Genomic DNA, 72089 nt, shown 5'->3' with positions numbered 1-72089 from the left:
TCTGGCCTGTGCAGCTTCAGGTGGCTGAGCAGCAGCTTGGCATTCCTGTTGTTGCTGTTGCTGTTGCTGTTGGTGCTGCTGTTGTTCATGGTTCTGCTGCTGCCGCGGCTGGTCTTTGTCCGAATCTGATGTCCAGGAGTAAAGGAAATAAATGGTTCCCATGCTTCTGGTATATGCCTCAGTTGACGAAGCGCTCAGTCAAGGTGGGGAGAGGGGTTTCCCAGGAGGTCACACTGGAGATGGGTGTCAGGCTCCAAACTTCCACAACAATGGGTATGCCTGCTAAACGTTCCCCCAGACCTGAGACAACAAAGTTCTGCCACCTGCAAATGATGATTGCTGAAAACTCCTTTTTAATGGTGGAGCTGTTAGTAAGCAGTCCACTTGTGAGGCCGGCAGAATTCACTCGCGTGTTCTAGAGTAGACGTGCAGGACGTGGGAAAAGTGGTAAAATCAGAAAGGCCTCTCAAAATGGGATTATAGAGGCAATTAAGTGATTGTTAAGGGTCTTAAGGGCCTATCCCGCCTCTTGGAGGCGGGATAGAAACGGGGTCAGAAAACAAGCATGTGGGAAAATTGCTCGCAGGCGGGATGGAGGCAGGATCGGGCCCGCCCGCAATTTTTTGCGATTTTAACACCTCACACACCTCCAATCCTGCCTCCTCGGGCCTGGCAAAATCGAGCCCACTGTCTACACTTCTTAAAGGGACAAACACATCTTTCAGGTAAGTTTGTATTTAAGCGTTTGGACTTTTTAAAATATTTTATTGAAGTAGTGGCTTGGTACAATAGATATTAAAAGTTTTTTAAGTGTGCAGGGTATGCTGCTGGATGCTTGCAAGGTCTCGGATGGTAAAGGAAGGCCTCTGGGAAGACAGAAAATGCAGGAAATACTCAGCAGGTCAGGCAGCATCCGTGGAGAGAGAAACAGAGTTCACATCTTAGATTGAGATGCTGCCTGACCTGCTGAATATTTCCAGCATTTTATGCTTTTATTTCAGATTTACAGCATCCGCTCGCAGAGGGAAGAGGAAGACGCAGAAGAGGAAGACACAGAAGAGGAGGACACAGAAGAGGAAGATGCCGAAGAGGAGGAAGCAGAAGGAAGGATGCAACACAGACAGCCCCTTTCTGGTTGGGATATCCGGGATGGAATGATCCGCCTGCGGTACCAGTGACCACAACCCCAATTCCCCTTTCAACATTAGTCCCATACCTTACCTTCCCTCTCTTACTGACCATCACAGCGTCCTCTTGGCCACAATGCTGAAATAAAAGCCACCACAAAAGCAAACTTTCCAATCCAACTTTATACATCTATCCATCCAATATGACATCTAAAATCAACTCATCAACCTTGTGCATTCCCTTAGTGACAGTCATTTGTGTGCCTTTGCCTATCCTACTGATGTCATGCAGTGTTACAACAGTAGCAGCAGCATGGATGTGGAAGGCGGCTGACTTTCAATGGGGAACACTGCAAATGGTCTTGCTGGTCCACCTTGAGGAGTTGGTGGCTGGGAGTGTCAAATCGATGATGGTGTTTCTTCTTCTTCTTCTTCACTCTCCTCTCCCTCTTCTTGGTCAACCACTGACTGGGCAGGCTGGATTTCATGGGTGTGTGAAATGAGGAAGGCACAAGGGTGGAGTTGTGGTGAGGGGAGGGCGGGAAAGCAATAGGTGCATGCCAGAAGGAGGATAACGTGTGAGGATACCAGCATCTTGTATCCTTTCAGCCCTGCCGCTGGCCAAGGGCTCAGGTATGCCGCTGCCAAGAATGGCCTGCACCATCTACTCCAAGTGGGTGAGGTGAGGCTAGGAATGGGAGATGTGATTGGTACAGATTGTTGTTAGGTGAGTGATTGGGTGGGGCGGGGAGGGAGTCATGCATTGAGAAGTGTGTGAGGCTAGTGGTGCAGTTGGTAGGAGACGGGTTTTGAAGATGCATTCACTGACCGTGACCACTGGTCTGAGGTCATGAAGCTTTTTTGTGCACTGCTGGCAGTGACAGCCTCGGTGATCCGGTCCCACATCCTTCTTTCTGGAGGGCCACCTGGCCCCTGTGTGTAGAGGACCTCCCTTGCAGTTTGACCCCCTGCACAAAGCTGGAGTGCTGCATGCAAGACTTTGGGTGCCCCTTCCCTGGCTTGCTGAGCCATTTGTGCTGGTGCTGAAGGACTTTTTGTATTTTTTTAGTGCGGAAGGCAATTCAGCTTTAAGAGCTGAAGACTGCCATTTGGGATTTCTTTTTAATGTTAATTTTTTTCAGAAGGCAGTTGAGCTCTATGGGCTAAAAGCTGCTTATCTTTAAATGATTTTTCTTTTTTTCATTTTAGAAGGCAATTCCCCTTTAAGGGACTAAACTGCTTTCTGAAATGACAGCCATGCTTTAAGAGAAGGCTGTTCTTGCTGCAATGATCCTATGGCAGCGCTACATTGGGCCTCCTGCCGGGACTAATGCCACATAAACAGCCTTGCACAGTGCGTTTAGCACTGGCCCAATGTTAATTAGCAACCACCGCCAATTTACTGGTCCTGCCAGTGCCCTCAATTCCAGTGGCCATTCACTCCGGCCCGTGCTGGCACCGGCAGGTTTTTAGCAATCTCCAATTTCTAGGCCAGTGAATGCTATTTAGCTATTTGATTATTAGGGGCATCATTGAGTGAGAACATGATTGGGCCGAGTCCAATCATGTTCTCATCTGATGTCAACAAATTCATACTTTCCTGCTATGGTCAATGGGTAGCAATCAGAACTCTGGCTGATTGTTTCCCACCTTAGCCCCGAGGCACTGAGGCCAATTGTAATGGCTCCGCCCCCCCCCCCAACCACCCCCACCACCACACACCCACTTTCCTGACTGGTATCAGCAAACTCTGGACAAACGAGGGATTAAGCTAAGGACCTTTGTGATCTGATTGAGTTTCACACTGAACAATGTAGTTACTGAGGAAGTCTTCAATATTTTTTTAATTCATTTTGATGATTTCACATCAGGAAAAGACAACTCTTTCTGCTGACTGGAAGACAATACTGATCTTGGTAAGTGCAAGCTGAAAACAAAAGCAAACAACCATTCAATGCTGCTTCTGGCAGATGCTGTGCAATGACATAGTCCTGATGCAATCACACTAACCCACATTAGGTTTGGAATTATTTTTATCCTCACTTTGATCTTCGGAGGTGTTGAAAGTTTTATTGGTTTGTTGTAATTTGAAGTGAAAACAAAAAGAAAGACAAAATCTGTCCTTACTACAGACCGCAAGTATACAAGGAGCTCTAAGTAGCAGGCATAAATACAAAGCTGTTGTTATTATAGATCAAAAACAGAAATCAATGTGTTATTTCCTGAGGATAGTGTTCTGAGTTTATTATTCTTCCTTGTTTTCAGTGAGTTAACTCATTAGCTACCTACTACCAATTTGATATTACTTGCTGCAGCCCACTCAACAGCTCAGAGCCCCAATAAAAATCACTGGAGCAATTTCAGGTGGATGTGGGGAGGTAGTGGGGTGAAAATTACAGCACTTACTGGCCCCTTCCTGTCAACGTGCAGCCCACTTTGAATTTGGAGTGGGCCGGGAACAGTGCTCCCACCAGAAACAAGCTTGATTATCATTATCAAATCGGGGTCCTACGCCATATTTAGGACCCCGATGCAATTTTAAAAATCTTTGCCAATGAATTCTCCTCCTGGCCCCACAAAACCTTTCCATGGCTCCCTCTTTGGATTGTCTCCTCCTCCCCCCTTTGATGCTCCACCTCTTCCTCGGCTCCACAGAGGAGCCCCGCGGGATGTCCTGGCCCCGCCCAATTGGCGAGCTGCCGATATTTTTGTGATCAGGCCAGACTATGAATATGGTTCGGGCCTCACGCTGACGTCATCGGGCAGGCCGAATGAGCACTCTGCCCACTGCCTGTCAGATTTACAGGCTGGTCGAAAATCAATTTAAAAGCAAGAAATGAAATGGAAAATTGATTTGTAAGCATGAGGTGAAAGCACCTGCGACGGCCCACAGCTGAACATGGTCTAACAAAAAGATGGCGGCATGAAGTCCACCGACAAATAACAAAGGAAACGTGCATAAAGAAGGTGTTTCTACAACTTAATTCTAACCAGAAACCCTAAAAATGCAAGCCAACATCAGGAACCCACTTTCAACAGAAAGATTGTACATTCCAATAAGCAAACAACAAACCCTGAGAGAGAACAATAAAACTGGCAAAGCTGCCGAAGTTCAACTTCAACACAGCCACCCTTTCCCCAGGTCAAAAAAACACAGTTCTAGTGATCCTTCCCACCAGCAACCCCCCCCCCGCCCCCACCCCCGCCACGCTTGCTGAGCACATATCAGGACCCAACAACCCCCACCCACTTCACACTGAGGCAGAAACGGGTGGGCAAAGGTAGAAATGGACAACCAGTCCCCCCCCCCCACTGTACGCAGAAGAAGGAAGACAGCCCTCCCCCCCTCCCCCACCTCGGTCACTGGTGGAAACCTCTTCCTCCCCCACCTGCCTAAACAAAAATCACAAACCAGAACTTTAACAAAGTCCAGTAAAAGGAAAAATCAGACAACATGCCCCCCCTCATTAAAGGGCATAAAAAGCACCCCTCACCTGCTGTAAAAATTGGTCACTGTAGCCCTCCCCTTCTTATTCCCCTCCCTCTTTTACCCCTTCCTTCCCCTTCCCTTCCCTCCTCCAACCCACTCTTTTCCATATCTCTCTCACCTCTCCTCCCCTTCCCTTATCTCCTCCCTTTCCTCCTCTCTCCCTCCTCCTCTCTCCCTTCGCTTCTCCCCTTCTCTCCTATACATTTCCCACTTCACCTCCCCTCTCCTTCCCTCTTCACCTCCCCTCTCCTTCCCTCTTCACCTCCCCTGCCCCTCGACTCCCCTGCTCCTCTTTCCTCACCTTGTCCCCAGTCCCCCCTCATCCTCTCCCTTTCCACTCTCCCTCTCCCCTTCCCTACTTTCTACTCCTCGTTCTCTCCTTCCTTCTTCCTCTCCACTCCCCAAATTATATTAACCACCCACGCTGCACACCATGGATTCAGTCTTACTTTGTATTGAACCTTGCATTCATCTGGTGCTGCACCTGTCAGCCTGTCAATGATTAACAACGCATTATCTGGGTGACATATTATTGTTTCAAACCTCATGCCCCAATCTTGGTCAACCTCACAACATTAGCAAAAATCAAAAAGAATGTTCTAGGGTGGATGAATCACTCCCTATTTCAGAGTCCAATGTTTCCATACTAATACAAAAGGAAATAATAAGTTACATAATAGATAACGGAGGCTAAATGACCTTCGAAGTCACCATTTGCTAAGTGCTTTAAGAAGTTCTAAGCAGACACATGTTTGGCTTTGCTTCATATAGCATTTTTTTTAAAGAAAAAACTTAAAGGACATTACACAAAAGTAAAGAAAATAAAGAACTTGGCCCTGAATTTCCTCAGGGATTTTCCCAATCTCCTGCTGTAACTTTGATGGGAAATTAGCAGAGCCTGCGAGAACCAGCATAAACAGCCATTTACACCATTTCTCCAGGGATTCCACCAATTTCCCAACAAAGCTACAGCAGGAGTTTGGGGAAACTCTAGCAGAAATTCAGTGCATCTGTATTTATATAGGCCCTTTCACAACCTTAGGAAATCCCAAAGTGCTTCGGAGCCAATTACTTATTATTAAACTGTAGTCTCTGTTGTTTTATTGGGAAACATGGCAGCCTCACAAACAGCAATGAGGTGAACGACCAGATAATCTGTTTTCAGTGGTGTTGGTTGAGATGTTGGCCAGGAAACGAGGAGAATACCTGCTTTTCTTCAAAGTACCACAGGATCTTTTACATCCACTTGAACAGACAGTTCAATGCTGCAACCCAGAAGACAGCTCGTCCCACAGTACAACACTCCCTCAGCACTACACTGAAGTGTCCGTCTGGATTAAGTGCTCAACTGCTGGAGTGGGGTTTGAACAATAGCCTTTGGACTCAGAGGTAAGAATATTACCAACAAAGCCAATCTGGCACTTAAGTAAGAGAATTTGAAAATAAAGGTAAAATTCAAAGGAACCTACAGAAACTGATGACAGAAAAACACATGTGGCCCTGAATTTCCACGAGGGTCCCAATCTCTTGCCATAACTTCAGCAGGAGATCAGAAGAACCCTTGGCGATATGACAAAAGTGGAGATGATACTCTGCTGCCCATATTCTAGCTTGCACTAAATTTGTGGAGAAAATGTTCTTTTTGGGCAGAAGGTCAGCGGAAATTCAGCCCGCCATTGACCCCAGCTGATATCCAAGGGTCAGGGTCATTTCAATATCGTAGGCGAACTCCCAGCAGGATTCCCACCTACTTTGAGGGCCTCACCTCAGGGGGGCAGGGAAATTGCTGCAGAGGCCTCAAGCGCTTTTTGTAATGTACCAGGGCCAAATGCCGTTGGGACAGCTCAGATTTAATTTTAAAGTCATGGGGGTCAGAGAGTGCAATTAATCACCCATTCAATGATGACACTACCTTGAGAATTCATATGCTCCCCACCTCATGCCATAGCAGCGCTGTGCACCACAAACAGACAGTGCTCCTAGCACCCAGCATTGCTGTGATTTAAGTGGCAGGACTACTACATCTTATGGTGTGTTCCTATCATTAGCAAGCCATTTAAAAAATCCCAGCCATAATTGGGTGAAGGTATGAAATGCCCACCATCACTTCCAGTGGGACATCCCGGAAGTGGCAGTGGGTACCAGGAACCTGGTGGAACAGGTTCAAGTTTCCTTTCCCTCCACCACCCGCCCCACCACAAATCGACTTAAAATCATGTGGAAAGGGAAAGAAAAATCTGTCCCAGTGCCTTCTGAAAAGGAAGGGAAAATAAAATAGTTACCAATTTTTTTTTAAACAGAAAGATTTACTGCAGTGATCCAATTTGCTTGAATGCCAATATGAATTGATTTTTGTTATTGGTTAATGTTTCCCACTGACCTAGTAAGCATATCTCTTGAAGATGAAAATTGTATTTTTTCAAGCAAAACATTCTACTCTGTTTAAAGAAATTTGAGTTTTTGACAAGTTCACAAAGATTGTACTCTGTGTGCATTCCTTTGCATCATCTATACTTTCACAAAGGATACTTGGATTTAGTGCTCAGTGCAAGGCTTATATGTTGGTCAGTATGCCCAATTCACGGCCCTCTGACATGTTCAGGTGCAGGATCCATGGCCGGGAGTCCCAAATGGTATGTTGTCTCCCTGGTGCCAAGATGAACAACATCATGGAATGGGTAGAAAAACTTCTGGAACCAATGGCAGTGATAGAAATATATTTGGGGGGAGAAAATCAGTATCGCCCCGTTTGGGGCGCCATTATCGGCCGTGCGCAATGTTTAGCACCTGGCACTAATTATCACCTCCGACTGCAAACTTGGCTTTTATCTCCCCTGGAGGTGATTGGAGCGCTAAATCAGGCGCTACACACCTGTCTTAAGGCGCAAAAACCGAGGAGCGAGGCACTAACTCAGAGCACGGGCGCAGCTCAGGTGATGTCAGTTAGCGATGGAACACAGACACACTGGCACCGGACAGTTCTTAAAGGGGAGGGTCAATGTTGCTCTCCAGCCACACCCTGCTCATTGGAGCCTTGAATCTCAGCCTGGACAGACCTCTGCTACATTTTCCAGCCAAGGACTATGGAGAGGGTGAGAGAATGAGCTCAGCGCTTCAGCGAGCGGGCCTTGGAGGCTCTGGTTGGCACGGTGGAGCGCAGAAGATCTATACTCTACCCTGAAAGTGGCAGGAGGCCTTTGCCACGCGACTACAGAAGAGTGTGGAGGGAGGTGGCTCAGCACGTCTCCTCCAGGAGCATGGTCCCCAGGACCCATACTCAATGTCACAAAAAGTTCAACGACCTCACTCGGGTCATCAGGGTGAGTGGCTTTTTTTCAATACCTCTCCATCCCTCCATCTTAACCTCACTCTATGGCCAGAGGGTCTTAAAACCCCAATGTCCAACACTCATCCAACACCTATGGCCCTCTCATGAAACACACATGCACATTCCACACTTTACATACAGTAAGGGCTATTCAAATATGGGAGGCACATCAGGCAAGACCATGGCTGCATACAGTAAGGGCTATTCAAATATGGGAGGCACATCAGGCAAGACCATGGCTGCATACATTAAGGGCTATTCAACTATGGGAGGCACATCAGGCAAGACCGTGGCTGTATATTTACTCAGACGCCGTACTTTTTCTTGCAGGCCAAGCTATCTCATAATAGGAGACAGCAGCAATGGACGGGTGGAGGGCGGCTTCAGCTGCAACCCCTCAGCGATCTTGAGGCACGCGTTCACAGGATTGTGGCAAGCCAGGTGATCGGTCCCGTCGCCCCTGGAGAGGCCGACCCCGTTCTGGACAGCAATGGTAAGGTCATCACCTTTTTCTCCTCTCTCATTCCACTTGGCCCTCACAACACCGGCCTTTGACACTTTCAATCCAACTTACTAAATCACTGTACTCCTTCCCCCCTGTCCTCACGCTAAAGCCACTCTTGTACCTCCCTGCTTTCAGATGAAGATTCACCAGCTGAGGAGACGGGCCCTGAAGCTGCCAGTGGGAGTGAAGCTGCAAGCGAGGAGGAAGAGGAAGCCGGAACATCAGCGCCACCCTCTCCCGAGGAAGCCCATGCCCACACTAGGAACACATCTTCCCTGGAGGGGAGCAGGGGGAAAGGGTCTGATGAGGGTGAAGCTCCAGGACCCAGCAGGCTGCAGCAATGTGATGGGGGTAGGGAAACTCAGGGGTCTTCTCCCCGAAGGGAGAGTAGGCCAGTGAGTCCTGCTGCACTGGACGCAGAGGAGCAGCAGCTCATCGTTGAAATGAACACCCAGGCGTTGGACATGCACACTCAGCTCATGGGTGCAGTGGGAAGGGTGCCCAAATGCATTGATGCACTGGCAAGGAGTGTGGAGCACTTCGCTGTAGCGCAGGCGGATGTCACGCTAAAGCTTAGTGCTGCAATTCAGTCACTGGCTGCCGTGATCCCATCTCAGACTGCTCTCATGCAGACTCAGATTGAGGCCACGCAAGCACTGACTGCTGCCATTGTCGCTGGTTCGGACACATTTCCCCGGGGCTCTCACCGCGCCGCAGCAGGCCAGCAAGCTGTGCTCCAGCAGATTGCTCCGCATGCTGATGTGCTGCCCCGTGGGAGTGCCAGTGTGTCGTCGAGCAGGGAGATGCTGTCCTTTCTCAAGATGACAGCATTCCTGCTGCCACCACTGTCACTTCCCCATTGCACTTGCCACTGCCTGTAGCCCAGACTGCTGCCGCCCATGCAGAGTTGGTGCAGTCTGCAGTCGGGCCTTCCAGGCCCAGAGCTGGTCGAGGCCGTCCTTCAAGGGCATCTGCTGCCTCAGGTTCTGACAATCAGCAGCCTTCCACCAGCCTTAGTGCAGCCACTGGGGCCCCATTATGGAGGAGCAGTAGGGTCGGAAGGGGGGAAGTGCGCAAGGGAAGATCACCCTCAAAGGGCAAAAAGTAGGAGGTGTGACAAAATGTTGGTCAATTTTTTACTAAAGGCCAAGGTTCGTGTTCAAACTTTTGTTTAGTGTTTTGGACATTATCTCCAGGTTATGAGAAACAGTTATGTTAATGAATGATTTTTTGTGTTTGTTTCCAATAGTTTGTCATGAAGAAATGACACACACACAGTTTGTAAAATAAATAAGTGTGATAAATCCATTAAGTGGAACAAGGATTCAAAGAGGCGCTATCGTAGAATTAATACGAGTACTTTATTAACAACTGGGAAACACGTTTACAGACAGCCTGCATCAGCATTCTGGCATTCCACCTTGTGCTGACCTAAACAGGAAGCATACCTCTGACCTTAACAGGAAGCAAACCTCTGACCTTAGTAGCAGCATTGGCTACAGCACCACCTGGTCGATAACCTTAATCATAACATCCCAGATTACTATATCCCTCCCCCCTTAAGATTTCAGTATAAATTTCTTAACAAACAACCATTCCTGAGGGTCACATAAGGAGTCTCCATTCATCATGTTCCATACTTGACGAACCTAACAGTTCAGTATCAATCTCTCTGGTGGCTTGCGAGGCCTTTGTGAACATCTAACAGTAAAGTCCCTGCTTGTTTGTGCTGAAGCCACCAGCTGCTCCTGAGCAGTGCTCAGAGTATCTGACTCTGCAACGATGGTTTCCTCTTGACGGATAGGTTCCTGTGGAATTATCTCTGTCCCTGGTGGTGGCACCACAGATGCACTTGGATAACTGGGGGCAACCCTGTCTTCAGTCATTGCATCTGGAACCTTCATTTCAATTTCCCCTTGTCTGGGAAGCATCTGATCTACATGTCTGCGTACTACCCTACCATCTCCCAACATGACCTTGTATGATACTGGACCTGTCATTGAGTCTATGGAGCCAGGAATCCACTTTGGTCCATAACTGAAATTCCTGGTAAGGATCGCATCTCCTTCTCCAAAACTTCGGCTCTTTGTTCTTTTGTCATGGTTCTCTTTTTGTTTGTTTTGTCTGTTTTCCATTTTCCTTTTTAGGTCTGGGTGGACAAGGTCAAGAGTGGAGCGTAGTCTATGACCCAATAACATCTCAGCAGGAGAGAGTCCTGTGGTGGATTGAGGTGTTATTCTGTAGCTGAACAGAACCCGTGACACTTTGGCTGCTAAACTCCCTTCTGCACTTTTTTTCATCATCTCCTTAAATGTTTGTACGGCTCTCTCCGCAAGTCCATTCGCGGACGGATGTTATGGAGCCGAGGTCACCTGCACTATGCCATTTTTTCTCAAGAACTCTTTTGTCTCTGTACTCACAAAACAAGTGGCATTGTCACTCACCACGATCTCCGGTAGCCCTTGATTACTGAAGCTCCGACGCAGGCAGTCTATAGTAGTAGTGGCAGAAGCAGAATTTAGAGGATAAACACCCATCCATTTGGAATGTGCATCAATGATTATGAGGAACATCTTCCCCATGAATGGACCCGCATAATCTAAGTGCAATCTTCTCCATGGTTTATCCAGCCACTCCCAGGGGTGGAGAGGAGCCGCTGCTGGTGCCTTCCGGTGTTCCTGACAAGTGCTGCATGTCTTGACTAGATTTTCTATCTCCTCATCTAACTTTGGCCACCACAAGTAACTCCTAGCCAAGGCTTTCATATGCAAGACCCTAGGATGACACTGATGTAGTTGCTCTAGGATAGCCTGGCGTGCTGGCCGTGGAATAATCACTCGTGCTCCCCACAACACGCAACCATCCTGCACACTCAGCTCTGTTTTCCTGACACTGTAGGGTGTGAAGTCAGCCCCTTCCAGATGCTGTGGCCATCCCCTCACCACATATTCTCGAACTCTAGTCAGTACTGGATTTTTACCTGTCCATGTTCTTACTTGCTCTGCAGTCACAAGTGCCGTGTCAGTGTGCTCCAACATCAAAACTCTGTCCTCTGGAGCTGCACGGATAGGTGTGCCTGGCAGTGGAAGACGGCTCAAGGCATCTGCGTTCCCATGGTAGACGATGACATACTCATATACCCTCAACGTCACTGCCCACCTCTGGATCCGGGGTGACACCATCTGTGGAACTGCTTTCATTTCGTTGAAAAGAGAGAGAAGAGGTTTATGGTCGGTGCATATGGTGAACTTCCTGCCATATATGTACTTGTGGAACATCTGTAACCCAAACATTACTGCTAACCCCTCTTTGTCTAACTGGGAATAGTTTTTTTCCGCTGGCGTTAGAGTTTGGGACATAAACCCTATTGGTCTTTCAGTTCCATCTTCCATGCAGTGTGAAAGAACTGCCCCCACCCCGTAAGGTGAAGCGTCACAAGAGAGAATGATGTCTTTCTCTGCATTGTAGTGAACCAGCACATCCGACGACAGCATCAGTTTCTTGGACTGTTCAAATGAAACCCCCTGCTCCTCTCCCCACTGCCACTGTGTCTCCTTGCGCAGTAGTTTGTGAAGAGGTACTAACACAGTTGACAAGTTTGGTAAAATCCTGTTATAATAGTTCAGCAGTCCTAGGTAAGCTTTTAACTTAGCCACATTTGTAGGAGCAGGGGCATCCTGCAGTGCTTGTACCTTCTCCTTGAGTGGATGGAGCCCGGTGGTGTCCACTCTGTGTCCCAGGAACACTGCCTCATTCCCCAGGAAAGTGCACTTACTCCTCTTGAGCCGGAACCCTGCCCTCTCCAATCCCTGTAGTACCTCTCTCAGAGTGCTCAGATGCTCCTGGTCGGTTCTTCCCATCACCAGAATGTCATCCAGATAGATGGAAACATGTGGAATCCCTTGCAGTACACCTTCGATTGTCCTCTGGAAGATAGCTGGACTAGATGAGACACCAAACGGTAAGCAGTTATATGTAAACAAGCCCTTGTGTGTATTTATGGTGACATACTTCTTTGATTCGTCATCCAGTGTAATCTGCAAGTAGGCATGACTCATATCCAACTTTGTGAATTTCTTTCCTCCAGCCAGGTTTGCAAATAGGATTTGGGAATAGGATACTGCTCTAGTTTGGACACCCGATTGACAGTCAATTTATAGTCTCCACAGAGTCTTACCGAATTGTCCAGTTTTAACACAGGTACTATGGGAGTTGCCCATTCCGAACATTTCACCGACTCCAGTATGTTCTCTCTCAATAGACAGTCAAGCTCAGCCTCTACCTTTGGCTTCATGGCATAAGGCACAGGTCGTTGTTTAAAAAACCTTGGCGGTGCCTCCTTGTCTACATAAATCTTAGCTGGGGGGCCATTAAATGTGCCAAGTTCCTCCTTGAACACACGCTCATGTTCACTCAACACTTCTTGCAAAGTCAACAGTTTGCCCGCATCTACTTGATGTACTGCTCCCCAGTCTAATTTAAGTTCTTTTATCCAGCCCCGACCTAACAGGTTTGGTCTGGTACCCGATACTATAACTACAGGTAGCTGTTCCACTGTGTCCCTGTGTTGCACAGTTACCTTAGCTGTACCTAATGTCGCTACTCGTTCACCTGTATATGTTTTAAGATGCAGGGAGCAAGGCTTTAACTCTGGAACTTTTGCACGGTTCCACAATTTTGAGTACTCTGCCTTGTTCATTATGGTCACGCCGCACCCTGTATCCACTTCAAAGTTCACCTTAGAGTCACTTACTGTCAGTTGCAATGTGATAGGAGCCACTTTTGGAATGTTCTCTAACATGCTATACATTATGAACATGTCCTCTTCTTCCTCAGCTTCCCCGCTGATGTGGTGTGCTCCATGTTTTTTCACTTCTCTCCCTTGGTTTTGCTGTCCTCCCCCTTTTGGTTTGGATTCCTCCACAGGTGATTTTGCCCTGCAAGCTCATTTTATGTGTCCTTGTTTCCCACACTTGTAACACTTTTCCTCCAGAAACCGGCATTCACTCGCCAGGTGATCGCCCTTGCATCTATAACATGCCTTCACATGCTCACGTTGTGGTTTCTGAAGCATGTTCAACTTGTGCACAACAACCTGACCAGTAACTTGCGTAGCATTAGCCCTGTCTGAACCCTGTATTTCTTTTACATCTCAGTTCGCTGTCTCTATGGCTTGAACAGGTTCCAATGCTTTTTCATAAGTAAGCCCAGTCTCAGATAATAATCTACGCTGCATTCGGTTGTCCATAATTCTGCAAACTAGCCTATCTCGCAGCATTTCCTTCAGGTTGTTTCCATAATTGCAATCTTTTGCTAATTTACGCAACACCACTACATAGTCCATTACACTCTCTTCCTCTTTCCTGTTCCTTGAATTAAACTTGAACTGCTGTACAATCTCACTAGGCTTAGGGTTGAAATGTTCTTTTAGCAAAGCCACTAATTCAACAAATGATTTGTCTCCAGGCTTTTCAGGACTGAGCAGATTTTTCATCAAACTGTAGGTTTGGCTTCCCACTGAACTAAGCAGAATGGCTTTCCTTTTTCCAGCATCATTTATTTCATTTGCTTCGAAAAAATAACCCAACACTTCACAGTATTCCTGCCAGGTTTGTGCTTGAATATCAAAAGCAGAAACCGTTCCTACCGTGGCAGCCATGCTCTCTTCCAGCTTGTAGATAACTTTAGCTCATGATTTTGTTGTTTAAACGTCCCAGCAGACTTTTCTTCTTTATGCAGGGTCCTTAAGTTGCCTCATCGCCAAATGTGATAAATCCATTAAGTGGAACAAGGACTCAAAGAGGCGATATCGTAGAATTAACACGAGTACTTTATTAACAACTGGGAAACACATTTACAGACAGCCTGCATCAGCATCCTGGCATTCCACCTTGTGCTGACCTAAACAGGAAGCAAACCTCTGACCTTAACAGGAAGCAAACCTCTGACCTTAGTAGCAGCATTGGCTACAGCACCACCTGGTGGATAACCTTAATCATAACATCCCAGATTACTATAATAATTTTTGTATTCAAAATGTACATGTTTGGTCTTTGAAATCATTGCTGCCTTGGCCAGCTTAGGGGTTGCGGGTTGGTTTCATTCATGTTGTTCTGCATGGCAGAAGCCATTTCCTCAGTAGGGGCCTAGAAGTGGCTTGCTATCAGCCATTGACAGACGGCCCTTGCAGTTTCAACTTTGTGGGCCTCCCTCCCGCCTTGGTGCTGCTGATGATCATCCTCCTCCTCCTTCTCCTCCTCCTCCGGTGGTGCTCCAATGTCTGGTGGCATTGGCTGGGTCCTGAGGATTGCCAGGTTATGCAGCATGCAGCACACAACTATGAAGAGGGAGACTCGCTCAGGCAAGTACTGCAGGGCTCCTCCTGAGTGGTCCAGACAGCGGAACCGTTGCTTGAGCACGCCGATCGTCTGCTCAACAATGTTCCTGGTGGTGAGATTGCTCTCGTTGTACCACAGCTCAGCAGGGGTGTTGGGGTTATGGAGCGGTGTCATCAGCCAGGTGCACAGTGGATAACCCTTGTCCCAGAGGAGCCAACCACATGGCTGATGCGGTGCCTGGAAAAGTTCTGGCACAGCAGTCTGGCGCAGGATGAAAGCATCATGGCTGCTGCCAGGATAGCTGGCATTGACAGCGAATATCAGCTGTCTGTGGTCACAGGCCAACTGGACGTTTAAGGAGTGGAACCCCTTGCGGTTGCGGAAATCCTCTGCATTCTCATGCGGTGCACGCAATGCCACATGCGTGCAGTCAATGGCGCCCTGCACCATAGGGAAGCCTGCTATCCTCGCAAAGCCCAGTGTGCATTCATGCTGTTTGGCCCGAGTCATCGGGAAAGAGATGTACTGGCGTCTCCTTTTATAGAGGGCAGTTGTGACCTGATGGATGTAGCAATGGACTGCGAACTGGGAGATATTGGCGATGTTCCCAGTAGCTGCTTGAAAGAAGCCAGTGGCATAAAAGTTCAGAGCTACTGTGACCTTCACTGCCACTGACAGAGACGCCCTGGTCCTCAGTAGAGGCTGCAGATCTGGTTGCAGCAGGTGGCAGAGCTCAGTGACCACCTCCTTGCTGAAGCACAGCCTGCGCAAACACTGCTCCTCAGACAAATGAATGTAGGAGAATTGTTGCTGAAATACCCTGGGAGGGTATGGTCTCCTGTACAGAGGCCTGTTGGCCCTCCTCCGTCTGGCCATGATTGCCACTCTCTCTGCGTCTCTGTTGCCTCCGATTCTGCAGGCGCAGGACAACGCCCCAAATCAGTGCAGCCCCCATAGTCTCTTGGTAATCGAAGTAATGAAGGTCAAATCCAAAATACCTGCAAAGTGATGCTCAGTAGCCAAAACTACTTCACACAGTGTTGACTCTATGCAGAAGTCTCTCCTTCTCTCTCTCAGAATCTCTCTCTCTGTCAGAATGAGTGGTGCAAAAATGTCTACCACAGAAAAAGCCAGGAAGAGGCCGCCTTTAAATAGCACCCCCCCACCAGCCCCTCATCGACTGTGAAACGTTCCAGTCAACCTGTCGTTGCTTGCGCCAGGCGGAAAGGAGGGGGGCACCACTCAATATCCAGTCTGGGGCGCCACAAGGGCATTGCACGCTCGACTGACGTCAAGATCTGCATGTGCAGGAGATTGGGCGGTATTATTTAGCACCACCGCAAAATGTCTGGTCAATTTCGCGAGCGTGCCCGGGCGCTAGTTGCTTTGCGCCCCATTAGCGCCCTCTTTAGGCGCTAACAAGAGGCGCAAACCAACCAAATTTTTCCCCCTTGATGTTTTGCAGAGGAAGTTTAAGGAGCCAAGCACTAGATTGAAAAGGTGGCAATCTCAAGATTGTTTCCTGTGCCACATGTTGGACAAGTTAAACAGTGGAAGATTCAATAGGTCAAAATGTGACTCCAGGGCTGATGCAGGAGGGAAAGGTTTACATTGTTGGGGCATTGGAGCAATTTTTGGAAAAAGGGAGGGGTCAGCCTTCACCTGAACTGAAACAGCACCAATATTTTTGTGGAGAGTGTAAATAGAGCAATGGGGGAGAATTTAAATTAACATGGCAAGGGTATGGGGAAAGTTTGATACAAAAGATGGAGAGCAGGATTAATAAATATTGAGAAAATACTATCAGAAGAGAAAAGGGGGAAAACAGGCCCTGAGGTAGTAAGCATTTAGAAATACAAAGGTTAATCAAGGACAGCCAGCATGGATTTGATAACTGAAAATTTGACAAAGTTAATAGAGTTTTTTGAAGAAGTGCCTGATTGGATCGATAAAAGGAATTCAGTGATGTGGTGTATATAAATTTTCAGAGGGTGTTTGATAAGGTATCTCACAAGAGGCTTGATTGAAAAATTCAATTCGTATTGTATAAGAGGAAATGTAACAGCGAGGAGAGAAAGTTGGTTGACAGAGAGGAAACAAGAGTTAGGGTAAATGGGTGTTGCTTAGGCTGGAAAAGGGTTAAAGACATGTACCCAGGGGCCATTGCTGGGTCCACTTTTGTTATCTTTATATATAGATGATGATATGGCTGTGGACGCAATGCCAAAATTTGCTAACAACACAAAATTAGGAGGTTTGGTAAACAGCAAGAAAGACTGTAAAGGACTTCAGGAAGACACAGCAGAATAGGTATACAAGTGAGGGGTGCAATTTAATGTGGATAAGTATGAGGTATTACATTTTTGGAGAAAAACAAGAAATTGGTGTATGTTCTTAATAGAATTACACTAGAAAGACACAAATGGTACGAATGAACAGACAGACCTAGGGGTTCAAATATATAATTCCCTGAAAGTGCAAGTGCAGATAGATAAAGCCATAAAAAGTGACAGTATCATCTGTTAGGCTGCAGTTAAAGTGCTGTGTTCAATTTTCGGTGCCCCATTATAGAAAGGAAAGGACATTAAAGGCATAAAGAACATATAGCGTGGATTCATCAGGATGATGCTAGGGATGGGAAACTGTAGTTATGAAGAGAAGCTTGAGTTACTGTGGATATTTTCACTGGAGCACAGGCTGAGAAGAGATTTAATAGAGGGTTTGAAAATTATGACGAGTTTTGATAGAATGAATAGAGAAAAACTATTTCCTCTGGTTGGGTAGTCTGCGATGCGCAGTCAAGTTAAAATGATCACTGAGAGAGTTCGCAGTCAAGTTAAAATAATCACTGAGAGAGTTTGGAGTGAGGTTAGGAGAAATTCCTTTACACAGAGAGTTGTTGAAGCACGGACTGGACCGCTCCACCACAGAAAATGGTCAAGGCAGAGACCATTGCTTCTTTTAAGGGAAAATTGGATAAACATTTGAAGCAGAGAAAAATACAGGGCATTAGGGAGAGAGTGGAATAACTCTCATAAAGAGCCAGCACAGACATGATGAGCCAAATGATCTCTTTCTATGCTGTAAATATCTATGGCAGTGATGGGTGTGGCCAAAGGACCTCAGGAGTTATTGCATCTGCTTTTATAGGGTGTGCCTGATTTCCATTTCTTCATCATCTCAATGATGCAGTGTTTTTTTTAATTTGTTTATGGGATCAGGGCATCGCTGGCAATGCCAGCATTTATTGCCCACCCCTAGTTGCCCTTGAGAAGGTGGTGGTGAGCTGTCTTCTTGACAAATGAGTGACTTGCTAAACCATTTCAGAGGGCAGTTACGAGTCAACCACATTGCTGTGGGTCTGGACTCACATATAGGCCAGACCAGGTAAGGGCGGTAGATTTCCTTCCCTAAAGGACATTAGTGAACCAGATGGGTTTTTACAACAATCCGATAGTTTCATGCTTTTTACTCCAGATTTATTTAATTAACTGAATTTAAATTCCCCAGTTGCTGTGGTGGGATTTGAACTCACGTCTCATGTCAATCATTAGTCCAGGCCTTTGGATTACTAGCCCAGTGACATTACCACTATGCTATCGTTCCCTTGAAGTGTGCTTGAAACTCACAAAAGAATACCATCCTCGTGTGACCCCCAAGATGAGCTTTTGACCATATATCTGCAGCATCATTAAGGCCGTCTATTTCCACCTCCGTAACATCGCCTGACTCTGCCCCTGCCTCAACTCATCTGCTGCTGAAACCCTCATCCATGCCTTTGTTACCTCTAGGCTTGACTATTCCTACGCACTCCTGGCCGGCCTCCCACGTTCTAATCTCTGTAAACCTGAGGTCATCCAAAACTCGGCTGCCCGTGTCCTAACTCGCACCAAGTCCCGTTCACCCATCACCCCCTGTGCTCGCTGACCTACATTGGCTCCCGGTTAAACAATGCCTCGATTTTAAAATTCTCATCCTTGTTTTCAAATCCCTCAGTGGCCTCACCCATCCCTATCTCTGTAATCTCCTACAACCCTCTGAGATATCTGTGCTCCTCCAATTCTGGCCTCCTGAGCATCCCCAATTTTAACCACTCCACCATTGGTGGCCGTGCCTTCAGCTGCCTGGGCCCTAAGCTCTGGAAATCCCTCCCTAAACCTCTCCACCTCGTTGCCACTCTTTCCTCTTTTATGTCGCTGCTTAAAACCTACCTCTTTGACCAAGCTTTTGGTCATCTGTCCTAATATCTCCTTATGTGGCTCGGTGTCAAATTTTGTTTGATGATCACTCCTGTGAAGCGCCTTGGGACGTTTTACTATGTTCAAGGCGCTATAAATACAAGTTGTTGTTGTTCAGAAGGTTGAGTTCAGGCCCCACTCTAGGACTTGAGCACTCCTATCTAGACTGATAGTCCCGTGCATTACTGAAGCAGTGCTGCACTGTCGAAGGCACCATCATCTCGGATGAGATGTTAAACCAAGGCCCTGTCTGCCTGCTCAGATGGATGTAAAAGATCCCATGGCATTATTCAAAGAAGAGCAGGTTAATTCTCCCTGGTGTTCTGGACAACATTTATCCCTCTATAAACACCACCAAAAATATTGCTCATTGTGTGAAAACTTTTCTCTCTTCCAGTTCTGGCCTCTTGCACATTCCCAAGCTTCACCGCTCTACCATTGGTGGACGTGTCTACAGCTGCCTAGGCCCTAAGCTCTGGAATTCCCTCCCTAAACCTCTCCACCTCATCACCACTCTTTCCTCTTTTAGGCAAATGGTATGTTGGCCTTCATAGCGAGAGGATTCGAGTACAGGAGCAAGGATCTCTTGCTGCAGTTGTACAGGGCCTTGGTGAGACCACACCTTGAGTATTGTGTGCAGTTTTGGTCGCCTTATCTGAGGAAGGATGTTCTTGCCATGGAGGGAGTGCAGCAAAGATTCACCAGACTGATACCTGGGATGGCAGGAATGACGTATGAGGAGAGATTGGGTCGATTGGGCTTATATTCGCTGGAGTTTAGAAGAATGAGAGGGGATCTCATTGAAACTTATAAAATTCTAACAGGACTAGACAGACTAGATGCAGGGAGGATGTTCCCGATGGCAGGGGAGTCCAGAACCAGGGGTCACAGTCTAAAGATAAGGGGTAAGCCATTTAGGACAGAGATGAGGAGGAATTACTTCACCCAGAGAGTGGTGAACCTGTGGAATTCTCTACCACAGAAGGCAGTTGAGGCCAATTCATTAAATATATTCAAGAAGGAGTTGGGTATATTTCTTAAGGCTGAAGGGATCAAGGGATATGGGGAGAAAGCAGGGACAGGGTACTGAATTTGGATGATCAGCCATGATCTCATTAAATGGCGGAGCAGGCTCGAAGGGCCGAATGGCCCACTCCTGCTCCTATCTTCTATGTTTCTATGTTTCTATGTCTTCATAAGGTGCAACACCAAAGCCAGCAATACACAAGAATAATGAAGACAAGTATTAAGGGGGAGGAACAAAATGCAAAATGGACACCAACTCAGCAAAAACAAACTAATGTATGGATCAAAATTAAGCAAAGGGCACACAAAAAAACAAAAAATAATTCTTTAAAAAAATATAATCCTATGGGCGAAGCCTCAATCAAACACGTGAAATTCAGAGCAATTTACAATTGGATTTTAATATTTAAATGAGGCCACACATGCTGGTCGCACAGATTTATTATTGGGTCTCAAATCACACCTCATAAAATCGAGCGCTTAGCAAATTACAACCACAGGCCACTGCATGCAAGGCCACTCTGACAGCACAGTGCCTTAGGAAATTGACATTTTGTATAAATTCACTATAAGTTTTAGCAAAACAAAGGAAAACACAACCCATCAACAAACTAAAGCAACCATGAGAGATTACTTTGCAATAACCAGAATGTAAAGTCATTCTGAAGGCAGCTATGTGACCAGAATTGGCTGTGAAATGATTCATCTTGTTGAAAAATCATTAAAATATTAATGCAAGGCTAAGTCAATTAACTGTAAAATCATTGATTTGAGGAACTTTTCCAAGCAGTGAAATCAATTGACCAAAATCATAATGTAACTGGTGCCTGTTTAACACTGTTTAACACTAACCTCACCAGGGAAGGGAAACAGCTCCTGATGTGCTTGCTTCTGTCTATTTTTTGAAATTTTCCATATTAGCTGCAAATTAAGAATATATTAGGACCGGAGCTTCAAACATGGTTCAAATCCTTCGGGCAGCAATGCTCTTTGCTTCCATTTTGAAGTGTGGCATCATCAATGAGGTTCACACAAGATCATGCATGGTAATTACTAATAAGGAAGGAAGGTCAATCAGCCCATCTTAATCCATTCATCCAGAAAGCCTTTAACATCCCTCCATTGCAGATGTAATTGTTTCTTAAATGACTCCAGAGTTTTTGTTTCCACTATGCCTAGAAGTCCATTCCATGTTTTGATCATTCTTTATGTAAAGAAAAACATCCTATCAGTTTTAAATGTACCTTTTACTAATTCCTACAATTTAATTTAAAGTGGTATTCTGAATTTACCTTGTCCATTCCCTTGACTATCTCGCATACCTCTCTAAGATCATCAACTCATAGCACAGCAATTTATCATTTAGTTGTTCAAAGGCCCTGCTTGACATCATTGAAAAGACTCGGGCCAAGAGTACAGTTTTCAGTTTGTCTTGGGCAAGCTGCCTTCCTCACAACAAAGGGTAACTGTCTTCTCAGAGTGATTGATGACCTCAACATCACAAGTGATCAAGTCATGGCACCTAAACAAAAGGGTACTTATTGACCACAAAGCCTAGGACTAGATCTGCGTGATTACGGTAGATAACATTGCCAAAGATTTCCTCTCCTCTGCAGCTGAAGTCCTGAACAAACTGTAACCAGAGTCTGCTAACCATTTATCAACTAAGCCGAGCCATGTTATGGTAACTACAAAGGGAAGGAGAACTATTTAGGCAAAAATAGAGGGCCTTTAAAGCTGTACTTAAAGCCTCTTCAAAGTAAACAGGAGCAGCTGTAAAGGTATATTATGATGCAGTGAGTCGTGAAGCCAGGAGGGTTGTTAGGGAAATGAAGCAGGATCAGGAAGTTGCATTCATCTTCCAGGGCATGTACCCTGTAAGTACACAAAACATATCCTAAATAATTTCTCCATTTACTAAAGTTTGTCATCAATCATTATCCTCTGGGTTACTATCAATGACTGACAAAACTAGAGCTCTCCAACAAATCCATTAGAGTCTGAAGAAAACGCTGCAGTGAATTGATGTCTGACTCAACAGGCCATGGTAAGGAGATGGGTAAAACCAGTGGAGTGTCCTGCACGAATAGAAGGCCAGTTTGATGGAAAGAGGTGGACTCCATACTGTATTGCCTAATTAATGGCAGATGGTAAGTGTATTTACGCTGAATGGATACAAGCTACTGGAGGTGAATGGGGGAGGGGAGATATTTGTCCTAGAGAACAGTATCATGAATCACTGACTTGCCTTTTGAGGCCAGGGTTCCAGAGTGCAGTTGAGCTTTCTATCCATTAGAAGGGGAAATCAACGTGAACATTAGAACAACTGAAGACATCAGTGGCTCATTTGGATTGTTGCAGCATACACATCAGAAACCTTGGAGGCCCACAGAGTAAGCAGAAGGGAATAGACCAGATTATGTTATTCTGAGGAATATGTAGGGCACGATGTAACCTAAGCCTGTATCTAACTGCTCCCTGTTTGGGAGGAGTAACTGTGGTGGCGGGTTGCTATTGGATGTTGGAGCCTTTTTGGGACGGTGGTATCCCTAAATCACTGGATGCAGAATCATGAGATGTACTTTCAACAGCTGAAGCCATGTCCAACAATGCAGTGACTGTCAGTGCCTGCCTTCTCTCTGATATTTCATCAATCCTTTGAGGAGCCTGGTTGGAATAGGAAATTGTGCAGAAAGGAAGCTGCTTCATCCAGTCTTTTTCCTGCCTCTGCTGGATGATTACTTATCTGCATTAGAGTATAGTCCATATAGTGTCTCTGAAGTGGGCTAAGCTCACCATCTACATTATTTCCAAGTAATTATTCAGCCTTGCAAAATAACAACAGAAAATGCTGGAAAAACTCAGCAGGTCAGGCAACATCCGTGGAGAGAAATTTGAGTTGACGTTTCGGGTCGAACCCTTCTTCAAAACTGGAAAGAAAAGAAAATAGATCGAAGGCAGGGCTGCGATCGGACAAAAGAAGTAAAAGCAACAAAAGGAGTAAAAGAGACAATAAAAGGTATTCGAAGTTAGACGAGATGGTAATAGGCTGAGATTAGGTGTGAAGTGTGCTGGCAGGGCAAGAGATATCTGCCAGGTGTGAGAGAGAAACAAAAGGAAAGGGGGGGGGGAAAGGAGAGGAAAAATTACAAGAAAAATGTAATAGGGGCCGAGGTTATGATCTGAAATTGTTGAACTCGATATTGAGTCCGGAAGGCTGCAGAGTGCCTAATCGGAAGATGAGGTGCTGTTCCTCGAGTTTACATTGAGCTTCTGTGGAACAATACAAGAGGCCAAGGACGGTGAGGTTCGAGTGGCAGTGGAGCGGTGAATTAAAATGACAGGCGACCGGAAACTCGGGGTCACCCTTATGGACTGAACGGAGGTGTTCCGCAAAGCGGTCACCCAATCTGCGTTTGGTCTCCCCAATGTAGAGGAGACCGCATCGTGAGCAGCGAATACAGTATACTAGATTGCGAGAAGTACAAGTAAATCACTGTTTCACCTGGAAGGGGTGTTTGGGGCCCCGGACAGTGGGAAGGGGGGAGGTATAGGGGCAGGTGTTACATCTCCTCCGCTTGCACGGGAAGGTGCCAGGCGAAGGGGAAGGGCTGTTTGGGGTGATAGAGGAGTGGACTAGGGTGTCTCGGAGGGAGCGGTCCCTACGGAATGCTGAAAGAGGAGGGGAGGGGAAGATACATTTGGTGGTGGGATCACTTTGGAGGTAGCGGAAATGCCGGAGGATGATCCGTTGAATGTGGAGGCTGGTGGGGTGAAAGGTGAGGACAAGGGGAACCCTATCGTGGTTCTGGGAGGGAGGGGCCGGGGTGAGGGCAGAAGTGCGGGAGATAGAACTGACACGGTCGAGGGCAGTGTCAACCACAGTAGAGGGGAATCCTCGGTTGCGGAAAAAGGAAGACATGTCTGAAGCACTGGTGTGGAAGGTGGCATCGTCGGAGCAGATACGGCGGAGATGGAGAAACTGGGAGAATGGAATAGAGTCCTTACAGGAGGCGGGGTGGGAGGAAGTGTAGTCCAGGTAGCTGTGGGAGTCAGTGGGCTTGTAGTGAATATTGGTCGATAACCGATCCCCAGAGATGGAGACGGAGAAGTTGAGGAAGGGAAGGGAAGAGTCAGAGATGGACCATGTGAAGGTGAGGGAAGGGTGGAAATTGAGGCAAAGTGAATGAAATTGTCAAGTTCAGGGCAAGAGCAGGAAACGGCACCGATACAGTCATCAATGTATCGGAAAAAGAGGTGAGGGAGGGGACCCGAGTAGGACTGGAACAAAGATTGTTCCACATAGCCCACGAAAAGGCAGGCATAGCTAGGACCCATGCGGGTACCCATGGCAACACCTTTGATTTGGAGGAAATGAGTGGAGTTAAAGGAGAAGTTGTTCAATGTGAGAACAAGTTCAGCCAGGCGGAGGAGGGTGGTGGTGGATGGGGATTGGTCGGGTCTCTGTTCAACTTCTCCTTTAACTCCACTCATTTCCTCCAAATCAAAGGTGTTGCCATGGGTACCCGCATGGGTCCTAGCTATGCTTGCCTTTTCGTGGGCTATGTGGAACAATCTTTGTTCCAGTCCTACTCGGGTCCCCTCCCTCACCTCTTTTTCCGATACATTGATGACTGTATCGGTGCCGTTTCCTGCTCTCGCCCCGAACTTGACAATTTCATTCACTTTGCCTCCAATTTCCACCCTTCCCTCACCTTCACATGGTCCATCTCTGACTCTTCCCTTCCCTTCCTCGACTTCTCCGTCTCCATCTCTGGGGATCGGTTATCGACCAATATTCACTACAAGCCCACTGACTCCCACAGCTACCTGGACTACACTTCCTCCCACCCCGCCTCCTGTAAGGACTCTATTCCATTCTCCCAGTTTCTCCATCTCCGCCGTATCTGCTCCGACGATGCCACCTTCCACACCAGTGCTTCAGACATGTCTTCCTTTTTCCGCAACCGAGGATTCCCCTCTACCGTGGTTGACACTGCCCTCGACCGTGTCAGTTCTATCTCCCGCACTTCTGCCCTCACCCCTGCCCCTCCCTCCCAGGACCACGATAGGGTTCCCCTTGTCCTCACCTTTCACCCCACCAGCCTCCACATTCAACGGATCATCCTCCGGCATTTCCGCTACCTCCAAAGTGATCCCACCACCAAACGTATCTTCCCCTCCCCTCCCCTTTCAGCATTCCGTAGGGACCGTTCCCTCTGAGACACCCTAGTCCACTCCTCTATCACCCCAAACAGCCCTTCCCCTTCGCCTGGCACCTTCCCGTGCAAGCGGAGGAGATGTAACACCTGCCCCTATACCTCCCCCCTTCCCACTGTCCAGGGCCCCAAACACCCCTTCCAGGTGAAACAGCGATTTACTTGTACTTCTCGCAATCTAGTATACTGTATTCGCTGCTCACGATGCGGTCTCCTCTACATTGGGGAGACCAAACGCAGATTGGGTGACCGCTTTGCGGAACACCTCCGTTCAGTCCGTAAGGGTGACCCCGAACTTCCGGTCGCCTGTCATTTTAATTCACTGCTCCATTCCCACTCGGACCTCACTGCCCTTGGCCTCTTGTATTGTTCCACGGAAGCTCAATGTAAACTCGAGGAACAGCACCTCATCTTCCGATTAGGCACTCTGCAGCCTTCCGGACTCAATATCGAGTTCAACAATTTCAGATCATAACCTCAGCCCCTATTACATTTTTTCTCGTAATTTTTCCACTCCTTTCCCCCCCCCTTTCCTTTTGTTTCTCTCTCACACCTGACAGCTATCTCTTGCCCTGCCAGCACACTTCACACCTAATCTCGCCTATTACCATCTCGTCTAGCTTCGAATACCTTTTATTGTCTCTTTTACTCCTTTTGTTTCTTTTACTTCTTTTGTCCGATCGCAGCCCTGCCTTCGATCTATTTTCTTTTCTTTCCAGTTTTGAAGAAGGGTTCGACCCGAAACGTCAACTCAAATTTCTCTCCACGGATGTTGCCTGACCTGCTGAGTTTTTCCAGCATTTTCTGTTGTTATTTCGGATTTCCAGCATCTGCAGTATTTTGCTATCGTACTCAGCCTTGCAAACTTGGCAGGGACAGTAAATTTAAGTGGGTGCCCATGGTATTAATGGCACTAATCAGAGTGTTCATGAGCGAAAGCTTTTTTCTGATTATGCTCCCACTATACTTTGGGACTTAAGTAGGATCATATGTCATGTTGTACATTGTGCAGCTGTTTTGCAAATGTAGAAAGTGAGACCAGTCAGTTTAGCATCAGTTGTGCAGATATTGCTAGAATGTAGCATCAGGCACAGAGCAACAAAGTACCTGGACAAGTATGAGCTGCTCAAAGAAAGTCAACATGGATTTGTGAAGGGTAGGTCATGTCTGACTAATCTAGTTCAATTCTTTTGAGGAGGCCACTAGCATGGTGCATATGGATTTTATCTATATGGACTTCCAGAAGGCATTTGATAAGGTTCCACACAAGAGATTATTAGCAAAAATGAAAGCGCACAGAATTGGAGGTAACCCTTTTCCTCAGATACAATAGAGCTGGAAGGCTGCAAATCAGCTGGCATTTAACATAGAATTACATAGAATATACAGCACAGAAACAGGCCATTTGGCCCAACCAGTCCATGCCGGCGTTTATCCTACACTCGAGCCTCCTCCTGTCTTTCCTCATCTAACTCTATTAGCATAACCCTCTATTCCCTTCTCCCTCTGATGCTTATCTAGCCTCTCCTTAAATGCATCTATACTATTCGCCTCAACTACTCCCTGTGGAAGTGAGCTCCACATTCTCAGCACTCTCTGGGTAAAGAAATTTCTTCTGAATTCCCTATTTGATTTATTGGTGACTATCTTATATTGATGACCTCTAGTTTTGCTCTTCAAAGGGCTGAATTTATTTTGAAATATAGTGACTGATTAGGTGACCTAATAGAGGTCTTTAAAATTATGAAAGGTTTTGATAGAGTAGATACAGAGTGTTTCCACTTATGGGGAAGAGCAAAACTAGAGGCCATCAATATAAGATAGCCACCAAGAAATCAAATAGGGAATTCAGAAGAAACGTCTTTACCCAGAGGGTGGTGAGAAGTGAAACTCGCTACCATAGGGAGTAGCTGAGGCAAATAGTATAGATGCATTTGAGGGGAGGCTAGATGAGGAAAGACAGGAGAAGGCTCGAGTGGAGCATAAACGCTGGCATGGACTGGTTGGGCCGAATGGCTTGTTTCTGTGCCGTATATCCTATGTAATCAGTCACTATATGAGTGACTGCTGTATGCCATGTGGCTCTATGAGATGTGATTCTCTCACCAGGTTGCTGGAATGTCCCCCTCTCTCCCACCACCAGCATCTCACCAACGCCCGAGATCTCCAAAGCCCCCTCCTCTGCTGGTGTTAGTTGGGTGAAGGCTGGAGGGCCACCTCCAGTTCTCTGTCTGTCCCATGTGTTCTGGGCTCTTTTCTTCTGCAAGGAGGGAAAGGAGAGAAGTTTGAGTGAGTGTGATGGAAATGTAGAGCGTGTCAGGAATGGGTGGGTTACATCTGTAGAGGGTGACTATGAGGGAGTGGGTTGACATTGCCAAATGGCCTCCTTCTGTGGTGTTACTTGCTATGATTGCATTAGGATGAGGATGAGTGTCAGGGGTGGTTAGTCAGATAGGGATGTGAGTATGTACATAGACAGAGAGGGATGGGTGGACCTGCAAGTTATGTTGGTGTGAGGAATGATGTGCAGGAGTAGGCTTGGGAAGGCACAGTGATGGGGATGTGTTGACAGGCATATAAGGATGAAGGTGAGTGTGGCATTGCACTCACCTTTCCTGACCTCATGAATTAATCATTGAAGCATTTCCTGCACTGTATCCAGGTCCTCCTCACCACATCCCTGCTGCTGACCTCCTCAGCTATATCAAGCCAGGCTTTTTTGATCTCTTTTGGAGGTCTCCTTCGCCTATTAGCAGGGAAGAGGACCTCTCTGCGTGCTCTGACTGCCTGCACCAGAGTATACAAGGATACATCTGAAAACCATGGTGCAGCCCTCTGCCTTTGACTATCCATCATTGCTGGTTTACTCAGCCCTTTGAAATTCAGTTTCCACCCTCCTCTAGCAACCTCCAAATGAGTTGAGTGCAAGGCTGCTTTAAATATTGGCGCTGGAAACGAATCATCGATGATGTCATCAGACCCGCTCCATTTAATTGGGCTGGGAAACGTGCATGACTGCTTTAAGTGGGGCCATTAAGTGAAAGTTGCCCTGAAGAACGTGCTGAGCAGAACATCGTGTTACTGACCCGCTATGCGGCCCACACACACCGGACCTGACTCCATGGTAAAATTTCTGTGGTAAAAAAGTGTTTCGCCTTGTGGGGAAGAGCATAACTAGAGACCATCAATATAAGATAGTCACCAAGAAATCAAATAGGGAATTCAGAAGAAACTTCTTTACCCAGAGAGTGGTGAGAATGTGGAACTCGCTACCACAGGGAGTAGTTGAGGTGAATAGTATAGATGCATTTAAGGAGAAAGGAGACCCAGCCTGTTCATCCTTTCCTGATAGGTATACCCTCGCATTTCTGGTATCATCTTGTAAATCTTTTCTGCACCCTCTCCAGTGCCTCTGTATCCTTTTTATAATATGGTGACCAGAATTGTACGCAGTACTCCAAGTGTGGTCTAACCAAGGTTCAATACGAGTTTAGCATAACTTCACTATTTTTCAATTCTCTTCCTCTAGAAATAAACCCTAGTGCTTGATTTGCTTTTTTATGACCTTGTTAACCTGTGTCGCTACATTTAGCAATTTGTGTATTTGTACTCCGAGATCTCTTTGCTCCTCTATCCCATTTAGATTCTCATTTTCTAAGTAATATATGAACTTGTAGGAATGTCTAGTTCCTATCCAAAGACTGAGGTCCACCCAGGTGATCAAACAAAACAAAGTTTAATGGAAACTAATAGGTTTAAACAAGTAACTGCAGGAGAACATCGAATGTAGGTCTGTTCAGTTCGGAGGCTCCACGAGGACTGCTCGGATGGCCCCGTGGTTGACGTCATGACGTCATCACGTTCTTCCCGCCAGTGGGGGATCACATGATGTACGGCGTGACGTCATCGCGTTTACCCGCGCTGTTAAAGTAATCACGCTCTGTACAAGTAAACAGTATAAATAAAGATACAGACTCAGGCTGTAGCTAACATGTTGTTAAAGGGAATTATATACAAACGATCTGAGTCCTTTAGTGGCTCCGCCACAAACTCCTTAATTTTCTTACCAAAATGGAATTCCTCACATTTATCTATGTTGAAATTAATTTGCCAATTATATGCCCATTCTGAAAGTTTATTAATGTCTTCCTGTAATTTGTTGCAATCCTCCTCAGTATTGACTATCCCCCCAATTTGGTGTCGTTCGCAAATTGAGAAATTGTGTTTTTGATTCCAAAGTCTAAATCGTTAATATAAATTCTGAACAACAGTGGTCCCAGCACTGATCCTTGTGGAACACCTTCTGCCATTCTGAATAGCTACCATTTACCTCGACTCTCTGCTTTCTGTCTTTCAGCCAGCCAGTTATCCATTCTGCTACTTGTCCCCTGACTCCGCATGCTCTGACCTTATTCATTAGTCACTTATATGGTATTAGTCTATTATGCGGTATTAGTCTATTATGTGGTATGAATAACATTCTTTTTATGTTTGCCTATATAACAATGACTGCATTTCAAAAATAATTCATTGGATGTGAAGTGCTTTGGGATGTTCTGAGGCGTGATAAGATGCTTTATAAATGCAAGTTCTTTCATTTTTATTATTGGACTTCAGTGTCAAGGTGGCTGGTATATCACCAGCTACGCTGTGTAAGTCCTCCCTTCTTCTTCTTCTGAAGGCAGATATCCATTGTATAGCTGATGCAGAAATTCTGAGTCTTGGGGCAACAGCTGATGAAAGCCATTTCCTGGAGACTAGATACGAGAATACGCTGACATATGTCAGCACCTACCATGATTAGATTGCAGAGGAACAATGCACTAACACAAGGTGAGTTATGTAGCCCACCATGCCACCAGTGGGGAGCTGTTGGTACCTGTTGTTTGCCTTGCGAAAGCTGAAACCTGCCTTTGTCAGTTATTTATTATCTTTTAAGGAAAAAATAGATAAAAGAGGATAAAGCAGAGGAACCACCATGTGTATTTACATGCATGATACAGAGATTACTCTGGGGATGAATTATGATTTCAAGATTAAAGCTACAAATTTGATGTTGTCTATTACTTTCCTAATTTTGTAAATGTTGCTACCTACAAAAGTAGTTGTACATCCGTGTTGAGTTTTTTTTTGTTAGTGTGTCTACAACATGGTACAATCAAAACTATTTTATTACTAGAATTATCGTTTTGATTTTATCTCTTATTTTGATTGCAGTGCTCTCACATTTACCTACATAACAAATTGTTAGATTTCTAAAGTAATTAATTGAGAACAGCTTTGACATGTTTTAATGTGATAAAATGCTATATAAATGCAAGGGTCTCTATTTATTGCTGGAGAGCCTATCCTTGTCTTTCATTCCTTTTGGTGTTAGATGCGATATTTACCCTGTTCCTTGGCACTTCATTACATGTATGACAGTTAATTGACTAATGTATCTTTGTGACCCTTGTTGTCCCCATCCCCTCATTATCTTGGTGCGCCTGTTGAAAAGCAGCTTGTTACCACTATGAGCTGTTACAGATATCTAGTACAGTGTTTCATTGTTGATGTTCTGCAGATGTTATTTGGGGTTCCAGCTCTATCTAATTAGGCCCTATCATGACAAAGCCAGCAATTAATAAGAAAAACAGTTATCTAACTAAGGTTGGTTGTATAAGGATCTCTGAACTTCCGTATCCCTTCCTTAAGTAGCATGGTGAAATGTATAAAATGCAGACTGGATGCAGGGAGGATGTTTCCCCTGGCTGGGGGGGTCTAGAACGAGAGGTCACAGTCTCAGGATACGGGGTAGGACATTTAGGACTGAGATAAGGAGAAATTTCTTCACTTAGAGGGTGGTGAACCTGTGGAATTCTCTACCACAGAAGGCTGTGGAGGCCAAGTCACTGAATATATTTAAGAAGGAGATAGATAGATTTCTAGACACAAAAGGTATCACGGGGTAAGGAGAGAGAGCGGGAATATGGTATTGAGATAGAGGATCAGCCATGATCATATTGAATGGCGGAGCAGGTTTGAAGGGCCAATGGCCTACTCCTGCTCCTATTTCTCTATGTTTCTATGATATAAGTATGTAGGTGCCAGTAGTTCTGTTGTTCTTTGGTACATACCCCAGTTTGCATGTTATGAATGGGCCAGGTGTCTCTTCACAGTTCTTGTGGGACTACATAGAGTTACATGGGGGTAATTTTAACGAGGGTGAGAGCGTGGGTTTGGGTGCGGGTGGGGGATGAAATCCAGGAAAAATGCGAGCGTGTCAGGAAGTCGGATTCAACCTGCCGACTTCCGCATTTCACTCCAGTGCATTGAGTTGCATGCGTGCAACCCCCTCAGGAGAAGCGGGTTGTCGATTTCAATATGGTAATTGGTCAATTAGATTGATATTAACATGGGTTTTGAAGTTTAACTTTGGTTCCACAGGTTTCCCGGGGTTCCTGGAACTCACCAGTGAAAGCGAGGTGAGAAGAAAGAGGCGATTGAAGGGGCTGAAGCCGTGACCGGGAAATATGCCAATAAGTACTGAGTACTCACAGCTGCTTCCTCACCTGCTTGTGGGAAAGGTTTGTTTGCAGTACTTGTGCTGGGAGGTTACTTTACACACTTTGGAGGTTCGGAGGTCTGATCTGCACTTTGGAGCTCTGATCGATAATATCAGCATGCGTGCCGCTTACGATGTGTTACTTTGGACCTCAGATGAGGACCAAGATGACCAACATCAGCAGCAGGAGCAGCAGGAGCTGTACCAGCACCAGCCTGCTGCTCACAGACCTGTAGCTCCACAGGAGACAGCAGAGCAGCAGAGAGGTGCAGCTCACAGGAGGCCATACCCAACAAATAGGGTGTACATGCAGAGCATAAGCTTCCTCGACATGTCAGAAGACCAGTGTCAGGTGGCTCAGCATCAGGCAGTGACAGACATTTGCAGCCTGCTGGAACAAGATCTGCTCCCTGCTGGACCTGGTGGCCACACTTTACATTGGTTGTCAAAGTCACCACCGCCCTCAACTCTTTTTGCCTCTGGACCCTTCCAGGGTTCTGCCGGAGACATTTGCAGGATCTCGCAGTCGGCGGCCCACAAATGCATAAGACAGATGACTGATTGCTTGTTTGCCAGGACCGGCAATTATTTGAACTTCACCTGCGATGACGCCAGTCAGAATGAGCGGACGCTTAGCTTTGCGGCTCTGGCTGGCTTCCCACAGGTGCAGGGTGTCATCGAAGGCACACATGTGGCAATTAAGGCACCCATAGATCACCTTTGAGTATCTGTTAACCACAAGGGCTTCCACTCCATCAATGTGCAGCTGGTGTGCAACCACAAAAAGATATTTACGCAGGTGTGTGCAAGATTCCCGGGCAGCTGCTATGATGCTTTCATCCTGCGGCAGTCCACCCTCCCTGATCTCTTTGTACCTCAAAGCAGAGTTACCGGCTGGCTGCCCGGAGGCAAGGGATACCCACTTAAAACTTGGCTGATGACACCTCTCAGGAACCTGAGGAATGAGACCCAGGAGCGATACAATAATGCCATATGACCACAAGATGTGTCATCGAACAAGATATCAGCATGCGGCAGGTGCGCTTCAGGTGCCTGGACAAATCTGGAGGCGCCCTTCAGTACACACCAGCCAGGGTCTCGAGAATGGTAGTGATATGCTGCGCTCTGCACAACATTGCGCAGCAGTGAGATTTGGACCTACAGGAGGAACAAGATGTCTTCCAAGGATCTATCCTTGGCCCCCTCCTATTTCTACATGCAGCCAATGTGACATCATCCAAAAACACAGCATCAGCTCTAGCCTCCGTAAACTTGAGGTCATCCAAAACTCTGCCACCCGTGTCCTAACTCACACCTAAGTCCCATTCACCCATCATCCCTGTGCTCGCTGACCTACATTGGCTCTCGGTTAAGCAACACCTCCATTTTAAAATTGTCATCCTTGTTTTCACTAGTGTCAGCTGTGGCTCAGTTGGTAGCACCCTTGCCTCTGAGTCAGAACAGTTGTGGGTTTAGGTCCCACTTCAGAGACTTGAGCACAAAAATTTAGGCTGACACTCCAGTGCAGTACTGGGGAGTGCTGCACTGTTGGAGGTGCCAGCTTTTGGATGAGACGTTAAAACTGAGGCCCCGTCTGCTCTCTCAGGTGGACGTAAAAGATTGTATGGCATTATTTTGATAGGGGAGCTATCCGCAGTGTCCTGGACAATATTTATCACTCAATCGACATGACTAAAACAGATTATCTGGTCATTATCACATTGCTGTTTCTGGGGGTTTGCTGTGTGCAGACTTGTTGCCTTGTTTCCTACATTACAACAGTGATGACACTTCAAAAAGTACTTAATGGGTTGTAAAGCGCTTTGGGATGTCCAGTGGTCGTGAAAGGCTCTATATAAATGCAAGTCTTTTTTCTTTGTCAAATCACTCCATGGTCTCACCCCTCCCTAACTCTGTAATTTCCTCCAGCCCTACAGACTTCCATCTGTGCTCCTCCAATTCTGGCTTCCCCGAATTTAATCGCTCCAGCATTGGCTGCCGGGCCTTAAATTGCCGAGGCGCTAAGCTCTGAAATTCCCTTTCTAAACGGGAACGTTGTGCGTCTTTTCGTCCACTGGGTGTCGCTGTATCCCCCGGGTCCTCCCGTCCACTGGATGTCGCGGTATCCCCGGGTCCTCCCGTCCACTGGGTGTCGCTGTCTCCCCGGGTCCTCCCGTCCACTGAGTGTCGCTGTATCCCCGGGTCCTCCCGCCCACTGGGTGTCGCTGTCTCCCCGGGTCCTCCCGTCCACTGGGTGCCGCTGAATCCCCCGGGTCCTCCCGTCCACTGGGTGTCGCTGTATCCCCCGGGTCCTCCCGTCCACTGGGTGTCGCTGTATCCCCCGGGTCCTCCCGTCCACTGGGTGTCGCTTTCTCCCCGGGTCCTCCCGTCCACTGGGTGTCGCTGTATTCCCCGAGTCCTCCCGTCCACTGGTTGTCGCTGTCTCCCCGGGTCCTCCCGTCCACTGGGTGCCGCTGTATCCCCCGGGTCCTCCCGTCCACTGGGTCTCGCTGTATCCCCCGGGTCCTCCCGTCCACTGGGTGTCGCTGTACCCCCCGGGTCCTCCCGTCCACAGGGTGTCGCCGTCTCCCCGGGTCCTCCCGTCCACTGGGTGTCGCTGTAGCCCCCGGGTCCTCCCGTCCACTGGGTGTCGCTGTATCCCCGGGTCCTCCCGTCCACTGGGTGTCGCTGTATCCCCCGGGTCCTCCCGTCCACTGGGTGTCGCTGCGTAGGGTACTGAGGCTCACTCCCAATATGGCGGAATATGCCTGTGTGAAGAGCACGAAGCTGGTGCTGAAAGGGGTGAAAAGGTGCGAGTAATCTGTGAACAGTGGAAGGGAGTCACAGCACGGGCTGTATCTGGGAGTCTGACCCGGGGACTGGTCTGGGGGCCTCTGGCTGACACTGGAGAGTGGGGCTGGTATTTACAGGGAGCTGGTGAGAGGGCTGCTGAATGATTATGTTCATTGTGTGTATGTTTATCACAGTAATTGGATGGAGCGCCAGTTTGGGGGCGTGTTCTTTGTTCATTGTTGTGGTTTGTGGGAGCACTTTTACTGCAGAATCTGCAAGTCTCCCCCCCTCCACCATGCACTTAGGCCTGCAACAATTTTGAGGTTTATTTCAATTCATGCAATAGGGAAATCGCTTACCAGTATAAATTATAATAAATACAGCTTGCTTGTCTGTTACAAGCCAGAACTTATTTGCTGCCAGTTTTGCGTTTGCACTTGTGTGGTCGGGCGTCATAAATAACTCTTGTAAAAGGTTTACCTGCTCCAGTCAATCATTCCATTTTTCTTTAGCAAGAAGAAGAAAAATAAAGGAAAAAGAAAACGAGACGAGGAGGAAGAACAGGTGGTTGATATTGTTGGTAAGTGAATCTGGTAACAAAATGTCTGCTTTTTTGGATTTTCTGTGTATATCTTCCAGCCACAGGGTTTGAACATGAGAAAACTTTACACTAGTCTATGACTGGGCTCTTGGTTGGGAGTTCTTCAGTACAGTGTGTACTTCAAGCAGCATAAACGTCAACCAATTTAGAAATTGTTCACAGAAATTGTACATTACAGAAGCTGAACTATCATTATTCCATAAATTGCAGTGATCTTCACTATTATTTTCTAATGCAATAGTGTATTACAATTAAATATTTTCTGAGAATTACATTAGAATTTAGATTTTTTTTAATCCAAAATGTTTTCTTAAACCAGTCATTACAAACCTAAACAGGAAAACAGTTAGTTAATCTTGAACAGTTGAGGTATAAATATATTTTGGATTTTTTTTTTGAAGAGGTGGATTGTATACAGTGGTGGTGGTATTTTCTTAACAAACTTATTTCCCTTAGCAGAAGGGTCAGTATCCAGGGGGCATAGATTTAAAGTAATTGGTTAGAAGTTTAGAGGGGATTTGAGGAGATTTTTTTTCACCCAGAGGGTGGTGGGGGTCTGGAACTCACTGCCTGAAAGGGTGGTAGAGGCAGGAACCCTCGTTACATTTAAAAAGTACATGGATATGCACTTGGAAGTGCCGTAACCTACAAGGCTACGGACCAAGTGCTGGAAAGTGGGATTAGGGTGGATAGCTCTTTGTCGGCCGGCACGGACAAGATGGGCCTTCTGTGCTGTAAATATCTATGATTCTAACATGGCATTTCCAGGACGCTATCTTGACAGCACAGTTCCTGCCAAGCTTTTTACCTGCTGATTGGACCTTTTGTGTGCTCTTTTATAACTCATGAGGTTTGTAAATGCTGTTTATGGAACATTCTTGTCAGGTTTATAGCTGTTCCAGAATGGGAATGTCATATTGTTTTTCCTTGCCTATGCAAATTATCCCTTTTCTAAGAAGTGGAAATCATATTTATTTGTTGAATAATTTATTATTTATAGAATAACTTTATTTGTACCATAGGTTTGGTCTTGGGCCTCTGAAGTGCTATTTATGTTGGTTCACCCAGTGGTTCTTGGGTTTCTGGTGCCCCTGCTCCTGCTAATGAACAATACTCATTTGCCTTGCAACCCCTTCCCCCTCTTTATGCATGTTTTCCCTTTTCTTTCTCCTATTCTGTCCTCTTCTCATTCTTGCCAACTTTTTTTTTTTATCTGTTCTGCTTTCTCTTTTATGGAGCTACCTGGTGTGAACAGTAATTCTCTGAGCTCATTGAAACTTATAAAATTCTAACAGGACTAGACAGACTAGATGCAGGAAGGATGTTCCCGATGGCGGGGGAGTCCAGAACCAGGGGTCACAGTCTAAAGATAAGGGGTAAGCCATTTAGGACAGAGATGAAGAGGAATTTCTTCACCCAGAGAGTGGTGAACCTGTGGAATTCTCTACCACAGAAGGCAGTTGAGGCCAATTCATTAAATATATTCAAGAAGGAGTTAGATATATTTCTTAAGGCTAAAGGGATCAAGGATATGGGGTGAAGGCAGGGACAGGGTACTGAGTTTGGATGATCAGCCATGATCTCATTGAATGGTGGAGCAGGCTCGAGGGGCCGAATGGCCTACTCCTGCTCCTATCTTCTATGTTTCTATGAGCCCTCCAATTATACTGATGTGACTGAGACTTACAGCATTCATATCAAACCATGAACCTTAGTGTGTTTAAAAGTATAGAGAACACGATTCCATTGGGGCAACAGTCAGTTACAGAAAATAAACCATTTCTGATTGCCCATGAGTTATGCAGCCAATACGATTCAGTTTATTTTGCAGTTTTTAATATCAAAGCTCACAGCTTCCTACAGTATTTTATAATGTAAGTTCTTTCCCAAGATCCCACTCCAGAGACTTAAGCACATAAACTAGGCTGACACTTCAGTGCAGTACTGAGGGAGTGCTGCATTGTCACAGGTGTTGTCTTTTTGATGAGTTGTTAAACCAAGGCCCCATCTGCTTGTTCAGGTAGACATAGACGATCCCATGGCACTACTTGAAGAAGAGCATGGGCGTTCTTCTCCCTCAACCAACATCACTATATCAGATTAACTGGCATTTAGTTAATTTGCTTTTTGTGACATCTTGCTTTGTACAAATTGGTTGCTAAATTTGCCTACATAACGAAAGTGGCTACAGGTTAAAATCATTCATTGCCTCTGAAGTACTTGAGGTTGTCATGCGGTCATGCAAGGCACTAAGTGAATGCAAGTTCTTTCCATGTGATGCTGATTTAGTTTTTTCAAATGTCTTTTTCTTATATTTTTATCTTAGGAGGATGGTGGGCAGTTCGGAATTTTGGAGAAATTACAGGAAGTGTGGCAATCGAGATGGGAACAGGCACCTATATCCACGCTCTCGATAATGGTCTTTTTACTCTCGGAGCACCACACACAGGTTTGTTGGCACAATTTGAAATGTTTTAATCTGGGTTAATCTTTGCTCTTCAATCTAACTAACATTTTAAGGTTTTAGACATGGGGAAATTCAATACAATTTGTGACTTCCAGAGTTAGCTAAAAAAAATTCAGGTTCCTTGTGTATTTGTTAGCTGAGTCTCTCACTTTATTGCTCTGATGTCACTGCAAAATCTTTATTAGCAAAACATTTCTGATATAATATCTATAGTTAGATTGATTTGTTAAGGAATACAAACTGCCAGTTAGAATGAGCACAAGTATTTGTAGTTGGACTGGTAGGTTTGTACATTGCTGTCCATGTAGCCTCTTAGTTATTGACTTTTTGAAAGATATTTAGGGGTAGACCATCACCCCTGTTCTCACTGACCTACATTGGCGCCCAGTTAAGCAACGCCTCGATTTTAAAATTCTCATCCTTGTTTTCAAATCCCTCCATGGCCCCGCCCATCCCTATCTCTGTAATCTCCTCTAGCCCTACAACCCCCCAAGATATCTGCGCTCCTCTAATTCTGGCCTCTTGAGCATCCCTGATTTTAATCGCTCAACCATTGGTGGCTGTGCCTTCAGCTGCCAAGGCCCTAAGTTCTGGAATTCCCTCCCTAAACCTCTCCTCCTCTCCAGCTCTCTGTCCTCCTTTAAGACACACCCTGTAACCTACCTCTTTGACCAAGCTTTTGGTGATCTGCCCTAATTTCTCCTTATGTGGCTCAGTGTCAAATTTTGTTTGATAACACTCCTGTGAAACGCCTTGGGATGATTTACTACGTTGAAGGTGCTATTTAAATACAAGTTGTTGTAGTAGACTTGCCACCTGGGTAATAACCAGTGCTGTGGATCAACCGTTCAGTTTTCATTTCCACTGATTTCAATGTCGCATGGCCAATCCGCAATGTCGGATTTATACCCGAGCGGGAAGTTGAAAATCTACCCCTTCGCCTCTTCGTTTTTCTGGAATGTGCACTGTGTGGCCAACAAATTGGGAAACCTGCACCCAAACTTCCAGCCGTGCTGCTTTGAATTGGTAGAGTGAAGATTTTCCTTCTGTCTCCGGAAACACACATGATCTTTGCTTGCCACTTCTCAGCTGTGTTGAAGCTGAAATTGGGAACTCAGTGGAGCGAGGAACATCAAGCCCATCTTCTACACTCCGTGATACCTTATGTACAGGAGATTTGTATTTAAAACAAGTTTTGGTTAGTTCAGAGTGTCTATTGGAAAAAATTCTCAAATAAGTTGCAGGATATATTGATCAATGCTTTTAAACTGTAACTATTCAGTATGTATTAGCTTGGTTCAATGGTAGCACTCTCTCAGAAAGTTGTGGATTCAAGCCGCACTCCAGGACTCCCCAGGAGCGCATAATTTAGACAGACTTCCCTGCAGTACTGAGGGAATGCTGTATAGTTGGAAATGCTGTCTTTCAGATGAGACATTAAACTAAGTTTGCCTCTTCTGGTGGATGTAAAAGATCACATGGTACTAATCAAAAAACAGCAGGGGAGTTCTCCTGGTGCCCTGGCCAACATTCATCCCTCAACCAACACCACCAAAATCGGATTAACTGGTCATTTATCTGATTGCTGTTTGTGCACAAATTAGCTGCTGCCTTTGCATACATAACAACAGTACTACACTTCAAAAGTAATCAATTTGCCGTAAAGCGCTTTGGGATATTTTGCGGACGTGAAAGGTGCTATATAAATGCGAGTTTGTTTATTCATTCTTTATGGAAAGAGCAAACTTTTAGAGGTAGTTATAGTGCCACAGCTTTCAGCATCATTTGCTGCATGGCGATATTGAACAATTGTCTTTCTCATTGTAAGATGTTATCTTCCTTTATATATTTTTTCTTCCGCAGCAGATAATGAAATACCTGATCCTCCAGAGCAGTTAACCGCTATTAAATTATCTGAAACCAGGTGAGAAATAAAAGATACATTTTGTTTGTTTTAAGGGGAGGAAGAATATGCCTCTCATTTACCCCATAATGGAGGGAACCCCAGCAGATACTGGAAATTGACAGATAATCAGAAGTTCCATAAACTTAAACTGCAATGGAATGAAGACTAATTCATTCATCTACCGTAATAAATGGTATTAGTTCAACCAATCCAATCGCTGAAATGGTTGACCATATATACAAAATCACTCGCTGATAGTAGGTGCAGTGAAGTCTCATTGTGATAGACTAATTTCCTGTATCTGTTTTACCAACAAAAATTATGCTAACAAAAGTTCCTTTTTTTTTTTTAAAAAATTGAAATAAACCCAAAATGTGATGTCAGGATTTGCTAAAGTCTGATTTAAGCTCAATGGTGCCACTATTTTTAATCATGAAAGATGTTAAACTTTAATTTATTCTTGTTTAAAAATTTCTATTTCCTGATAGTTTCTGTGGGTTACACATTATGATCTAGTGTTTGTTCACTGCTTTCATGTCCATCCTAAGGAGTTACTTTCCCATTGACTTGGACATTGATATAAATTTATCTTCCTGTTTGTTCTCATGCAACCATGTCCAGAGACACTAGGAAAAATAGCAGCAGCAGCAACAATGTTAAATCAAACCCAAAGTGGAAGTCATGTAACTGACTCCTGCTCTCCTGACCAGACCTCGACTTTGTGCAGCCCCCCCACCCTGAAATTTTTGTGCATAATCAGCTAATACAAGCCAGATAATCAAGGTCAGAGTGAACCTGAGGTACCTGCTCTTTGATGATACCATTTCAGAAATTCATAAATCATGTCCACTGACATTGAAGAGACTGTGTAGACTTAGTCAGTCAGCATAGAAACATAGAAGATAGGAGCAGGAGTAGGCCATTTGGGTGAGTACTTCTCTCTCCTATTCAGCAAATGCGAAAGATGTGTATAATTGCAGGGCAACATAGGATTCCAGTTTATGCTCATACTGTACTCACAAACAGAAATTTATTACATATCCAAAAATGTAGATTAATGTGTGCATATGTGTGTGTGTGTAATGCATACTAATACAGTATGTATTTGAGATATATTTACATTTGAATGAACTATTTACACTTGCTTTGCATACAATTTTACAGCACTTTAAGAATGAATTGTAGGGAATTTGTATGATTTTATTTAAATTATTTATTAAAGTGAATTTTTGTAGGATCCCCAAAGACGCCTTAGTACAATTCTTAGAGTTTTAAATACAGATGGCCATTGTGATGATAGGAATGTACAGCACCAGGGAAGATTATTTTGGTCCATCTACCTGGCTCCAGAGTGCAGAATCAGAATGTACTGTCCACTACCTATATCCCTCACTTGTTTTATTTTGAAAAATGCCACCCATTTTCCACTTTTATAATTACTGAGGTTATGAGCCTAGACCATCTTGCTGGGCAGTTCATTCCAAACATTCACCACCCTCTGTAAAATAGTTCTATCTGATTTGTCCATTCACCTCCCCTCTTCAGAGCTTCATCTGCTGCCCCCCTCCCCCCCAGCCATTCTCTGGGCCATGGTAAACATTTCTCAGAGTTCAACTTGTCGAAGCACTTGAACTTGAACACCTCAATAAGATCCCTTCTCTCAATCTCAATTCTGCAGTCTTTCCTTGTAGCTTAGATAGCTGATGAATCTAGCAGACAGGCTGCACTTTGTTGCTACCTTTTCCAGTGAAATGATATCCCTCCTGTAATATGGCGATCAAAACTGCATGCAGTACTCAAGTTGGGAATGAACCAATGCAATATACCGGCTCAAAATCACGTGATTTGCATTCTATTCCAGAGACCGTAGAATCCGAGATCATATTTGCCTCATTTACTACTACTGCAGGCTATGCAACACCAACTTGCACTTATATAACGCCTTTAATATAGTAAAACATCCCAAGGTGCTTCACATGAGGGTTGTCAGACAAAATTTGATGACAGCTGGTCTCAACAACCTGATAAGACTGCTAGTTATCAGCAATCAGTCCTTTTGTTCACGTTGTTTTATAAATCCCTCATACAGTTGCTCTGCAGTGTGTGTGTATTTTGCATAGATACAGTTTTGAATCAAAAATCCCAACAGCCCCATTGTCAATTATCAGATTTGTAATTTCAGTAAGAAGGAGACATTAATGTGTTATGTTGCTCAGTTATAAAGGCATTTGATGGTTTTACTATCTAATATAGTGCATTAAAAGCAAGGCAAATATGCAGGACTGCAATATTTAATAAACCAATTTGGCAGATGGTAATCCAACAATTCTACAGTTTGTAACTTGTCGATATCACGCTGAGTAACATAGATTTATGTAAAAAACACTTTTGTAATAACCAAGTAAATCAAAGTACTGTATATTTAAAACTTTCTTGTGCATTAATATTGCAGAGTATATTTTCATTTATTTTTGGTTATTTCCTATAGAATAGCGCTGAAGTCTGGCTATGGCAAATATATAGGAATAAATTCTGATGGAGTTGTTACTGGACGATCAGATGCAATTGGATCAAGAGAACAGTGGGAGCCAGTTTTTCAGGATGTAAGTTGCTTCTCCTTACTAATTTTATTTAGTCAGTACTGTCACATAACCAATTATATACTGCTTTCTTCCTTTCCTTATTCCAAATACACAGCAACAATCAACAAAGCCAATACAAAACACTGGTTAGGCCTCAGCTGGAGTATTATGTTCAATTCTGGGCACCACACTTTAAGGCCCTGACATCCTTCCTAGAGAGGGTGCAGAAGAGATTTACTAGAATGGTACCAGGGATGAGGGACTTCAGTTATGTCGAGAGACCGGAGAAGCTAGGGTTGTTCTCCTTAGACCAGAGAAGGTTAAGAGGAGATTTGTTAGAGGTGTTCAAAATCATGAATGCTTTTGATAGAGTAAATATGGAGAAACTGTTTCGAGACTGCTTGTCCGAGATCCAGCACTGGACAAGCAGAAATTTCCTCCAACTAAATATTGAGAAGACCAAAGCCGTTGTCTTCGGTCCCCGCCACAAACTCCGTTCCCTAGCTGCCGACTCCATTCCTCTCCCTGGCAACTGTTTGAGGCTGAATCAGACTGTTCGCAACCTCGGTGTCGTATTTCACCCCAAGTTGAGCTTCAGACCACATATCTGCACCATCATTAAGACCACCTATTTCCACCTGATAAAATCGCCCAACTCCCCCACTGCCTCAGCTCATCTGCTGCTGAAACCCTCATCTATGCCTTTGTTACCTCTAGACTTGACTATTCCAATACACTCCTGGCCGGCCTCTCATCTTCCACCGTCCATAAACTTAAGCCCATCCACAACTCTGCTGCCTGTATCCTAACTCGCAGCAAGTCCCGTTCACCCATCAACCCTGTGCTTGCTGACCTCATTGGCTCTCGGTTAAGGAACGCGTCCATTTTAAAATTCTGATCCTTGTTTTCAAATCCTGCCATGGCCTCGCTCTAACCCTTCTCTGTAACGTCCTCCAGCCCCACAACCCTCTGCGATATCTGCGCTTCTCCAATTCTGACCTCTTGAGCATCCCCGATTTTAATTGCTCCACCATTGGTGGCCGTGCTTTCAGCTGCCGAGGCCCTAAGCTCTGGACTTCCTTCCCTAAACCTCTCTACCTCTCTTTCCTTCTTTAAGATGCTCCTTAAAACCTACCTCTTTGACCAAGCCACCTGCCCTAATTTCTCCTTGTGTGGCTCGGTATCAAATTTTGTTTGATAACGCTCCTGTGAAGCACCTTGGGATGTTTTACATTGTTAAAGGCACTATATAAATGCAAGTTGTTATTGTTGTGGCAGAAGGGTCAGTAACCAGAGGACTTAGATTTAAGATGATTGGCAAAAGAACCAGAGGCAATGTGAGGGGAAAAGAAATTTACACAGCAAGGTGTTGTGATCTGAAATGCACTGCCTGATAGGGCGGTGGAAGGAGATTCAATAGTAACTTCCAAAAGAGAATTGGATAACTACTTGAAGGGAAATAAATTACAGGGCTATGGGAAAAGAGCAGGGGAGTGGGATTAATGGATAGCTCTACCAAAGAGCCAGCACAGGCACGATGGACCGAATGACGACCTCCTGTGCTGTATCATTCTATGAATACTAAATTACATGGCCAAAACAGAATGCACGTCAAAGGCAAAATACTGCAGACGCTGGAAGTCTGAAATAAAAACAGAAATGCTCAACAGGTCAGGCAGCATCTGTGGAGAGAGAAGCAGAGTTAACATTTCAGGTCGATGATCTTTCGTCAGAACTGCACGTCAAAGGAAATTGTAATGAAATCGTGACGTTCACTGGTCAGACCGCACCTTGAGCACTGTATCCGGCTCTTGTTACCAAAACACAAGGGAAACATTCACACATTGACCATTTTAAATTATTTTTTGAGAGGACAAGGGGTCACAGGTTCAAACAACTAAAAGGCAAATCTAGGACTGAACCATTGGAACAGGCAGATTGTGTGTTCCATCGTAAAATCACTCTGCCTGCCTCACTGTGTGATGTATAATTAAAAGTCTTGCATAGAGCATCTCAGCTTAAAAGTGTATATAGGGTGTCACACCTCAAAAATATACATTACGTTTTTTCTGATTGGCTTAAACAATCACTATCTGTTAATTTAACAACCATCTTCAGCTGCTTCATCAATGACCTTCCCTCCAACATAAGGTCAGAAATGGGGATGTTTGCTGATGACTGCACAGTATTCAGCACCATTCACAGCTCCTCAGATAATTAAGCAGTCCATGCCCGTATGCAACAAGACCTGGATGACATGCAGGCTTGGGCTGATAAGTGGCAGGTAACATTCACGCCACAGAAGTGCCAGGCAATGACTACCTCCAACAAGCGAGAGTCGAACCACCTCCCCTTGACATTCAACAGCATTACCATCGCCGAATCTCCCACCATCAACATCCTGGGGGTCACCATTGATCAGAAACTTAACTGGACCAGCCACATAAATACTGTGTCAACAAGAGCAGGTCAGAGGCTAGGTATTCTGCAGTGAGTGTCTCACCTCCTGACTCCTCAAAGCCTCTACAAGGCACAAGTAAGGAGTGTGATGGAATACTCTCCACTTGCCTGGATGAGTGCAGCTCCAACAACACTCCAGAAGCTCGACACCATCCAGGACAAAGCAGCCTGATTGATTGGCACCCCATCCACCACCTTAAACATTTACTCCGTCCACCACCAGCGTACCGTGGCTGCAGTGTGTACCATCTACAAGATGCACTGCAGCAACTCGCAAAGGCTTCTTCGGCAGCACCTCCCAAACCCGTGACCTCTTCCACCTGGAAGGATAGGCAGCAGGCGCATGAGAACACCACCACCTCCAAGTTCCCCTCCAAGTCACACACCATCCTGACTTGGAAGTATATCGCAGATCCTTCATCGTCGCTGGGTCAAAATCCTGGAACTCCCTACCTAACAGCACTGTGGGAGTACCTTCACCACATGAACGGCAGCAGTTCAAGAAGGCGGCTCACGACCACCTTCTCGAGGGCAACTAGGGATGGGCAATAAATGCTGGCCTTGCCAGCGACGCCCACACCCATAAACGAATTTTAAAAAATTAATGGCACTGCTCAAATATAGACCGGTAGAAAACGGTACCATTCAACAACCAGAAATACAATCAAACAATTGCTTGAAAAAATTACTGGAAGTTCTTTAGTGGACATGTTCATTTGCCATTAAGCCCACTCTGCCCAACTGAAAATAACATTTAAAACACAAATGTTTAAACAATTCTTGAAAAAAACACTAAACTTGAACATAGTTACTCAATCTATTTTCTAAATGCCTCCAAGATATTTCCCTTACACAGGCCTGCAATTTTCTCTGGGGTCTGGGACTTGTGTTCTGCTTAATTCTCCAAGCTTGCTTTGTATTTGAATGAAGAGGTTCAGCCAGGTAGTGCACTAGAATTCCAGGACTCCAACCTGTGTCATGCTGTGTATGACACATTGATGGACTGCACCTTCCAGAATACAGTTAAGATTACTGGGTGTGTGAAATAAGTTTTCTCCCCCATGTTGTCCAAGATGGTGATGTTGTGATGTGTGTGTGAGGCGTTTTCATGCAGGGTGAGGTTGAGAGGGACAAGAAGAACAGAGGAAACGAGGCAAAGTGAGTTTTCAAGGAGTTACTCAGTACAGAGTCCAGAAGAGAAGAGATTTCAATAGTATTTATAAAGCACGCATATTTGTGTGATGATAAAGCATTGTATACTCACTAGCTTTTCTTTTCCCAGGGAAAGTTGGCATTGATGGCTTCAAACAGCTGCTTTATCTCTTGTAATGATGAAGGTGACGTTATTGCAAAGCAAAAAACAGCCGGAGAGGAGGAGATGATAAAGGTATTCCTGTGGGCTGTTCTGGTTTGATTGTAAATTAAACCAGGGAATAACCTGTTTCTTCCACTTTCCTTTTTAAGTTGATGTGGCTTCACTATCACATTCCTGGCGGTAAAATATTTGATTTATTACCAAGTGGCAAATTCTGCATGAGCATTCTGAATGACTTAGTGGTTTGATGATTTATAATTACTGAAAAGACACTGGTGTGCCAGGATTCAAACAGTTCATGCACTGGATCTAAATAATAGTGGATACAGGCTCCTTATTATCAGTCTGTGTGCATAGGAACATAGAAATTGCCAAGACCAAAATCCATCCAGTTCACCATCTACCATCCTGGTAGTTGCATGATACAACAATAATGGAGTTTTTGACTAACGATAGCAATCAATCTCTCTGTTAGTCTACAACAGACCCATACATGAAGTAAGGAAAACTGCAGTGGTGGAGAGATTTGAGAACCATAGTTCCAAAGTCACCTGTTACTCCCAACATATGTCATGTCTCAAATTACTCATATATGGTATCCCAAAATATTATGTTCTGAAAGAAATATCACCAATTTGCATTTGTTCCATAAATCGACCACTCGCCCACTGAAATCGAGCTGCTTGTAGAATACTTTTATGGTCTAAATAAAATTGTTCACTTCAATAACTGTCCACCAATTCTGTACTTTTCTACCTTTTTATGTGCTGAACTGTATTGAAAGCCTTGTTGGAGTATAGATGAACAATGTCCACAGTGTATCATTTATACACAAGCTCTGAAACCACCTCAAGGAATTCTAACGTGTCCTTTTGCAATTTTCTGCATTTTTTTTCAAAGTTCACTAAATTTCCTATCTTGGTATAATCTGAAAATTTGCATTCTTAAATATAGATCATTTATATATTGAATAAAAAGCTGGAGTTCCAGCATTACTTTCTCAGGACATCATTTATTTGCCAATTCAAAAATAATCCTTGTATCCCAAGTCTCTGTCTCCTATCTTCCAACCAGTTTCCGATCCATGCCACGAAGGAGCCTTCAATTCCATGTGTTTCAGTTTTAGCTGGTAATCTCATCTATAAATTTTGAAATTGCAATTAAATTTCTAAATTGTTAAATATATTCTTTAATCGGTGCAGTCTCAGGCATAACAGATTCTTCAAAAGCGGGGAGGGAGGAAAAATTGAGTTGTTCCCTGGATGCACTTGTGCATCTCTCAGTAGCTGGTTCAAAGGGAGCAGGTCGACTCCCTGTCCATTGGCCACAGGTGCTTAGCCCAGGAAGGGAAAAAAACTACCCGCAAATAGATTACTTTTATTATTTTCATTAATACGTATGCTTGGAGTTAAGTAACATGTTGTTCATTGATATCTAAAAGCATTGGTTTTTTGCATAGTTAATCTGTATACCTCCTTCTGAGTCCAAATTAATGTAAATAAACATCAAACATCAGATTTCCTTTGTTTCTGCCTCTTTAAAATGAAAGGCAAATAATGCCTTTTACCAGGAGGATGACCTGGCTGAGTGAAATCATTCTGAAGAATGCTGGCTTGTAACAGCTGCTTCAGAGTTTGCACTGAGCCTGCTTCACACAATCACTTTAAGCAATTCAATTAAAGCCACTTATTGGTTGGCCACAGTTATTCTTGGGTAGTTTTAACATTTCCCAATGAAATAATTTGAGATGATCTAAAATGTTCACTATGTACTCTATTTAACACACTGAAAAAAGCTAACTTTAATCTGGCTGAATAAAAGATAGTGAGTACACTTAATTAATCAACAAAATCATAGAAGACTATGGTACAAGAGCAGGCTATTGGCCTATCATATCTGTGCTGGCTCTTTGCTAGTCAATACAAACTAATCGACTGTCCTATTGTTTCTCATCACCAAGTATCTTTCTCTTCAGATATTTATTCACTTATCCCTTTAATAAAATACAGTGACTTTTGTCTGTATCTGGCCAATGTTAACTTCTATAACCTTTCTGTGGGAGATTTTACAGAGACACCCTTCTACATATAGCTGACAAAGAACTCCTACACATTCTACTACAAGAACAACTAAAAGAACTAGAACCAAACTGAGGACTGAAGACTTTAGTCGCAAAAACACCATCTTGTACATCCTTAATTTCCAAAGAAACCTCCTCAATTCTGTTGACCATTCTGAGTGACGTGTTAGAAGAGTTAACCTCTTTTGTTGTCAGTCACCTCACACAGTCCCTTTAGAAACATAGAAAAATAGGAGCAGGAGTAGGCCATTCGGCCCTTCGAGCCTGCTCCGCCATTCAATATGATCATGGCTGATCCTCTATCTCAATACCATATTCAAGCTCTCTCCCCATACCCCTTGACGCCTTTTGCGTCTAGAAATCTATCTATCTCCTTAAATATATTCAGTGACTTGGCCTCCACAGCCGTCTGTGGTAGAGAATAGTATCCCTGATGACCTCCAAATCAATGAAACACCAACACCTGGACATGCCAGGTCACGTGTTTACGCCCTAGCTTCTCGCCTAGAATTCTGCTCATTTTTCCAGAACCAATTTCTTTTTTTACAGTTATTTCTACAATTCCATATTTAATATGCTTATAAGCACTTGCTATTCCCTTTTGTATTATCTGCTAGCCTATTTCCCCTCTTTTTATCTCCATTTTCTATATTCCTCATGATTTTCTTTAGTCCTAGTTTTATCATATGCCTCCTTTGTTTCAGCTTCGCTTTAATCTCCATCTTTCTCCACATAACTCCATTCTTTGCACTCCTATTTTATCTTAGAAATATATTTATTTTGTACTCTTTGCATCTCATATTTTAAGAATCCCACTGCTGATCTGACATCTTGTTTGGTAACTTTTCTGACCAGTTAATTTGCACCATATCCTTTCTATTGTCACTGAACTTTGCCTTTTACCAATTTAGGACCCTTAACTTTGACTGTTTGTTATCCTTTTCTAATCTTACGTTGAATATAACTATGTCTCTATTTTCCAATTGTTCTCATAATCTGACATCAGATATTTGCCCCACTTCCTTTCCCAGAACTAAATCAAACAATGCTTCTTCACGTGTTTAATTAAAAACTTACTGACCTAGGAAGCAGTCTTACTTGCATTCTAACAATCATTCCCCACTTTCATCACTAGCATTTTATCCAAGTTTATCTCGGGATAGTTAAAATCACCCAATATTATTGCCCTTTGTTTTCACATCACTCTGAACTGTCTGCAGATCTAATTCCCTATCTTATCTCCACTCTTTGATGGTCTGCATTGCACACCCAGAATTTTACAATTTTCATTTTATTCCTTAACTCTATGCATTTAGATTCTTAATATAAGCCCCTGGAACATCCTTACTTTCTAATGGTATGATAGACTCCTTTGTTAATATTGCCACCCATTCCATTTTATGTCTCTTGAAAATGATATAACCAAGAAAAATAAGTTCAATATAATAGAAAGAGAAAATGCTGGAAATACTCAGCCCGGTCAGGCAGCATCTATGGAGAAACAGAGTTAATGGGCTAGATTTTCGGGGAGCCGTCAGGCAGGGTTTCAGGCGTGTGGGGGGGGGGGGGGGGGGAAATCCCGACTTTGGGGGTCCCGACACCATCCCGCCCAAAACCCCGCCCTACGTAAGTTTCAGGGGCGGCGGGTACCTGCCCCGCACTGGGACCCGCCGAAACCAAGCGGGAAGGGATTAGTGCCAATTAACTGCCTGTTAACAGGCAGTTTTTAGCCTAATCCCCATTTTGAGGGGTTTCGTGTGGGTTTCCCGACGGCTCCAAACCACGCCAGATTAGAGCAGCGGGCCATCGGGTTGAATGAATTGGAGGGGTCGCGATGTCGGCGCTCAGGTGAGTGATGGGTGCATGAGTGTAAAGGTAAGTGTGTTTGGTGTGTCTAAAGTGTGTAAAGAACTTTTACTTACCTTAACAGCCTTTCTTCCTATAGCCGTCGGGAGTACAGCGCTCAGCTGGAACTGAAAGCTGAACTGCTGCGATCTGTCAAAAGTGACAGCCTTCAGCTTTTAGTGCTGCTGAGATTTCTAAATGAGTCTGCGCTTCAAACAGCTGTAAAACACTGATATTTCATCTGTCAGAAATCTTGACAGATGAAATTTCAGTCTGTGACGTCACCTGTTGCCGGGTGGCCCTTAATTGGCCTGTTGGGCTCAACAAGGTCAATCAAGGGAAAATCGCGCGGATTGGCCGGATGTCAAAGTAGGCGGGTCAGAAACCCAAAAGGGGAAGTCCCGCCTTCTTCCCGACAGGTTCGACAAAATCGACCCCAATGTTTCAGCTCGATGACCTTTCATCAGAACTGGAAAGTAGTGGCAGTAATTTTGCTTTTGTAATCATAGGTTTCCAGTCCTGTTGAAACCTAAGTCATGAGTCTGTTGTAGCTAATGTATTGTGTCCCTCCAAATAGCCATTAATTTTTCTAATGCTTCAATTCTGTTTGGAATGATTTGTACATTCACAAACATGCCACTCAGTCCAGACTCCATTTTGTTTAAACATTGTACCTTATTTTTCCAGATTTCCTCATTTTAATTTTTAAAATATGCCTTGCCCCTTATCTCTCACTACTCCTTTCTTCCCTGGCAATTTCTCACTATTTATCTAATTTAAGCCTTCTGATTCCACTCCGGCAGCTTTATTAATCCTGCTCTCCTTCTCAATGCGTACAGATTAACCAGGTCTGACTATGTACATTTTTACACTTTATCAGTAACTTACATTTTTGTTTTAAACAGATCCGTTCCTGTGCTGACATTGTAATAAATAAAAAGGATGAGCTTTTAGACGAAGACAAGGGTAATGTGAAGCAGTGTGAAATCAACTATGTGTAAGTACAACAGTTCTGAGCAGGATTGAGCTCGATCACAGAATAAAATGTACATATTTATATTTTTTTTAATTACTAAAGGTAGAGAGAATGGTTAGCTGCAGCATAATACCAACCTTTCATCGCCAGATCTAGGTTCATATCCTGCCCAGAAAGATGAAATAGGTACTTCATTTTCCTTGGTGTCTGGTACCTAATGAAAATTAGTTTGGATAGTTTTTACAGTTTCTTATGAAACAGTTCACAGTACAAAATTGCTTCCAACTTAGCACAGTCAGTCTTCCTCCAGCAGATCAGGTGAACAGTGTGGGAATGTCACACAATTGCAGTAGAGGGGTCATGTCTTGAGGTTAAGGTTGGAACAGCACACAAAGTTCTACACATCTAACACATGCTTCAGCTGACCTGTAACAACTTGATCATGCTTGGTATAATGTTGGAGAAAGAGAGAATGCACCAGTCTTTATTTTTAAAATATATGCCTGGAATATTGTAATTTAATGTCAAATCATTTTATATGTCACATACTTTAGAAATTCTGAATACTGTGGAGCTCCTGTAGTTGAGGGTGTTGTAGGAAAAATGATTCCTCGGAAACTAGACTTTGAGTAAGAGAGACAACTTTATTAAATGACAGAGCTCTGGGAGAAGCGTCTGCAACCACGCGGTCTGCGAGAGCACCTTCTCCCCGATTGTAGTACGTGCCGAGCTTATATACAATTCCAAGAAGTTGGTTTTAGATCATTTACATTCACCCAATCAATTCGTTTATTAGCGCATATCGTTATTTTCCTCCAGTCAGGAGTTTACACACTTGTGTTGCCAATTCTGCCTCTTCAGGTCTTCGTTCCGTCTTGTTCCCTGGCGGAATGTGATTAGTTCGATAATAGGATACAAGTGATTAGTTCGATGATAGGATACCAGTGAACCTTGTTAGTCCTCAGTGATTCAGTTAGTCCCAGTCAGGACACGAGATGAACTTTGTTCCAGCCATGCGTAAGCGTGGCATGCCTCACTGTGCAGTGATTCAATTAGTCCCAGTCAGCGAATTTGTTGTTTGTGTCTTTTCCAGCAAAATCTTGTCCAGCAATCTTGTCCAGCAAAATTTTATTCTAACAGTCCCTCCTCTTGGTCCTGGAGCACGATTCATTTGCTCCCAGATGACCATCCTCGGTCCCCCTTTCGTCGGTGCTTACAGCCACTGGCTTATGTCCGGGGGTTCGGTTGTTCCTTCGACAGTGTCGTATTGGTGTTCTTCGTCCCTTGGTAGCAGGTTGGTGTGTTCCTCCTCGATAGAGGCGATCGGCATCACGGTTTTCATAGCAGTTTGGCAACACAACTTTATAAGGCTCAGCGCACAACACATCAACATACAAATTACAACTATTATTATTATCCCTTGCATCATCCACGCTCCCCACCCGGTTTTCCCTAGCAACCAATCAAGCCACCCTGTGCTTGTGGGTTGATGGAGCTTCTTTATTTCTTCTTGGATATGATTTGCTAGGCTCGTGATATTCTCGGAGCTATCTGGGACATATGTACAGCAGTCTGTCCCGATCAGGGCACAGGTGCCTCCTTGCGCCGCCAACAGATAATCTAGGGCTATCCTACTCTGTAAGGCGGTGGTCCGGATCGCCACCATTTCGGCACTCATTTCTCTCAGGGACTCAGCCGTATCGTTGGCTATTTGTTCGAGCACTGCTGCCATGTTTATGGATTCCCTTGCTATTTTTCCTGTTCCGTACCAGGGGAATGCTATAGCCCAGAATCTTTCGGTTTCCGTAATAGCTCTCTTAACACGCTTGGCTGGTTGCCATAACGACTGGTACCCGTAGTGGTGGGTTAGGGAGGATAAATAATGGATGTATGGTACTACGTATCCTATATAGCATGACCCAGTCCAGGTTCGTGGAAGCCATGGATACGCCTTATATCCGCAAATGAAATAGGTATTATTATAGGCCTCAAATTTGTTCCAAAGTTGGTACATGATCCCAGGTATTCCCCTTCAGGGTAGATTGCTAGTCCGGTTTAGCACTTCGGATAAATTAAACGTTCCCACGTAGGGCCATTCTAGGGCACCTGGTGGTTTAGTACTGGTTTTGGTTAAAGTGTAATTATACTTGCACTTACTCCATCCAACCACTAACCCTGTCTCGTCATAGTTTACCAAGCAGACTTCCCCGTCTGCATTGTTTAGTTTTCCCCCTGTGCTGACTAATAGCTCTTCTGGATACCTTCGATTATCGTACTGGGGATGAAACCATCCTTTAAAGTTCGTGGGGTTATACCCTGCCTGTTTCCACTCATGTTCCAGCTGATCTGGATTCAAGCTATTTTGGGTTTGTATGGTATCCTCCTTATTCCAGGTGGTATTAGAGTATAATAACCACCCTACCATCTCCTCTACCTTAAAGGGGATAGGCCTTAATGGGATTCCTCCCCCCGTATGGGTGGGCACATGGGCGCACACCCAGCAGGAGCTTTGGCCCATTTTTTTCGCATAGACATATGACATATACAGAAAGGTATTTACATGCAATCCTCTCTCTTTACGTAAATGGGGTACCGCGCTTCCCGTGACAATATGAAATAACGCCATTACCCATAATACTCTAAACATGATTAATATATCACTACAGTCCAGTCTTTACAGGAATTTTATGACAAAGGGTATGCAGATCACCTGTAAAACAGATTCAGAAAGTAGCCAGTCAGTTGTCTTTATATACTTTCAATTGTGTCCAATGCTTCCATACTCCTTTACCCCTTATGTCTAGACAGGCACAGGTATCCCCACTGATTATGATTTCATATGGCCCACTCCATTTTGGGGCGAACCCTGGTTTGCTGGGCAGAGTTTTCACCATGACTTTACTACCCGCTGAGGGAACATAAGCCGTCATTGTGAGCTCTTGTGCCCGATCCTTGTCCTCCTGATTATCGCGGACATTCTTTCGCATCTCCTTTAATTGAGTGCTAAGTTCCAGAACGTATCGTTTTAGTCTATCTTTTAAAGGGCCTACATCGGCCCCACCTGTTATGATGCCTTCTGGCAATTGCATCGCCCTTCCTATCATCAATTCATAAGGGGTCAAGCCTGTCGTTCGGTTTTCAGTGGCTCGCAGCTTCATTAGGATAATGGGCAATACTTCAGTCCAGGTTTTCCCCGACGTCTGCATTGCCTTTGCCAATGCATTTTTAAGGGTTCGGTTCATTCGTTCCACCATGCCCGAACTTTGAGGGTGGTATGGGATGTGGAATTTTTGTTTAATTCCCATTAATTGGCATACCGTTTTTATGACACTCCCGGTAAAGTAGGTACCTTGATCAGAGTCCATTTGAATTGGTATTCCCCACTTGGGGATTACTTCTTCAGCTAAGACTCTGGCAACCGTCAAAGCGGTGCAATTTCACATGGGGAAAGCCTCTACCCAGCGGGTGAATTGGTCTATGACCACGAGGCAGTATGTTTTGCTGTGTGACGGTGGAAGGGGACCTGTGAAGTCTATTTGTATATGCTCCCAGGGCCCTCGTGGCCTTGGTTGATGCCCATTTTGACCTTTATGGGTCGCCCGGGGTTATACTGCGCACAGGTGATACATCGATGGCAGTATCTCGCGATATCTCTTCCCATTCCCTTCCACCACCATTCTTTGCTGAGGCTTCCCATCATCGCTTCTCTCCCTGAGTGTACAAGCCCATGGTGGAGTTCTAATAGCGTATTTTGAATGCACTTGGGGGCCATTACCCTGTTATCCTTTCGCCAGACATTATCGCTTCCCCGCTTTGCGCCTTGTTCTTCCCACGTACCTTTTTCGACGTCGGGGGTGTCCTCATGGAGTTCGTCAATACTTATCTCGTCCTCGGAGCTGCTCACAGCGGCTATTGGTACTACTTCGATCCTTTCTTGCTCTAGCGCCCTTTGTGCTGCTTGGTCCGCAGCCTGGTTCCCCTGGTGATTTAACCAGTCTGGGCTAGTCCGGTCCGGTTCCCTCTGATGTGCCTTAATCTTAATTACTGCTACCTGTTGGGGTTTGTCGCTAGCTTCTAGGAGGGCTTCTATCCTCAGCTGGTGTTTTATGGGATTGCCTCCCGTAGTAATGAATCCCCTCCTACCCCATGCAGTCATATAATCGTGGACCACCCCAAAGGCATACCTACTATCTGTGTAAATGTTCACGATTTTATTCTCTGACAACTCTAGTGCCCTGGTGAGAGCCACTAGCTCTGCCACTTGGGCCGATAAGCCTCCATCAATCCGTCCTGACTCTACGGTTTTTAATTCGCCATTAACCACCGCCCACTCCGTTCGGGGCAGCCCATCTATATACTTGCGTGAACCATCTACGTACAACGTCTCTTCCGCTGTCGCTAAAGGGGTGTCTTTTATCCTATCTTCTTCCAGGTTCATATCTACGTCCCCACAGTTGTGGGGCTCCCCAGTTCCCAGTATTCCTTCTGCCGGGTTCTCCCCTGTGTCTCTAACAATGGTTACTGCTTTACTCGGAGGGAGGAGGACGGCCTCCCACTTGGCACATCTCATGTTCGAGACGGATCTTAATTTCCTGGTATTCAGCATCTCTACCAGAGTGTGTTTAGTGTGCAATATAATGTTTCCTGTCATTACTATCGGCTCACTAACCTTTACTGCCCAAGCCACACAATCCAATGCAGCTATGCACCGGGAGAGCCCTGTGACTACCGGTCCCTCCGTTGTGGAATAGTAGGCGACGGGCCTTCTTTTATCCCCATGATCCTGTGTAACTACTGCTGTGTAAAACCCTTCTTCATTGTTGCAATGTATGTGGAAGTCCTTACTCATATCTGGCAGTCCTAGCCCTGGGGCTGATACTAGCTCAGACTTTAGTTGAGTATAAGCTTCCTCTTGTTCCGGTCCCCAATCTATCGGTTCCAACGCGGGTTTACCCCCTTTCACTAATCTTTGTATAGGTTCTGCTAATTTAGCGAACCCCGGGATAAAATTTCGACTGTAATTAAAGAGCCCCAGTACCTTCCTGACTCCGTGTACTGTTACGGGTCTCGGCATGCCCTGGACAGCGTGTTTCCTGTCCTGTGGCATTTCTTTAAGTCCTTGGGAGATTAGATGTCCCAGGTATAGGACCTGAGTTTTTTTCCTATCTGTGCTTTTTTAGGGCTTACCTTGAGGCCAGCCGTCTCTAGGGCCCTTAGTACTAAATATAGGGTTGCCAGATGGTCTGCCTTCGTTTCCGAGGCTATTAGTATGTCGTCGACGTACTGCAAAATAGTGCTTCCTTTAGGTACTTCTATCTGTTTTAGGATATCACTCATGACGCGGTGAAAAATAGCTGGGCTATTATGGAATCCGTGTGGCAATCGGGTCCACGTATATTGTTTATCCCCTACTGTGAATGCAAATTTCTCTTGTGATTCCGGATCTAATGGGAGTGCCCAGAATCCGTTAGCTATGTCTAAAACGTTGAATATCTTCTGTTCAGGGGATAGCCCATTCAAAATTGTTGAGGGGCTGGCAACGATGGGGTGTAATTTAGGAGTGACCCTGTTGAGGGCCGTATAGTCTATAGTCAACCTATAGCTCCCATCAGGTTTCTCTACTGGCCATGTGGGGGAATTAGTAGTGCTCGTGGTTTCCCTCAGGATACCCCTTTCTACTAGCCCCTTCACTATGTCCACGACTGCCTTCCTGGCCTCCGCCTTTATTGGGTACTGGCGGTGGGATTAGCCAATGTCCTGCCCCGACTCACGGGAGCCATCTCGACTATTTCAACGTCCCCCTCGCCTGCAGGGGCTGTTGGTTCTGCACTGTAATATGGGGGAAGGGAGGTGGTGTCTGGACAAGTCCCCATTCGCCCCCCCTCGTATACCTTACACTCTAATTCCTTTATAATCTTTGCTTGACATTTCGCCTTTGTCTCTAGTTCCGTAACCATCTGTACTTTGTCTTGTGCAACTTTCTTTATTACGTTTACTTGTTCAATGAGTCCTGCTAGTTGGTGTACTAATAACACTCCTGCCTTCTTGGTTTTATCCTTTGTCTGTTTAGTCAACCAGCTTCTCTGGAGTTCTAAAGTCTGTGACACATCCCACCTGTCTTTCTGCATCTTCTTAATTAACGACTGTCGGTTTGTCATATAAGAATATGTGAGGGAGCCCGAAGGTCCCCTCTTAACTTCCTCACCTGACATCGCCGCTGCTTCACCGATCGTTCGTGTCTGGAGATCTGTTCCTTAGAGAGCCCCCCTATTCTTTCCTTCCGAGAATACCCGAGCTTCTTGTCGCACTCTATGCCAGCGTTCTCAGAGGTCCGGGTTTGTCTTTCTCTCAAAACCGCCCGGACGTGTAACGCTTGCTTGTTGGACGGGGTTTCTACCCCTCCCCGGTGTCTGTTTACCTGATCAGGGTCCTACAACACCGACACTAATAATCTCCTAGTTCACTTAGCAACATGATATAATGCAGAAAAATGTTAACCGTACTCGACTAGTATCACGACTTTAGAACACCTTGGAGTCTCGGCACCTCCTTCATGGTCCTGGCCTTCGTGTGGGGCATTTGCCCTCTTAACATAGAAGATAGGAGCAGGAGTAGGCCATTCGGCCCTTCGAGCCTGCTCCGCCATTCAACGAGATCATGGCTGATCATCCAAACCCTAGCACCCGGTCCCTACACCGACAGCCACCCCACCCAAGCCCTATCCCCGTAACCCCACGTATTTAATCCCCCCTAACACTAAGGGCCAATTTTTATCATGGCCAATCAACCTAACCCGCACATCTTTGGACTGTGGGAGGAAACCGGAGCACCCGGAGGAAACCCATGCAAACACGGGGAGAATGTGCAAACTCCACACAGACAGTCACCCGAGGCCGGATTTGAACCCGGGTCCCTGGCGCTGTGAGGCAACAGTGCTAACCACTATGCCACCGTGCTGCCAACCGGCCTGAGGCTAGGTGTCTGAGACAAGTGTCCTCCTGATCCGAGGTTTTACTTAGTTACTATTACACAAATACAAATACACACATACAAATCAAGTAGTGTCTCTTACCCACTCAGTCTGTGTCCCAGATTCGTTTTGGTGCCACTTCGCCGTTCAGTTGCCTTGTCGAGTGTCTCTGATTTATGGGCGGTCAAAAATCTGACTACTCACCCTGGTCACTGATTCAAACGACTGTTCAGCTCCGTGGCACCCTGCTCGCAGCGCCAATTTGTTGTAGGAAAAATGATTCCTCGGAAACTAGACTGAGTAAGAGAGACAACTTTATTAAATGACAGAGCTCTGGGAGAAGCGTCTGCAACCACGCGGTCTGCGAGAGCACCTTCTCCCCGATTATAGTACATGCCGAGCTTATACAATTCCAAGAAGTTGGTTTTAGATCATTTACATTCATCCAATCAATTCGTTTATTAGCGCATATCGTTACTTTCCTCCAGTCAGGAGTTTACACACTTGTGTTGCCAATTCTGCCTCTTCAGGTCTTCGTTCCGTCTTGTTCCCCGGCGGAATGTGATTAGTTCGATAATAGGATACAAGTGATTAGTTCGATGATAGGATACCAGTGAACCTTGTTAGTCCTCAGTGATTCAGTTAGTCCCAGTCAGGACACGAGATGAACTTTGTTCCAGCCATGCGTAAGCGTGGCATGTCTCACTGTGCAGTGATTCAATTAGTCCCAGTCAGCGAATTTGTTGTTTGTGTCTTTTCCAGCAAAATCTTGTCCAGCAAAATTTTATTCTAACAAGGGGATCTCTGGGAGGTCCAGATTTCCCCTGCCCTTTGTGTGAAGAAGAACTTCCTGACATTATCCCTAAACAGCCTAGCTTGAATTTTAAGGTTACGCCCCCTTGTTCTAGACTCCTGCACCAGAGATAATGGCCTAAAATTTGCGATCGGAGGCTTCCTGCGGGCGGATGTCTCCAACCAGCAAAAAATCTATGAATTTACCTGGTGGCCTGGGAGGTCTGGAGACTTGCGCTCCTGGGCCTCTCTGGGTCTGTGCGAGTAGAGGCCCACGTATCCCAGGGGCGCATGCGATTCGCAAGTGCTCCTGGGATCACATGGACCGGCCCAATCAATAAAAGAAGGGAATCTCCATTCATACTTATGGGAGTTCTGTAAGTACGGAATCCCCATAAGTATGAATGGGGATCACTTAAAAATTATACGAACACATGAAATAAATAAAAAATAATAATTATATATTTAAAATGCCATTTAATTAAATATTTTAAACAAAAATAAATTAATATGTTTTAACAAGGCTAAAAATAAACTTACCTTATTGGACAGGGTTTTTAATGCATAAATGAGTGATAATTTTATTTTTCTATTTTTTAAAACTCTTATGCTGGTAAAAGCAGGCCTTACTCCTGCTTTTACCAGGCGTAAGAATTTCACGGACATTCAGCGGGTGGAAGTTGGGCAAATAGCGCAACTCTCCATCCGCAGAGGCTCTTTTTCCCGGAGATGCGGATCATCTGTCAAGAGAATGACAGATCGCAAGTTCCGGGTTTTCGCACATGCTCTTGGCGTGCCTAAACCCGGAACTTGCGCAGCCCTTACAGGCGCGTGCGAACCTCATACATACTCGTAGGAGTTGCAAAATACGGCCCATTAGTTTCTCTCTAGCTACCCTTTCAAATCAATTATTCATCTTAAACACCTCAATTAGATCGCCACTTAGTCTTTGATACTTAAGGGAATACCAGCCGAGTCTATGCATTCTCATAATTTAAGCTTTTTAGCTCCAGTCTCACTCTGGTGAATCTGCACTGCAACCCCTTCAAGACCAATATATCCTTCCTCAGCCCAGAACTGAACATAGTACCCCAGATGTGGTCTAACCAGAGCTTAATACAATTGTAGTATAACTTCGACCCCTTTGTATTCCATCCCCCTCGAGATAAAGGCCAACATTCCATTAGCCTTTTTAATTATTTTTGCAGAAAGTTAACATAGAAACATAGAAGATAGGAGCAGGAGTAGGCCATTCAGCCCTTCGAGCCTGCTCCGCCATTCATTGAGATCATGGCTGATCATCCAAATTCAGTACCCTGTCCCTGCCTTCTCCCCATATCCCTTGATCCCTTTAGCCTTAAGAAATATATCCAACTCTTTCTTGAATATATTTAATGAACTGGCCTCCACCGCCCTCTGTGGCACAGAATTCCACAGGTTCACCACTCTCTGGGTGAAGAAATTCCTCCTCATTTCAGTCCTAAATAGCTTACCCCTTATCCTTAGACTATAACCCCTGGTTCTGGACTCCCCGGCCATCAGAAACATCCTTCCTGCATCTAGTCTGTCCAGGCCTGACAGAATTTTATAGGTTTCGATGAGATCCCCTCTCAATCTTCTAAACTCTAGTGAGTATAAGCCCAATCAACACAATCTCTCCTCATACGTCATTCCTGCCATCCCAGGTATCAGCCTGGTGAATCTTCGCTGCACTCCTTCCATGGCAAGAACGTCCTTCCTCAGGTAAGGCGACCAAAACTGCACACAATACTCACGGTGTGGTCTCACCAAGGCCCTGTACAACTGCAGCAAGACATCCTTGTTCTTGTACTCGAACCCTCTTGCTATGAAGGCCAACATACCATTTGCCTTCTTAACCGCCTGCTGCACCTGCATTCTTACCTTCAGCGACTGGTGCACAAGAACACCCAGGTCTCTCTGCACTTCCCCTTCTCCCAATCTATTGCCATTCAAATAATAATCTGCCTTCCTGTTTTTGCCACCAAAGTGGATAACCTCACATTTAGTGCATTTGCCATGTTTCTGCCCAATCACCCAACCTGTCCAAATCGTACTGGAGTTTCACGACATCCTCCTCACAGCATACCCTCCCACCCAGCTTTGTGTCGTCTGCAAATTTGGAGCTAATACATCCAATTCCCTCGTCCAGATCATTAATATATATTGTGAACAGCTGGGGTCCTTGGACCGATCCTTGCGGTACCCCACTAGTCACTGCCTGCCACTCGAAAAACGACCCGTTTATTCCAACTCTTTGCTTTCTGTCCGCCAACCAGTTCTCTATCCAAGTCAATACCTTGCCCCCAATCCCATGTGCCTTAATTTTGCACGCTAATCTCTTATGTGGGACCTTATCGAAAGCCTTCTGAAAGTCCAAATACACCACATCCACTAGTTCTCCCTTATCTATTTTACCAGTTACATCCACAAAAAATTCCAGTAGATTAGTCAAGCATGATTTACCTTTTGTAAATCCATGTTGACTTTGTCTGATCCAGTCACTGCTTTCCAAGTGCTCTGCTATTGCATCTTTTATAATGGACTCTAGCATTTTCCCCACTACCGATGTCAAGCTTACCGGTCTATAATTCCCCGCCTTTTCTCTACCACCTTTTTTGAATAGTGGGGTAACATTAGCTACCCGCCAATCCATGGGTACCGTTCCAGAGTCTATCGAGTTCTGGAAGATGACCAGCAATGCATCTACTATTTCTAGGTCCACTTCCTTAAGTACCCTGGGATGTAGATTATCAGGCCCTGGGGATTTATCGGCCTTCAGTCCCATCAATTTTCCTAACACCATTTCCCTACAAATACTGATTTCTTTCAGTTCCACCCTTTCATCAGACCCTATGTTCCCCGGCATCTCTGGGAGGTTATTTGTGTCCTCCTTTGTGAAGACAGAACCAAAATATGTATTTAGTTGGTCTGCCATTTCTTTGTTCCCCATTATAAATTGGCCCAATTCTGACTGCAAGGGACCTACGCTTGACTTCACCAATCTTTTTCTCTTCACATATCTATAAAAGCTTTTACAGTCAGTTTTTATGTTCCCTACAAGCTTACTCTCATTCTATTTTCCCTTTCTTAATTAATCCCTTTGTCCTCCTTTGTTGAATCCTAAACTGCTCCCAGTCCTCAGGATTATTGCTTTTTCTGGCCAATTTATATGCCCTCTCCTTGGACCTTGTGCTATCCCTAATTTCCCTTGTTAGCCACGGTTGGGTCACCTTTTTTGTTTTATTTTTATGCCAAACAGGGATGAACAAATTCTGTAGTTCATCCATTCGGTCTTTGAATGTTTGCCATTGCCTATCCACCGTCAACCCTTTGAGTGCCATTCCCCAATCAATCCTACCCAACTCGCTCCTCAGACCATCGTAGTATCCTTTATTTAAATTGAGGACCCTAGTCTCCGAGTCAACTACTTCATTCTCCATCTTAATGAAGAATTCGATCATATTATGATCACTCCGACTCAAGGGGCCTCGTACAACAAGATTGCTAATTAATCCTTTCTCGTTACATAATACCCAGTCTAAGATGGCCTGATCTCTGGTTGGTTCCTCGACATATTGGTCCAGGAAACCATCCCGTAAACACTCCAGGAATTACTCCTCCACAGTATTGTTACTAATTTGGTTGGCCCAATCTATATGTAGATTAAAGTCACCCATGATGACTGCTGTGCCCTTATTGCACGCTTCTTTAATTTCCCTTTTAATGCCATCCCCAACCTCCGCCTTACTGTTTGGAGGTCTATAAACCACTCCCACTAACGTTTTTTTCCCCTTAGTATTTCTCAATTCTACCCATACAGATTCCACCTCATCAGAGCTAATACCCTTCATTACAATTGTGTTAATCCCTTCTTTAACCAGTAATGCTACCCCACCTCCCTTTTTGCCTATCTTTCCTGAATATCGAATACCCCTGGATGTTGAGTTCCCAGTCCTGGCCTTCCTTGAGCCACGTTTCCGTAATCCCAACCAAATCGTATTTGTTTACTTCTATTTGTGCAGCCAATTCATCCACCTAATTACAAATGCTCCTCGCATTAAGACACAAAGCCTTCAGGCTTGTTTTTTTTAACGCTCTTAGACCTATTAGAATTATTATTTACTGTGGCCATGTTTCATTTAAACCGTTGATTTCTCTGACTGCCACTTTTGTTTTTCTCCTTCCTATCTTTTGCTTTTATCCTTGTTTCCCTTTCCTCTGTCTCCCTGCTCAGGTTCCCAACCCCCTGCCATTTTAGTTTAAACCCTCCCCCACAGCACTAGCAAACACTTCCCCTAGGACATCGGTTCCAGCCCTGCCCACGTGCAAACCGTCCGGTTTGAACTGGTCCCACCTCCCCCAGAACCGGTTCCAATGTCCCAGGAACTTGAATCCCTCCCCCTGGCACCATTCCTCTAGCCACGTATTCATCTGAAGTATCCTTCTATTTCTACTCTGACTAGCACGTGGCACTGGTAGCAATCCTGAGATTACTACCTTTTGAGGTCCTGTTTTTAAATTTATCTCCTAACTCCCTATATTCCGCTTTTAGGACCTCATCCCACTTTTTATCTATATCGTTGGTGCCTATATGCACCACGACAACTGGCTGTTCACCCTCCCCTTCCAAGATGTTCTGCAGCCGCTCGGAGACATCCTTGACCCTTGCACCAGGGAGGCAACACACCATCCTGGAGTCTTGTTTGCGGCCGCAGAAACGCCTATCTATTCCCCTTACGATTTGAATAGGGGATTCAATTGTATTTGTTTACTTCTATTTGTGCAGCCAATTCATCCACCTTATTACTCTACCCCTCTTTTTCCTCCCATTCTGTGCAGCAGAGCCACCCCTGGTGCCAGGAAGTTGGCTGCTGCTGCCTTCCTCTGATAAGCCATCCCCCCCAACAGTACTCAAAGTGGTGTATCTGTTGGAGAGGGGGATGGCCACAGGGGACCCCTGCACTACCTGCCTGCGCCTAGTACTCTGCCTGTTGGTCACCCATTCCCTTTCTTCCTGTCCAACCTCTACCTGCGGTGTGTCCAACTCCTTAATGTGCTATTCACGATGTCCTGAGCATCGTGAACGTTCCAGTATGCATCCAATCGCAGCTCCAGCGCCGCAATGCTGTCTGTCAGTAGCTGCAGCTGGATGCACTTCCTGCACATGTCGTTGTCAGGGACACAGGAAGTGTCCCTGAGTTCCCACATATCGCAGGAGGAGCAGATCACGGGGCCCGGCTGTCCTGCCATGACTTACCCTTTAATTAATTGAATTTAAATTAAATCAATCAATCCCACTAATGACACTACAGTTAACTGGTTTACCAACAGTCCCTGCTACACTAGAGAGACCTTAGATACTATAAACCAGAGTTAAAGTTTTTTTTTAAAAAGAGAGAAATACTCACCAACCAATCACTTACCTGCTTCCTGGTGACGTCACACTTTGATTACTTTTTACCTCTCTTCCCCTGCTGTTGAATTGGTCGGGCCTCGCCTCGTTTGCTGACTCCGCCGCCGCTCCCCAACTGCCGCCGGTTTTTGAAACTCCTCAGCTGCTCGCTCACAGGTCCGCTCTGGTCGGGCCTCGTTTGCTGAACATGCAGGTACAGCAAGCAATTAGGAAGGCAAATGGTATGTTAGCTTTTATTGCAAGGAGGTTGGAGTATAAGAGTAAGGAAGTCTTGCTGCAATTATAAAGGAGTTTGGTGAGACCGCACCTGGAGTGCTGTGTACTTGTCTTAGAGGGGATGCAACAAAGGTTCATTAGATTAGTTCCTGGGATGAGAGGGTTGTCCTATGAGGAGGGATTGAGTAGAATGGGCCGATATTCCCTAGAGTTCAGAAGAATGAGAGGTGATCTAATTGAAACACACAAATTTATTAAAGGGCTTGACAGGGTAGATGCCGAGAGGTTGTCTTCTCTGGCTGGAGAGCCTAGAACCAGGGGTCATAGTCTCAGAATAAGGGGTTGGCCTTTTAAGACTGAGAGGAGGAGCAATTTCTTCACTCCAGAGGGTGGTGAAACTTTGGAATTCTCTACCCCAAAGGGCTGTGGATGCTGAGTCATTGAGTACAGGAAACTCTTTTTATACGGGACCGGCGTGGTGCCGGTTGATCAAAAAGTCCGGATTACAGAGAGGTATACTTAACAAGGTATGCGAGCCCCGTACACGGCCACAGGTGCAGGAGTCCTGGTTACACGGCCACAGATCCAGGAGTCCCTGTTGCACGGCCACAGGTGCAGGAACCCCGGTTACACGGCCACTAATATATAGTAAAACTTACTTGAACCTACTCCTGAATTTTGCTGGTTAAGAGAGATTTCTGGATATTTAGGTGCCGGTTAAAAGAGAGTTTCCTGTATATTCAAGGCTGAGATAGATACTTGGGCAATAAGGGAATCAAGGGATATGGGAATAGGGCAGGAAAGTGGAGTTGATCTAGAAGTTCAGCCACAATCTTATTGAATGGCGGTGCAGTCTTGAGCCTGCCCACTAGCATTTAGTGATTTCTGTACATGGATTCCTAAGTCCCTGCTCCTCCACAGTTCCCAGCTTCTCGCCATTTAGAAAATATTCTGGTCTATTTTTTTCAGGTCCAAAGTGGATGACCTCACACTTCACCACAACTCCATCTGCTACAGTATTGCCCACTCACTCAATTTGTATCAATGTCCCTTTGCAACTTTCTGCTCACATCTGCACTGATGACTGTGCCATCTAACTTGGTGTCGGCAATGATTTCCTGTGAAAAGAAGTACTTTCTAGCATCTAACCTAATTCTGTGCTTTTGTAACTTATACTGATGCCCCCCCCCCTCAATTCTCCCCTGTCTATCTTGTTTAAATAACTTATCCACTTGGAGAAAATCTAAACCCTTCATTTTTTTTAAAGACCTCTATTATATCCCCTGAAGTCTATGCTTTTCTTAGTAAATAGTCCCAGTTCCAGCTCTCTAAGCCTGTCCTGATAACTGTCAATACACACACCGACATTAGATTGATTTATCATGTTTGGTTTCACGGAGAATTCAAGTACAGGTAGACTATCCTTTATCCGAACTTCCGAAAACCTCTAAAAACCGAAAGTTTTTTTGTTCAGCGTAAGTCGTGCGCACGACATGACCAGAGTGGCACACGACTTACGCTGAGCAGGGCAGAGGGTCACAGAGTTCCCTCCTGGGTAGGAGATTGCAGGCCGAGCCGGGCAGTGTGAAGGAGGTACCGGGAGAGTGAACCCAACAATACAGCGGCCTGTCCAATAGCTGCAGCGGCCCGTCCAATATTCTTTTCTTCCCCCCGAACCGCGGCCCGTCCGATATTCTTTTCTCCCGACCCGCAGCCCGTCCGATATTCTTTTCTCCCGAACCGCGGCCCGTCCGATATTCTTTTCTCCCCCCACCCGACCCCCGACCTGATTTGCGGGCCAGCTTAGTAGGAGTCAGCCGATATCCGGCTTTCCAGAGAAGCAGGAAGGGGAATGAGACACGGAACAGTCGCAAGAGGTAGCTTGAACTTTTACAATTTATATTAAATACAAATTTCCCAGTCTTATAATAATACCTTCTGAAATCCGAAAAATTCCGAAAACCGAAACTCAGGTAGTCCCAAGGCTTTCGGATAAGGGATAGTGTACCTGTATATTGCAAAAAAAAGTTGAAGTATAAAAACTGAAACTTGATCCAGAGTTGTAAGACTTGGAAAAAGTGGATGAGAACTAGTTTTGAATGTGCCATGGCATTGTGCTGTTGTTTGTTATTGTGCTAAAGGCTTATTTCAGGTTCCCACTGTATTTCATTCTTCTGTTGCAGAAAGAAATTCCAGAGTTTTCAAGATCAAAAACTTAGAGTAAATGTAGAGGATAGTAAAATGCTGAAGAAAGCCAGGCAAGGAGGTACTTTCCATGAGGCCTTGCTAGACAGGTACGTGCTTGAGTTTTTAAATTTAGCAACTAGGAAGAAGGTTTTCCATTTAAATTATTCAGTTACTTTTTATCTTTAAACATTCATAATGAAATTTCTGTGTTTTGCTCTGCAGGCGAGCCAAGATGAAAGCTGACCGGTATTGCAAATGAAGCAAAGGATGTATGTTTTATTACCATGATATTTTCACTGGATGTGTGACTTTTTTTTGTCTACAAGACAACTTGCGTTCATACAGAACTGGCAGTGCTGTACAACCAGCAGCAATATGTGTAATGTAAACCTATTTTTTAAATTGCCATTTTACTTTTATAGAGTGTGTAATGTTGGTAGCCTTGAATGGTTCCTGTTGTAGATTAATCCTATTGTAAGAATGAACTGCAGATATGTTGCATTCCACTTCATTGTAGTGACCGAGTGTGCTACATTCCAACGAAACTTTTACTCTGGCAGATGCTCCAAGGAAGGAAAGAGTGAAAGGCAAGCTCAAACACAGAATCTTTGTCAGAGTTATACAAACTATTGTTCTGTGCACAACATTTATAATGCCTTAATTAGTTCCATTATTGACTCCCTTATTTCATGCTTGTTCATTCACGATCCATGCTGTTATCCTGTCGGTGATTTAAGTCTTCAATTTGGGATGGGGACAAACCACCAAATGTCAAAAACCTCAGTGTATTAAACACGTATAACATTAAAATATGTATAAAATTAATAATTAAACTTCTGCTATTCTGATTTCTTTTTAGGTTTAGGCTGCAGGAAGAGAATTGAGCACAAACCTAGCAAGAGTGTCTTAAGATAAATGAGAGATTAACAGAGTCATGGTTTGGTCTATTCTCTTCTCAAAAGATAATGCGCTCATATTTGTTTTATTTATGCCGTATAGAATAGCATATCATAAAGTTGCATTCCTAGGCCTAGAAATTCGGTTGGTAGCGCCGGCGCTGAGCGCCTAAAGAGACCTAGAATTGGGGCGATACCCTATGTTGGGGCGGTTGCTATGAAGATAGCAACAACTCAGATATTGACCATACATTTAACGCCTGCGCTAAGTGTTTGCGCGCGCAAGCAGATCATGACGTCATTTCAGTGTGCAACGCCTTTTAGGAGCGCCTGAGCGCATATTGGGTGGCGCCCAGAGCCTTAACGCCTAGCGCTATTAGTGACAGTTCGAGGGAGGGCTAGCAGGCCCTTCTCGGAGTAGGGGGGCGCTATTTAAAGGGGACAGCTCTAGTGCAGAAGCTTCAGCCACTTGGCCTGCTCATTGCGATCGTTGCTGGAGAGAGTTGGCGAGCTACTGTGGAGCAGAGTTTTGGGAATTTAGCTTTAGAGTACTTGGGACCTTCAAACCTGTCCGAAGCACTTGCAGCACTACACCTAAAAGCCTTTTGACCAACTGGCATCGGAATGGGAGCTGCTTTGGAGGGTGACGGCCTCATGGCCCAACACTGTGAAGGGGCAGAGAGACGGTGGGAGAGAGGGCCGGGAATGGCCAGAAGGAGGAGGGGCAATGGAGGTCGGCCAATCCGATGGGATGCTGCGAGGGTCTTTAGGCAGCAGGTGTCAAGCCTTGACATGTCAGAGGAGCAGTGTTTGCGAAGGCTCCGATTCTGGAGGGACATTGTTACTGATCTGTGCCACCTGCTTGGTCAGGATCTGCAGCCGCGTGAACGGTGCAGGACCTCTCTGTCCGTGTTCACTAAACTGACTGATGGCCTCAATTTTTATGCCAACGGATCCTTTCAGTCAGCCATTGGGGACATTGCGACTAGCGCTCAGGTTGCAGTCCACTGTTGCATCCGGCAAGTTACAGATGCCCTTTATAGGCGAAGGCATCAATTCATGACCTTCCCTCTGACCCTGCACAAGCAGGCGGAGCGCGCGCAGGGTATCGCTTCTATTGCGGACTTCCCCATGGTGCAGGGGGCGACTGACAGCACACACGTGGCTTTGAGGGCGCCATGCCAGCATCCTTAGGACTTCCGCAACCGCAAGGGGTTCCACTCCCTCAACGTGCAGCTGGTCTGTGACCACCGCCAAATCATCATGGCAGTCACCGTGCATTTCCCAGGGTGCAGCCACGATGCCTTTATCCTGCGGTTGACCTCAGTTTGTAACCTTTTTGAGGGGCTGGCTCGAACACGAGGCTGGCTTACTGGGGACAAGGGCTATCCTCTCTGCCCATGGCTGATGACAACACTCCGTGTGGCCGACACCCCAGCAGAAGAGCTGATCAGCGGCCATCAGGCGACCAGGCACAGTAAACAGCACACTATTGGTGTTCTCAAAAAGCGTTTCCGATGTCTGGAACATTCGGGGGGGATCCCTGCAGTACTCGCCGCAGCAAGTGGGACACATCGTCGTCGTCTGCTGCATGCTCCACAACTTGGCGAATCGACACACCCAGCCAATTCCACCTGTCCCTCAACGACCAGCAGAGCAGGCGGAGGAGGAAGAGCAGGAGGAGGAGGAAGATGGAAGGGCTCCTGAAAGTGGAAGGTCCATACGTCAGAGGCTCATCAGGACTACTTTCGAGACCCCTGTGGCGGAATGATGAGAGTCTTAACTCCTGCACACTTTGGATGTTTGACGGCCTCTGAATGCCAGCATCACTGAAAGTAGCCACGTGCACCATGCCACATTGAAACTTCTGTTTATTGTCACAAAAGTCTTTCATTACAGCAAAACAACGTAATGTCAACAGAAACCATAAGTAACAAAATAACTGTGAACTCTTCGGCAAAGCCGCAAAACTCAACAAACCTTCTGCAAATATAACAACAGGTGAGGGTGTCCTTGAATTTGGACAAAGAAACGTCTCAGCACCTCCCTCTACAACTGGCCCCTTGAGGGAGAACGACTTCTCTTTCGCGCCCGGCCCCTTCCCTCCCTGCTGCTCCTACGTAATTGGACCCCAGTGGCGGGCTCAAGGCTGGGGGACGCCTGCTAACTGTGTGGAAGCGCAGAAGCCCCTGAGGGACGGCCTGGCCGACCTCTGGGCTTGGAGGGTGCGGACGCAGGATGCTTGATGTGATCATGGCTGGAAGCAGTGTGCCCTGCAGGTGGTGGCAGCTGCACTGCAGACGTACCAGCGCTGGCATATGCAATGGTCTCCTGCCGAGAGAGGACACCTGCACCATGGTCGGACGACACACTGGCTATCTGAGGGGAGTGGCTCGGCTCATCCGCCACAATCGCATGCTCCACTGATTCCTGGCCTTGTATGGGACTGGAAGGGCCCGGGGTGATCCTAACTGATGCAAGAGGGTGGCTGCCGTGAGAGATTGCGTTGCCTCAATCTGGGTGTGGAGGAGCCCAGCAAGTGACTGCGTGGCAACAGTGAGGACCTGTGTGCCAGGTGCCAGTGCTTCGGAGAAGCCCTGGACAGTTCTTCCCATTGCTTCGGACAAGGCAGGTGCCGACCGCTCCACTGCCTCGGACAAGCCCTGGACAGACCTTTCCAGGGATTGGCCGAAGCCCTGAACAGTCCTTTCCATAGCGGCCTCAAAGCCCTGGACAGTCTTCTCCATTGTTGGGCCGAAGCCCTGGATAGTCCTGTCCATTGTTGCCCCGAAGCCCTGGATAGAACTGTCCATTGTTGCCCCAAAGCCCTGGAGAGTCCTCTCCATTGTTGCCCCGAAGTCCAACATACTCTTAGCCAATGAATCTATTGACTCCGGCATCTTCTCCACTGCAGCCATCAGCTCCGTGTGTCTGAGCCGGGCCTGTTTGCTCATTTCAGCCAGGCAACGCACCTCCTCTGCACTCTGTGCAGCAGTCATCACTACCTGCCTTGCCCTCCGGGGAGACGGTGGCCGAACTTGCCTATCCCCCTTGCGTTGCTGCATGCCGCTTGTTCCGGCAACTGGTTCATCCTCTGAGCACCCCCCCTCCCCTCCAGGGGACTACTATCCCCAGTCTGTAGATGTGTCCGCTCCCCGGATTCTGCAACGGCTGGTCCAGATTCCTCCTGCTCCTCGCCTCCGGTGGCACTGGCACTGGCAGCTTCAGTGCGTTGAGCCCGAGTTGGTGCTGATTCATCTGAAAGCCGGGAGGTGGAAGAGTGGCTTTAGCAAAAGGACAGGTTTGCGGAAAGGCTCTGACATGGCTGCACACTGAGGAAGCATGCTGGCGGGGGGACCAAGTGGAAGGCAACAGGTGAAAAAGGTGAGAGTCTTACCCTCGCTGTCGGAAATGGGGTCGGCAGATGCAGTGGTCACAGGACCAGACAGACGTCCTCCAAGAATCTGGTGCGCACTCTCCTCCAGATCCGTGAGAGTGACCACTTGTGGAGGTCCGCCGCCGGTTCGACGCTGCTGCTTTCGGATCGTCGCCAGCTTGGACTGCAGGGGAAAGAAGGGGAAGCTCTGTTACATGATGCCTTGAGAGATCATCTCATGCCCCCCATGGTGCAAGAGCCCTTACATGAGGCCTTGAGACATCATCGCATGCCCCCCATGGTGAAAGAGCCCTTACATGAGGCCTTGAGACATCTGTCCATGTGTGTGCCCAGAAAGGGCAATGGGCGCTTGCTGACAGATGGCCATTGGGGCATCATGGCAACAGGGTGCCCGAAGTCAGCTGCAGATGGAGGGAATCAGAAGTTTGCTAAACCATCACTCACCCTAACGATCCGTGTGAGGTCGTTGAATTTCTTCCTGCACTGAACAGGGGTCCTGGTCGCCATGCTGCTGGAGTTGACCCTCACAGCAACCTCCCTCCAAGATCGTCGGTAAGCCTTCTGATTCGGCCTCTTGCCATTGTCCGGATACAGGACATCTCGACGGCGCTCAACTGCAGCCACCAACTGGTCCAGAGCCTCAGTGCTGAAGCGCTTTGCTCTCTGTCTAACCTTCTCCATGCTCAACAAGTTTCTAACGCCAGAGAAGGGCGAGCGCCGAATCTGAGGCCTACAGGGCGTTTGGTGTGGAAGCTCAGGCTGACTGACCCACCCCTTTAAGAGCCGGCCGGCGCCTGGAAGTCTCGTGGTTTCCCGTAATTGAGATCACCTGCGCTGCGCCCGTCCGCGTCGATATTGAGTAGCGCCTGAACTTTTGCGCCTTAGGAGCACCGTGCAACGGCTGAATTAGCGCCTCAATCCCCTTTGGGGGCGATGCAACCCAATATCTCGCCAGGCAGCGATAAGTTTCGTCTGGCTATAAACTTTGCGCACCGCCAGTTCTAGCGCCTCAAGCGGGGCTATACCCAATTTCTAGGCCCTAATGTATTTTTTTCAATGATAATGCAAGTCAAGTGTAATCACCTACTTAGCAAATTAAATAAACCGAACATTTAATGAATCCTGTCCATCCAATTTTGCTATACTAAAATAATCTTGTAAAAGGCTAAAGTTCAGATCTTTGGAGAACTAGGTGGGCATGGGATGAAGCTCTGAAGAGGGAAGTTGAATAGCCAGATCAAATAGAACAATTTTACACAAAGGTTGGTGAATGTTTGGAATGGACTGCCCAGCGAGATGATCTATGCTGATAACATCAGTAATTTCAAGAGGGATTTTGGACGAGCATTTGGTTAAA

The 72089-nt window shown here is 45.6% G+C and overlaps 1 protein-coding gene across 4 annotated transcripts; it reads left to right on the top strand.

Moving 5' to 3' along the window:
* Positions 1-34514: 34514 nt before the first annotated feature.
* Positions 34515-67272, top strand: frg1 (FSHD region gene 1). 4 transcript variants are annotated; one of them, XM_085970865.1, is made up of 9 exons: positions 34515-34625; positions 35121-35188; positions 37536-37658; positions 39543-39600; positions 42071-42185; positions 45907-46011; positions 50770-50861; positions 66436-66546; positions 66662-67272. In XM_085970865.1, exons 1-9 carry the CDS (start codon positions 34570-34572, stop codon positions 66696-66698), a joined length of 765 nt encoding a protein of 254 aa, XP_085826991.1. In that variant the 5' UTR covers positions 34515-34569; the 3' UTR covers positions 66699-67272. The 4 variants fall into 4 exon arrangements, with proteins under 4 accessions (XP_085826991.1, XP_085826985.1, XP_085826976.1 ...); XM_085970859.1 differs by having other exon boundaries at positions 34517-34625; positions 39540-39600; XM_085970850.1 differs by lacking the exon at positions 34515-34625 and adding an exon at positions 34795-34931.
* Positions 67273-72089: the final 4817 nt, after the last annotated feature.

Source organism: Somniosus microcephalus, chromosome 2 (assembly GCF_052327205.1).
Source record: "Somniosus microcephalus isolate GS21.2 chromosome 2, FLI_Smic_1.0, whole genome shotgun sequence".
Classification (NCBI taxonomy): Eukaryota; Metazoa; Chordata; class Chondrichthyes; order Squaliformes; family Somniosidae; genus Somniosus; species Somniosus microcephalus.
Note: the sequence above shows the minus strand (reverse complement) of the source record. Positions and strands in the feature narration are given on the sequence as shown.

Bases quoted from the DNA above. Each gene is read 5' to 3' on its own strand.
- frg1 (XM_085970843.1), top strand. From the start codon at position 34,810: ATGGAGCGCCAGTTTGGGGGCGTGTTCTTTGTTCATTGTTGTGGTTTG. The intron at 34,932-35,120 runs GTTTATTTCAAT...ATTTTTCTTTAG, and splicing joins AGGCCTGCAACAATTTTGAG to CAAGAAGAAGAAAAATAAAG. The intron at 50,862-66,435 runs GTAAGTACAACA...CTTCTGTTGCAG, and splicing joins CAGTGTGAAATCAACTATGT to AAAGAAATTCCAGAGTTTTC.